Genomic DNA, 72,089 nt, shown 5'->3' with positions numbered 1-72,089 from the left:
TTGTTATTCTCCATGAATTAGTTAGCTATGCCCATGAGAATTGAAGAGCTGTTCACTCTTGATTGTATTAGCTCATTTCTACTTCAACTAGAAAAAAAATACTCAATAAAGCTTTGTCTGCCTAAAGCTTATTCTGATCAGGTCTTTGCTATTTGCATGTCCTCCATTGCGGGATTAACCTGAATTTTCACGCACACACCACATCGGAAAAATCAAATGAAAAGATGCTTATGAATTGGCAGAGAGCTTTGTATACTTTGATCAAATCCAGGGTTTCTTATTTTCTTCTTGCTGCCTGCATGTTCTTTTGGAAGATTTATGCATATAGCTTAGACCTGGGAAGTAATAACTGTGAAATATGGCTGTTGCCAAAGAAAATATCTGCATGTTTTCCTGTCAAAATGCTCAGTGTGTATGCTTGCTGTGCCTCAGTGGGGACGTTATTGCTATAGAGACACTTATGTTATTTTTTTCTTGATTTGAAGGCTTTTTTTTCCTAAATAGTATTTAAGTATGTCAATACAAATATTTTTTTTCTAGTGTGACAAAGACCCAATGATATTTATAATATCAGGAAGCTGTTGTTTTCTTATCCTAAAATCACTATATTAACAGCAGGGAGGGTCTTTTCCACTCACCAGAAAGTAGGCAATGGGCTCTTGGCAGAACTAAACTTGACCCTTAGGCTTCATCTCAGGCATGTAGATAGATAAATGGATAGATGAATAGCTAGCTAGCTACATACATACATACATACATACATACACTAGATAGAGACATAGATAAATAGAGCATTGCCTTAACTAAGGAGAAGCATGGAATGAAGACTACATTTCCCAGCCTCTCTTGCAATTAGATGTGGCTAAACAATTATATGTAAACTAGAGGCCTGGTGCACGAAATTTGTGTATGGAGGGGGGGAAGTCCCTCAGCCCAGCCTGTACCCTCTCCAATCTGGGACCCCTCGAGGGATGTCCGACTGCCCATTTAGGCCCGATCTCAGTGGGATCGGGCCTAAATGGGCAGTTGGTTATCCCTCTCACAATCCAGGACTGCTGGCTCCCAACTGCTTGCCTGCCTTGCCTTCCTGATTGCCCCTAACCACTTCTGCCTGCCAGCCTGATCACCCCCTAACCACTCTGCTGCCAGCTTGATTGATGCCTAATTGCTCCCCTACCAGCCTGTTTGCCCCCAACTTCCCTCCTCTGCTGGCCCGGTCACCCCTAACTGCCCTCCCCTGCAGGGTTGATCGCCTCCAACTTCCCTCCCTTGCAGGCTGGGTGCCTCCCAACTGCCCTCCCCTGCTGGCCATCTTGTGGTGGCCATCTTGTATCCACATGGGGGCAGATCTTTGACCACATGGGGGCAGACATATTGTGTGTTGGAGTGGTGGTCAATCTGCATATTACTCTTTTATTAGATAGGATAGAGGCCTGGTGCAGGAGTGGGGGGCCAGCTGGTTTGCCCTGTAGGGCGTCCCGGATCAGGTGGGGGTTCCCTTGGGGCATGGGGTGGCCTGAGTGAGGGGCCTGTGGTGGTTTGCAGGCCAGCCATGCCCCCTGGCGACCCAAGCGGAGGCCCTGGTATCTGGAATTTATTTACCTTCTACAATTGAAACTTTGTAGCCTGGAGCAGAGCCAAGCCTCCTGCATGCTCCACCGGCAGCCATTTCTGTTTGAGTTAATTCACCTTCTATAATTGAAACTTTGTAGCCTTAAGCAGAGGCCTGAGCCTGGCCAGGGTGTGCAGAAAGCTTTGCTTTCTCTGTTACTGCGGGCAACCCTGGCCTGGTCTCTCCAGCTCCGTGGCTGCCGCCATTCTGTTTGAATTTGTTTACCTTCTATAATTGAAACTTTGTAGCTTGAGTGGAGGCTTAGGCCTGTCAAGGGCAGGCAGAAAGCTTGTTTCCCTCTGTTGCCTGGGAAGCCTTGCTCTCAGTGGCTGTAGCCATCTTGGTTCAATTTATTTGCATACTCGCCCTGATTGGCTGGTGGGCATGGCTTGGGCTGGTGGGCATGGCTTGGGTGTAGCGGAGGTATGGTCAATTTGCATATTTGTCTATTATTAGGTAGGATGCTATTGTTGTGTGGGTCTTTCGAGAACTTAAAGGAAGCTGAGTTTGCTGGGATGAACCTCTTTTTCACACTTTTGGGTTTGGTGGCCTGTGTTAGAATGCTGATGTAATATGGAAATGAATAAGCCATGGTCCTTACACTTGAGGCTTTTACAATTAATCACACATTAGAGGTCTAAAAATCTGCCAGAATACAGAAGAAAAGGGAATTAATTCTGAATAAAGGAAATCCAGAAGGCTTCACAAAGAGAGTACAATCTAAGCTGGCCTTAAAAGAATGAATTATAACAATAATAACTCAGATTTATTGAGAACTTAACATGTTCTAGGCAGAGTACAAAATGCTTTACTGGCCTTATCTCATTCATTCTGTATGGCAATCCTGTGAGGTAGGTTATGATTATCCCCATTTTACAGATGAAGGAACTGAAGGGCACAGAGATTAAATGACTTGCCTGAGATTAGAGAGCTAATAAGTGCCTGAGCCAAGTCCCCAGCCCTGGGCTGCCTAGGACTGAAATGAATGGAGAGATGGGAAGAAAAAAGCATAATCTATTCACATTGATCATCAAGTCAATAGTAGTCATTGCAGAGAATTCAATCTCAACTGGTTGTTAAATAGAATTTAGGCCAGAATTTCTAAAATATGTTAGCATATTTGGCAGAATATCAGTCTTTTGAGATGCTCTGCAAAGAAAAAATAAATAAAAGACTTACATACACACTAACCTATAAAGGTCCTGAGAAAGTCTATGGTAAAGAAACATGCTTATTTTATTTTATTAAAGTTAGAATTGCTCAAACTTATTTGACCACAGAACTTTTTTTACTCTGCGTTATGAAAATGGTTGAATGTAAATAAAAGTGGTGATTATTTATAGACTCATCCCCCAAGCTTCAACAACCATCACTACTCTGGTCTACTTGTTCCCTCTATGCTCACTTTTTTTCTCTTTTCTTTTTTGCTGAAGTATTTTCAAAGAAATTCCAGACAGCATGCTATTCTAGTCTTAAATATTTTAGTGCATATCTTTAAAAAAAAAAGGGGGGGGGGCATTTTATTACATAAAGTGTCATTATCATGCCAAACAAGATTAAAATATCTTCTTAATATGATTTAATACTCAGTTCATAGTCAATGTCCCTGATGATCTACAAAAAAAAATCAGAGCACCCTTTTTTAGTAAAGACCATTGAAAGTCTCTGCTTATCATATTGATTCATTTTTACAATCAAGTGCCAATACCAAGCAGTTGCACATTAAAAAAATGTACAGTAGTTGATAGTTCTTTTTTAGGACACTGATAAAGAGTTAAAACCCTCTTTCACCCAATGTCTCTTAGTTGGTGAAGAGCCTCATAACTAGATTTACCACTTTTTTTTCTCACTTGACTTTCCAAATAGAAACAAAATAGAATCCTTTTAGCATCCTAGGAAAATGTTTGAAGAACACATGTTGGAAAATCTTGATTTAGACAAAACAACCAGCTGGAAGAGGCTTCACTCTATTTGACTGTTTTGGTATTTAATAGCTATAGCTTTGGACTCTGATTATGTTGGTTTCTCCTCTTTCAAAGTCATCTCATATTAAAAGGAAAGGCTTAGTAATCAGTCCTGGTTGTGACTCCTAGTACATCTGGGATGTTAACACACACACACACACACACACACACACACACACACCTGCAAATCTTTTAAAAAACTATTGGTATTGCCGGACCAGCATGGCTCAGTGGTTGAGCATCGACCTATGAACCAGGAGACCACAGTTCGATTCCAGTCAGGGCACATGCCTGAGTTACGGGTTCGATGCCCAGTGTGGGGTGTGCAGGAGGCAGCCAATCAATGATTCTCTCTCATAATTGATGTTTCTATCTCTCTCTCTCTCTCCCTTCCTCTCTGAAATCAATAAAAATATATTTTAAAAAACGCAAAACTATTTGTATTGATTTTTAAAGATAGAGGAAGGGAGAGGGAGAGAGAAAGAGAAACACTGATGTGAGAGCAGAACACAGATCGGCTGCCTCTTGCATGCCCCCTCCCTGGGGATGCAGCCTGCAACCTGGATTGAGCTTGCAACCCAGGCATGTGCCCTGACCTAGAATTGAACCAGCGATTTTTGGGTGCACGGGATGATGTCCAACCAACTAAGCCACACTGGCCAGGGGTACTGCCAATTTTAAAACAGATTGAGAAGCAAGGTTGTAAAGTGAAAATCAAGTCAAAACCTTTTAAAAGCAAGTGAGTAGGTTATTCAAGACCTGTGTGACGGAGATGAGTTCAAAAAGAGATGCTTGCAGTATAGATACGCAAAGCGACAAAGTAATAAACCATACAGCACAACATCAATTTAGTTTCCCAATCTATGATAGCAGCTAAAGCAAACACCTCACACCAGTACACTGCCAACAGTATCTTCTAAATTAAAGAACAGAAGAAGTGATTTCATTAATTGCTGCTTCAGTGACTAGCTAAACATTTACACACCCCACAAACACTGTACTCAAAATTTACAGTAGCAAAGCAGCCTGCGGCAACCAAAATATTGATTGACTCATAAAAACCTAAGGTCATTAACCCAAATATCTCCTTGCTTTGTATAAAACTAATTGCTAGGACAGGGAATGCAATTTCTGAGACAATTACCAGGAATTGGGGCTTTAATGACTTTGTCTTGATGTTTTGCATAAATAAATAGTAGCTAGCTGTCTCATCCAGGACACCGGGTGAGTTTCCTTCCACGGCTCAGAGTTAATCAGATGCATTTCTCACCATGAGCTCAGGTAATTCTTTACCTGATGTGGGCCTGTGCACATTTCGAATTTGAAGTTTGTGTTCCTGAAGCAGTCCACATCCTTAGGCCAGCATCAGAATCTGATGCTACAAGATTAACTGTGAATGTGTGCGAAGGAAAACAAACAAGTGTAAGCCATCAAACAATGACCAAAGCCCAATGTAGACGTTTGCTGGTTTGACACTGCAAGCAGAAACTCCAGTCAGCTTCTGGGTTAGCTAGGGCAAGGTGTTGGGGTGGTGGAGGAGGGGGCGGATGTGGCACTTATGAGGTCTGTTTGGAGCCAGGCAACCCTTTCCTCACATATCTTAGGACATGGTCAGGGGTGGCCTACCGCAGAACAGGATGGACAAAGAGGAGGCAGGACTAGAAGCAAATCTTCTTCCTGGAGTGGCCAGACTCCGGGGAGACACAGTCAGCTGAAAGGGCAGTGAAGGGAGAGCCGGGAAGGCCTGGTGGCAGGCAACCTTCGGTAGTGCCAGCACAAGGCAGCGCCACCCAGTTTGATCCTTCCTGATTTTCTTTTTGTACCACTGCCTGGATCTCAATCTTTGCTAGCATCTTTTGCTATTACCTTTCTGCCATAGACAACCTCGTACATCGGGGCACGCAGCTCTTCCACGGGGAACCTCATCAGCGGTTGCACCAGAATCACCTAGCTTTTGCATCATCACCTTTTTGGACTTCTCTGGAAGTGGTCTCCCTGGTTACTGGACGGCTGGCTGGCTGTCTCGTAGAATGAACGGCTCCAGCTGCCCTGCTTGCCTTGTGCTGGGGAGGAGCCTCAATTCCATCCCAGCTGTTGCATCTGCCCTGGTCCCAACCCCTTAGCTAACCTCTCTGCCTCTGAATCCATTCTCTTAAGCCATAGTGGGTTCGGCCCAGCATCTGCCACCCCTGTTCAGACAAGCTGGCCTTGCCTGGCACCTTTTACCTGAAAATCTACAGTCATAAATGGGGGTGTTTGACTCTTCCCTGGGGTTCTCAGTTGGCACTGCTCCCTCTGCTGCTATAGCATGTAGAAAGTCTTTGTAATCGCCAGGGCCACCATCCACCTTTTCTCCTGGGTGTACCCGCTGGCCCGGAGCAGGCAGGGCAGGCCTGGTACCCGTGGGACCTCTGCTCCCCCTTTGAGTCATCACCATGGAGACAGATGCCCCAGAGAGGCTGCCTTCCTCCCCTCCTCTCTGTTCCCATTCCCCAAATGCTCGCCTTCTAGGGGGCTGTGTCCCTCTCATTTTCCCTTTTGCCTGCCTTCCTACTAGTAAAACCTTCTCTTGTGCACATGCAAGTGCAAATGGCTGGTATTGTGGCCCTGAACCATAGTCTTCAGTCTTCTTTATGGAGGATAGGACTCCATTGTGAGGGTGAGTGGCCCCTACTGATCAACCCAGACATAGATACTGGTGGTTCCTGGTGGGGAAAAGGGACATCCCCTTCAGAGAATTCAAGGCTGGTGGGTTCCATCCTGGACCTTTGGAAGCTAAAGGGCCTGCCCAGGGCAGAATGAATCACTCTGAGGGCCAGGATAGAAGGCCCATCTGCCCCAGCTGTCTCTTGGTGCAGCCACGCTGGTGTGCACCACTCATGGCCACACCCTCACTGAAGCTGGCCTCCCTGGTGGGTCAGGTTGCAGCCCCAAACCTCAACCTAGTTGCATTAGGCCCCACCAACTTGAGGGAAGATAAAGCAAAGCAAACAAAAGGGTTCAGTGTCCAGTTTCATGCAGCTCATGCTGGAGCTATACGTCTCTTAGCCACAACCTTCTGGAACTCAGACAGAGCTCCGGAGCCAGTTCATGAAGGTCTCAAAAGCCATTTCTAGAGGTTGGTCTTTAGCCCAGCTGGGATGGCTCAGTGGTTGAGCATCAACCCATGAACCAGGAGGTCACAGTTCGATTCCAATCAGGGCACATGCCCAGGTTGTGGGCTCAATCCCCAGTGGGGGGCATGCCGGAGGCAGCCAATCAATGATTCTTTCTCATCATTGATGCTTCTCTCTCTCTTTCCCTCTCCTTCCTCTCTCTGAAATCAATAAAAACATACATTTTTTTAAAAGATAGAAGTTGGTCTTTATCCTAAGAATAATCTTGAAAGGTTTTTAGGTGTAGGAGTGACAGACTTAGATTTATATGTGGGAGGTAGCTCAGGCTTCCTTTCGAAGAATTGATTGGAGTGAGGTCATAATGAGTGAACGCTCAGAAACCAGATAGAGACACAGGTGACAGAGAATGGCAGCTTGAATTAGGGCAGTGGTTGGCAAACTGCGGCTCGCGAGCCACATGTGACTCTTTGGCCCCTTGAGTGTGGCTCTTCCACAAAATACCACGTGCAGGCGCACACGTACAGTGCGATTGAAACTTCGTGGCCCATGCGCAGAAGTCGGTTTTCGGCTCTCAAAAGAAATTTCAATCATTGTACTGTTGATATTTGGCTCTGTTGACTAATGAGTTTGCCGACCACTGTTCTAGGCACTTGACATTTAAAGCTTATAGTGTCGACCTTATGAGATCTGTACTATTATAATCCTCATTTTCTTCAGATGAGGAGACTGAGGCACTGAGAAACGAAGTAGCACCCAAGTAGTTTCTGGTTGGATGGAGGTATGAGAGCGAGGGAGGGAGGAAAGAGTAAAGGATGACACTGGTTTCTGACACGAATACCGAGTGGATGCCAGTGCTGTTTCTTTCATTCTTACTTTTTTTTTTTTTAAAAATCCTCACTTGAGGATATTTTCCCATTGATTTTTAGAGAGAGTGGAAGAGAGAAGGAAAGCTAGAGAGAAACATCGATGTGAGAGAAACACATGAGCCCTCCTGACCAGGGCTCGCGCTGGGGAGGCACCTGTAACCAGGTATGTGCCCTGAACAGAACCGAACCCGGGACCCTTTGGCCCACAGGCCAACACCCTATCAACTGAGCCAAACCGATTAGGGCTGGTTTCTTGAGAAGGGGAGCATGGAAGGAGAAGTTTGGGGGGGAGGGAGATAATGAGTTCTTCCTTGGACTTGGGCTCAAGAGATGGAGCTCTCTCTCCAGCCAAATCTCCTTAATGTTCCCTTGAAAAGAAGCCACTCTGATGCAATTTAAGCATTTGAATCAGAAAGAGTTGTGATGAAAAAATATTCAGGTTTGGAAAAAAAAAATTCAGGTGTGAGGAGCCGTGCGTCTCAGTGATGCGGCATGACGGCTGTGGATTAACTTTAGGGCTGTGGGGTATAGCCTACCCTTTGGGATTGTTATCCCTGAATCATGAAAGCGAAGGCTTTTGTCTTTGCAGTAGAAGCCACCACCTCAGAGCTTTTCATTCTCTTGTGTTGCATGTGAAGCCACTTCTTTGAAAAAGGATTCTTCACTCTGGAGGCCAGAATGAATCAAGTAAATATATGCCTTTAGACAGTTTCTAAAAATCTGTAGTTCAACCCAAGAGACCAGAATGGTTCCTGTCCCCTAGGTAAACAGCAATTAAATGGTGTATTAAAATATATATTATGTCCCCGATTGGTCCACGGGGCAATTATGTATTTTAGGAATATTTTTAAACATGTGTTCTGCCTCCCTCAGCACTGTTTCCATCCATCAAGTAACTGTATACTCGGAACATGTGTTCCGCATCGTGAGAGTCGTTGTAGAAAGCTCTTGTTAAAGGGAACCAAACCAACAGGCATCAGCTGCAGCCCATTTTTCAGAAGTGTTTATGCCAACCAAACGCAGACAAAGGAAAACAAAGCCACGGAGGCGCATTGCCCGCCATGGACCCCCGCCCCCTCGCCGGCTGCAGACACTCCAGGGTGAGTCCGGACCGCGCAGAGCAGATGTTGGGGCTCACTCCTACACCTTCTGGACTTAGGCTAGGAGATGTGGAAAAAGAAAACAGGAAGAAGGGTTATTCCACGGGTTATCGCCCCAAGGGAAAACTTCACACTTCCCCTGAAGAGAATGAAAAGCAGGTGTTCTCTGGGCTGGTTGGTCATTGTGAAGCAATAGGCCAGGTCCGGCTCCATGGGGTATGTGGTGGTCACCAGGGGTTGGAGTGGACGCCAGGTGTGGGCATTCGGGGGAGGAGGCGGGAGGGGCACAGCAGGAGGAGTGGCAGGGCCTCCCTATCCAGCCTGTGGCCGGGGCCACTGGGTTATGGACACCAGCCAAGGCCCCTGAGCTCCTGCCTCACGCTGTTCTCCAGGACACAGCAACCAGCAGGTACTTCCCGTCTCTCCTTAGTATTTGCAAAGCGCTGTTTGCCTGGAGAATCCTCCAGCCTCAGAGTCTCTAAGCCCTTAGCCATTAAATAGAAGGAAAACAGTCTTCAAAACTCAACAGACTTGGTGGAAAAGGAAAGTTAGGAACTTTCAGAGCCAAGGTGACATCAATTGTTACTTAAAGGCCAAAGCTATCATTCAGAATTGAAAGTCAGATAAAGAGCTTCACAGACAAGAAAATGCTAAAGGAGTTCATCACCACAAAACCAGTATTATATGAAATGCTGAAGGGTAGTCTTTAAGAAGAGGAAGAAGAAGAAAAAGGTAAAGATAAAAAGTTATGAACAACAAAGTGACAACAAATACATATCTATCAACAAGTGAATTTAAAAATCAAATGAATAAAAAATCTGATGAACAGAATAAACTAGTGAATGGAATAGAATCTGGGGCATGGGAATGGAACAGACTGATGATTCTCAGAGGGAAGGGAGTGCAGGAAGAGATTAGACAAAGATCTTACATGCATGTATGCATTACCTGTGGACACAGACAATAGGGTGGCGAGGGCCTGGGCTGGGGTGGGAACCGGGTGGAGGGGAGCTATGGGAGGAAAAAAGAGGGACATCTGTAATAATCTCAACAATAAAGATTAATTTTTAAAAAAAGGCCAAAAAAACTATTACACAGGAGGGAAAGGAGCTTAGGAATGTTCCCTCTAGGAAGGACTGTGGGTGGGGCAGGTGACAAAGCAGCTCACCGGAGGCTAATCCACATGGGGGGTGGCGGGGGTGGGGGGGGTAGGAAGAGAGAAAAGAAAAGAGTAAGCCAGTCAGAGAAAGACAAGTACCATATGATTTCACTCATATGTGGAATCTAATGAACAAACTGAACTAACAAGCAAAATAGAGACAGACTCAGAGAGAGAGAGCAGACTGACAGCTGCGGGGGGTGGGGGGGTGGGGACAAGCTGAGGGATGGAGAGATTGAAAAGAAAAAAGAGAAAAAACTCATGGACACAGACAACAGTGTGGTGTTTGGGGGGGGGGGCGGTGGGTGGAAGTGGAGCAGGGTAAAGTGAGGATAAAAGATGACGGGGGAAAATAAAATAACATAACAAAAAGAAAAGGGAAAAGTAGGCAAACAGGAAGGTGAAATAACAGAGAGGAGCCAAACAGAAGTCATAATAGGAGGGGAAATTTGGAAATGCAAAAGGGAGGGAGGGAAATGTAAAACTCTCAGGAAAAGTCAGGTGGGGTCAGAATGTGGGCTGCCACGGGGCTGGCCCATGACTTGGGTCACCAGCGGTAGAGACAACACTCCCTCCCCATGTGTAGAGAGGAGAGTTCGCTCTGCCAGAGAGATGGCAGCACCTCCCGTTTTAGCTGCGGTGTTAGAACAGCTCGCAGCACCGGCTCGTATCTGGAAACTGGGGAATTCTTTGGACGTTATTTTTGGCCCCGTTCCTAATCAGTTTTAAAGTATGACACAGACGCATTCTTCTAATGTTTAATGTCTAAAGTCATTGACGCCGCTGGATGAGGAAGGAAACGAGCTACATGAAATGCCTGAGTGGGTCTTGGCAAGGTCTTGCCGTCCTCGGAAATAACTGTGTCCTCAGAACCTGCGGCAGGTAAGGTGGCCACGTGACCTTGGGCTTTCAAATGAATCCCATATCCATTACCATCTGCGCTGGATGGGGTGGGAGGCAGTACTGACCCCACTTCATCATCTAAAAAATCCTCACTTATTGGGCACATACTATGCACAGGCATCACCACAAATGGGTCACGTTCAGCGTGCCTGATTCTTACAATAACTTTGCAAGGCAGACACCATCTGCTTTGTTTCACAAAGGGAGAAATCTAGCATGACCCTGGCCCCATAAGTGACTTTATCTTGCAGGCCTGCCTACATAGCTACCTGGGAGTGGTATCCTTACGGAACTGAGGTTTAGATGCTCATTCTTTACAGGACACCAGCCTGTCATCCATCCAGACTGCATTGCTGTTAGGGTGTAAGCAGGTCCACAAGTTGTGGGCAAATAAGAGGTAAAAGGAGCCCTGTGTGGTGGGGGTGGTGTCGAAGGGTGTGGGGTTCAGGATACTAGAAAGACAGCCACTCCCCAGGGTCCACTTGGTCATCCGCCACATGTCCAGCACCTGCCAGGTGCTGCATGGACCATTAGGGGGCCCTTAATTATGGTTAAGGAGCTTATGGCCTACTCAGGAGGTGTGCCATAAAAACGGTTAGTTGATCAACCACTATTTATTGAGCATTTGTTCCACTATGTGCTGGATAAGGCCAGTTTGAGGTCCTGGGACAGAACAGTGAACAAAACAGACAGAAATGCCGGCCCTCATGGAGCTTACAGTCTAATGGAAAGACAGGATGCAGTCTGTAGCCCCTCCAGGTTGTCTACATCAGTCATGTGCATTTAAGCTTCTGCTGTGTCTCCTCATGACTTGATAGCTTATTTCTTTTTAGCACCGATAATATTCCATTGCCTGGATATACCAAAATTTTCTATTCACCTACTGGTTTCTTCCAAGTTTGGGCAAGTATGAATAAAGCTGCTATAAACATTCATGTGCAGGTTTTTGTGTGGACATAAGTTATTTTTTACAAAATATATATTTTATTGACTTTTTACAGAGAGGAAGGGAGAGAGAGTTAGAAACATTGATGAGAGAGAAACATCAATCAGCTGTCTCCTGCACGCCCCCGACTGGGGATGCGCCCGCAACCAAGGCACACGCCCCTGACCAGAATCGAACCTGGGACCCTTCAGTCCGCAGGCCAACCCTTCATCCATTGAGCCAAACCAGTCAGGGCTGGACGTAAGTTTTGAACTCATTTGGGTAAATACCAAGGAGCAAGATTGCTGGATCACATGGTAAGAAAATGTTTAATTTGACAAGAAACTGTCTTCCAAAGCGGCCGTACCATTTTGCATTCCTAGCAGCAATGACTGAGAGTTCCTGTTGCTCCACGTCCTCACCAGCATTTGTTGTTGTTCAACTTGAATTTGAAATAAGAAATCTGAATCCCCCAGAAGGTTACCACAGACTCACACTTGCTGCTTGAATTTCTCTCCCTTTATGCAAACCTGCATGGGAAGCCAGATGAAAGCCAGCAGGTCATTCCACAAACAGGAAGGCTGAACAGGAGGAATTACCTGGATACTCTTGATAGTTAGTATCAGTTCTGGTGGCTGGTGTCCTCAAGTCAAACCTATGGTTTTGAAAAAGTGATGTTACTTCTTTCTTTTCTCAGCCTCCCACGGCTTCAACTCTCCCACTGATTGCACTGGGCTGACTGAGTGCCCAGCTGCCTTCTATGGCACTCAGGTCTGACCCTGCTAGCAGGAGGGGGGCTAATTCATGCTTCATCATTGGTATCTGATCTCCAACAGTGCCTGATACATAGTAGATGCGCAGTAATTTATCTGCTGGATTTTGCTCCCCTGTAATCCCTACAAGGTGTTCTACTTTGTGATAATATTTGAAGTCCCCTCCTCTTCCTCTTTGACAGTGCCCACTCTGGGTTCTCTTAAGTAACAGACTTTCCTTCTTTCATCTCTGAGAGACTGTGAGCTCTGCGCATTAAGTTATTCTATACCTCGGTGGCGATTCCATACCATTCTTCATTTGTTTGAAAACTATAAAGAGCTTACTTCCTACAGAGCAGCACACAGAGTTTCTCTCCCTGAAGTCTCCATGTAACTCCAGAGGCTGTGTTGCCGGCTGCGAAGAGCTGATGAGGGAAATAAACATTAGAAAGTCTTGTCCCTCTGGAAAGAGAGTCCTCCCAAACACACCAGGCTCTATTTCAGCCCCGTGTTGGCTCTCTTCATAACACGTCGGCACCTGTCATTGTTTTCTCTATTTATTTTATTTTGTCCTTCTTTCTGATGGGAATAACAACTGAGTGAGGGCAGAGACCGTGTATTTGTATCTCTGTCTCCCAGGACACATTACCTGGCATATCCTAGGTGCCCGGTAAACATTTATTGATTGAATTTTTAAAATGAATGCATGAGAAATGTCTCAGATATAGTCCTCACTCTCATGATAGGTTAGGGAGCCTTTCCTGCTGGGTCTGGGACTTTCGTCTGCATGTCCGTTCTCCTTGCTTTGAATAGGTCTGCAGTGGTGTTCACCTAAGGCCTGCCATAGTCTCCGCTTTCCCTGCCTCTCCTCATCAACCTTAATGCTATTTTTCTTGACCTTACATGTTATCTTACTTCATACCATATGATCAATCACAGCTGTTCTAATAATTCACTGTCTTTGTGCTCATGTTACACCTTCAAATTCCTGATAATTTAGTTGTGCAGTTGAAGAGATTCCAAGATTCAAAGCAGGACTAAAGAAATGAACAGTGATTACAAAGCAAAGTCTCCCACTAACAATAAAATTATATACAGTTCCCACTGTGGTATCATCAGATTACTTACCTGGCTATCCACCTATCCATATTGTCGTATTAGATGTAACTTCTTTAGTATTTAACATATTTCCAGCAAGTTGTTAAGAGGTCTATGCCAAGTTGCGATACTCATTGACTAAGGTTGTAGTGACTGGATGTAACAAAAAAAATACATTTCACACACTATGCTGAATTCCATCCACCTGTGTAGGGTTTGCAGCTTATCGCTTACCCATCACTGTGTTAGTTTATTGATGTTTAGTTAGCCTTCTGATGCTTGGCTTGAACCAAATGCAAGAGAGCCACTATTGCTACACATTCCTCTACTAAATATCCTATCTAATAATAGAGTAACATGTAAATTACCATCACTCTGCTATGCCCACGATTGGGCTGCAGGAGGCTGGGGGGCGGGACTCGGGGTGGCCTATCCGGCCATTGAGAGGCGTGGATCCGCTGCCACTGAGGGGGCTACCCTGCTGTTGAGAGGCGCAGGGGGCGCCTCTCAACGGCCAGATCTGCGGCAGCTGAGGGGGCCTGCCGCGGACACCCAGCTGCACCTCTCAACGGCAGAGTAGCCAGGTGTCCGCGGCAGCCCCCCTCAGCGGCCTCGGGCCATCAAAAGCGTGGGAGCTGGGTGCCTGTCTGCTCCGGCACCAGGCTATTCAGAAGCCTCCGGCGTGGCGGAGGCTTCTGAAAGGCCTGGTGCACCAGCAGACAGGCACCAAACTCCACCGCGAAAAGCGAAAGCATGTAGGGGACCCTACACATGCATGATTCAATCATGCACTGGGCCTCTAGTGTATCTATAAAGTGAAGGTGTATAACTCTGTAGATGTGTATAGTGGGTTCGTGTCTTCTATTAAGTATATTTCTGTCAGGTAGAGCTGGGTATTTCTCTCCAGCTGTGTGAGGAGGAAAGGTAGATAAAGGGAACTGAGAGTTAGCCAAATTGGCCCCTGCCAAAACAGGAACTGTACCAAGAACAGGCACGACTGATCGGCACTGGTGGCCTCACACAATAATCAGAGTGAAAGAAGATTAAAAGCCAAGATCAGCCACATGTCCAGAAGCACTCCCTGCGCAGACTCCACCCACCCTCTGTCTCCTAGGAAAGTGACCATCAATGCCCTCTAATTATAATGGTATCAAGACATCAGGAAAGAAATAGTCAACTAAAGCAGGATATTTTGTAGTCAAGACCAGGTGGGCAGGAGGGCAGGACAAGGAGGTGCCTGAGTAGGAGTGTAAAGTGGGAAAGGGCAAGGGACAAAGAAGAGGACGACAGGGTTGTAGTGTATATGGGTTCCAGGGGTCCTCAAACTTTTTAAACAGGGGGCCAGTTCACTGTCCCTCACACCGTTGGAGGGCCGGACTATAGTTTAAAAAAAAACTATGAACAAATTCCTATGCACACTGCACATATCTTATTTTGAAGTAAAAAAACAAAACGGCAAAAACACCCGCATGTGGCCCGCGGGCCGTAGTTTGAGGACGCCTGGGTTAGACTGTACACTGCATCGCCCAATTCAGTGGGCCGTGCGTTCAGAGTTCCCCAACAGGAAAGGTTAGGAAGTGGGAATAAAGTGAAAATCACTCCAGACACATGGCTCGGACCTTTCTCTAGGGGTGATGGTGACAGCTGGGCTCCTGTTGACCTCAGGAGTCAGGCCCAGTCATTAGGTGCCATGATATTCTGGGTCTATAACCAATGTTTTGTTATTCAAATGTATTAATATCAGTAGTGGTTTGTACAAGCTCCAGCCTCCTTACCCCTTCTCACTTGTCGCTTATCTATGACTTTACATTTTGGAAGGTCTTCAACTAAAAAATAAAAGTGGGCTCAGCGGGCATGGCTCAGTGGTTGAGCGTCAACCTATGAACCAGGAGGTCAGGGTTCAATTCCCGGTCAGGGCAGATGCCCAGGTTGTGGGCTCGGTCCCCATTGTGGGGCGTGCAGGAGGCAGCAGATCAGTGATTCTCCCTCATCATTGATGTTTCTATCTCTCTCCCTCTCTGAAATCAATAAAAATATATTTAAAAAAAAATAATAAAAATAAAAGTGTGTTAAGAGAGTCTGTAAAAGTCAAAATAGTTTTACTACTATACATATGAGCACTGGTTTAAGATTTTTTTTTTCCGGGGAGGAGATTAACATGACCATATTAGCAAAAAATGAGATCTTATAATTTTCTATGGATTTCAATTAACACTATGAAAGCACCATCTCTCATACCATTAATTATCAAGAATTAACTACAGTAGAATGAGAAGACTAAAATACAGTTACAGATATAAGTATAGACATATAGGCATTCTTTTTAAAGTTAATATTGAGAAGTCATTATAAATAGAAAGATTTATTGTTACCAGACATTCCTGAGTTATTTTACCATGGGCAAAAGTACAAAATTTTATATATCGAAATATTAGTGATCAAGAAGCCAAAATAAAACATAGTTATTTGTCAAAAGTTAAAACGTAAGTTATTTTTAATAATACACAGACCGATGGATGGGTTAGAGAGAAAGAAAAGATTTCACTCACTCAATGCTAACAAGGTAGTGTGGACAGACTAAGAAATTTAGGCTAAAATAGCCACTCTCCGACCAAGTCTTTCTAAATTCTTGGTCTTCTTCATGCCAAAGTTAACTAATTTCCCTCCTGTGTTATACTGGGTATAGAAAAAAAAATGGATTCAATTTCAAAACCAGGTCACCAAGTCAACAGTTTTGAAATCAATTCTTTATAATTTAATGGCTGATTTCCTCACAGTTCACCAAAACACCAGCTCTTGACCTATTTCTTTCTTTCATTTAGATATAATAAAAAGTTATAAATAGTCTTGAACCTATTCTGCACTTTTAAGTAAGTTTAATGAGGGTTCTCCCTTTTTTTAAAAAGCTTTGATTATTTCACACAGCAACCCAAGGTTCAGAGACATAGCCTTACTTGAACACCATTCATTTATTTCTTGTATAAAAGCATAGTCATTTAGAGTTAAAGGGGGGGAATTTTATAAATAAACTAATCTGTAAAATCAGGGATTTGGCGGTTGCAAGTGACTCAAGAAAACAAACTTGAACCAGTTCAGGGGAAAAGGAGAATCATTGAAATCTATCTGAGTGTCTCATTTAACTGCAGGCAAGGCAGGGTACACGTGGGTCTCAGAGACACTTGATCCAAATGCCGCCAGAATGATTGGTCTCTTAACTCTGCTTTTCACCGTATGCAATCTTCTTAGACTTCTGGTGGAAACAGGGCTGCCAAGTGGTCCTGAGCCCCACTCCACCTATTCTACCCAGAGTTGCTGACTGTCGTTTCCCAGTTCCAACAACACAAATAAAAATCTCATGGAAGCACTCTGATTGGCCCAGTGTGGGTCACATGTCAATTATGGCCAGGGAGGTGGCATCGTGTAAGAAAATGGAGGTCCCAATAGTAGGCGAATGGGAGAGAAACAGTTCCCAGAAGAAAGGGGGAAATGATGGGAAGACTCTCCCTCCCCCCGCAAAAAAAAAACCCCCACACAAACCCCACTCCTACTCATTTTATAGATGTGGAAATTTAGGCTCAGAGAAATTAAGTGACTTACTCAAGGTTACAACTTATACTTAACTCACCTAGTACCTAGTCAAATGCTTAGCTCACTCCCCACACTGCTGTTCACTCTGTGGAATCATTTCCAGCCCTTTCAGTAAGAAAGTCAGGGGGATGGGGCGGAGTGGGGTGGAATTAAGGGTCTGATGCTTTGCTTAAACTTCTTTCCAGTCTTTTGCTGGAGATCTAGCTCCATCAGCCTTTTTGTTGCCTGGTTTCGCTTCATTTTCTTATTGGAGGAATGCACACCTGAAGTGGGAATCCCCTGTTGCCTTCCCCCGCTGCCGGTTCCAGGGAGCTCACCCTGTGTCAAGTTGGATGATTATCCTAACAGCTTACCCTGAGAAAAGACTAACGACATGCCCAGGGACTGCTCTGAGTGCTTTGTATACATTCTCTCCTTTAACCCTACAACAGCTCTTTGGGAGAAGCATTATCGCATTATCATCCCCATTTTTTCAGAAAAGGAAACAGAGGCACAGGAGAGTTCATTGACTTGTCTAAAGTCATAGTATTGGGAAAGGATGAAGGCAGGATTCGAACCCAGGAAGTCTGGCCCCAGAGCTTTTGCTCTTAAAAGACTAATTTTCTCCCTCCTAGACAAGCACTTCCAGCCTGTGGCTGTCTACACTAAGCCCTGTTCGTGTCTGGGACTCTTCAGATGCCTAGAGTTGGCTCATCTCTGTTGTCATCCTGTCTCTAATCAAGGCCCCTCCCACTGCAACCTAACTGCCCCCCCCCCCCACCCCCCCCGCTCTTTGACCACTGTGCCCCTGCCCAGGGCCTGCCTCATCCCTGCTGACAGATGCTGCTACTGGGGCTGTTCCTGAAAATGGCTGTGCCCTCTTGCTGTTGTAAAGAGCCAAGCCTTCTGTCCCCAGTGGGTGGAGGTGCGTTCCCCAACCTTGATGGCAAGGTTTAGGGCGGAGTTGTTTGTCCTCTCAAGGAAGCCTGGCTCTTTTCGGTTGACAGGTTTTCCTTAGAAGGACCAGAATCAGTTTCCTAAGGGACAAAGGTGACTGTCATCGTGACTCTGTGCAGACTTGTGCAGACACTCATAAACACAGACCCAGGCTCTGCGTGGCACACAGGGATAGATACCCCAAGTCCCCCCACCTCAGGGTGAATGCTCAGGTCCTCATAGCTGAGGGCAGCCTTTATCCCCTCCCCTTGCTGAGAGGGGATTATAAACTAGGCTTTGAAGCTAGAGGAGGCTTGAGTCCTTCCTGGTCTACCACTCACTAACCTGTGACGTTGGGCAAATAAGCTCTTAGCCACTACTCTGTGCATCGGTTTTCTGATGTGTAAAATGAGAGCAGTAATATCTGCCTCAGAGTCTTGTTGTGAAGATTAAACGAGATACAGTGTTAAAGGTCATAGCAGAGTCCCTAGCATAAAATAAATTGCAATAAATGATGATATTATTTTTGAGTCTTAACCCTGGTGGTTGGACCCGACCTTTGGGCCCCAAAATCCTTAATAATTTTTTTGAAGGATGTGAGCATGGTTTATGCAAATAGGATTACTCATGCTCTGTAGCTTGCTCTTGATCTGCCTTCAATCGAGGCCCTGGCTGGAAGAAAGTGGGTCTAGTAACTCAGGCAGGCGGAAGTGGTGGCAGGATGGAGGAGAGCCCCCCAACCCACAGCTGCTGCTGAAAAGGCAAGCCTGCCCGTTACCCTCCAGTCCCCTGTCCTCCGTCAGGGGCCTCTTCCTCTCCTCTGGACGCTGGTTGCTTTTTTTCCTGTCAAGGCTGCACCAAGTTTAGTTCCAATGTCACCTGCATAGAAATGTGATTTGTGCTGTGTTCAGGCCCCACCCAACCTGAGGGTCAGCCTGGCAAAGCAAAGGCCTCCTGGAAATGTGTAATGATTGTGCCACCGCCACTCCTACCTCACATATAGCCACTCACCTTCATTCTCACCTCCAAACATTTTGGCCACAAAAGGTATGCTTTTTGATAAAATTTTAACCATTCTTTTGACTGGCTTCTTTCTCTCTCTCCCTCTCTCTCTCTCCTCTCTCTCTCTCTTTCTCTTTTTTCCTTTCTCTTTCTTTTTCTTTCCTTTCCTTTGGCCTGCCTTTTCTTCAGGTCCCAAGTCTAAGAGTTATTTCTGACAAAGGGCTGTACTTTGTACTCCAGACCAGACTCAGAGGAAAGAACCAAGTGGTGAGATATTCATTCCACAGATGGGAACAAGTGCAAGAAGATGACCAAGGAGATGGCACTTCATGGGTGACTGAAAGATGCCAATGCCCTGACTTTCAAATACTGTAAGCTCAAAATTTTGCTTTAAAATAAGTGTAAGATCCATATTCAGAGACCTAACTTGAAAATGCCCTCCCCACCCCTCTTTTCCTGAATGCCTTTTTATTGTAAGCAAGCAGCCCAGCACCCAACACACTACAGAGCTTTGGGATTTCTTCAGCTAGGATGGTCTGACATACATATCAGTACAAAACTTCTGGCGAGCCCAGACTCTGTGGACATGGAACTGTCTGACAGTTCCCCGAGATAAAATGCAATGAAAGGGAAGGCAGGGGAGGGTTGGGAGGGGGTGAGGATAAGAGATCAACCAAAGGACTTGTATGCATGCATATAAGCATAACCCATGGACACAGACAGTAGGGGGTTGAGGCATGTGCTGGGGGTGGGAGTGGCCGGGGAGAGGTCAATGGGGGGAAAAGGAGACATATGTAATACTTGCAACAATAAAGAATTTTTTTTTAAATGCAATGAAATTCTCCTGGTGTTCCCCCAGGGACCCTTGAGTCCTTAAGGTGAAACAACCTTCATCAGTGGGAAGAAAAAAAAAATCACGCAAATATAGTTGCCTGTGAAAGAAAACAAAGGAATTGAAGGAGGGGGGTAGATTGTGAGAGAGATTGAAATAAAATCAACACATGGGCAAGGAGAGGGGATCCCAACGCAGGCGCCAATTAGAAGGGAGAAAATTGCAGGACATGCACGCATTAGAGAAAGTGCAAAGGGAACAAAATTGTGTGTGTGTGGAAGAGAAGGAAGAAGAGAAGGGAGGGGGAGAGAGAGGATGACTCTCCATGGAGACTAGACAGGGCCGAGCTGGAAGCACAGGCCAAGGCGGGAGGCTGGGTGGGGAATCCCAGAGCGATCTGTTTACAAAAAGACAGGCCTGTGGAAATTCCACAAGTGACTGCAGAGATTCAAATCCGAAATAGAAAAGAACCCAAATACACACGCTGCGCGCATTTTCACCAACTGCTGGTGTTCTATCTAGACTGGAGGAAATCCTCCCCGGGCTTGAGCAGGCCAGGCCCTTTGAGATTTTTAGGTTCCAACAGACCTAAATCATCTTCCACGTGGCCTCCTGCCGCGCGCGGGGCGCCCGGGCCGCCCCCTCGGAACTCCCCTCGCATTGTCCGCTCGGGTTATTGTTCTCCCGCTGCCGGCGGGGAGGCGGGCGGGCGGGCCGGCGGGGAGGCGGGAGGCGGGCCGGTGGGGAGGCGGGAGGCGGGCCGGCGGGGAGGCGGGGGGACGGGGAGGGGGAAGCGGCCGGGAGGAGGACCGCGGCGGCGCCCGGCTGCCACCCGAGCTGGGGCGCCTGAGTCCAGGGCGCCCCGCCTCTCCGCTGGCGACCGTGCGCCCGAGAGTGGATCTGATCCAGCCTGGGGCTGGGGTAATGTGGGGGTCGTCGGGGGCCTCCACCCACCCCATTCTGTCCTTCCCGCAGGTCTCTAGCTCCCGGGAGAAAGCGGAGCAAGGCCGGGCCGGTGCCGGCGTCCCGGGGACTCGCTGTGGCTCCCGCAGCCGCCCCGGCGCTGGCAGCTGCGGGCAGGGACGCCGTGACGCGCCCCCCCCGCCCCCCCCGCCCCCCCCCCCGTATTAGAACACTTCACCTTCTATTTATAGACACTCCTCCGACCGCAGACCTAGCTCGCCCTCGCTCTCCTTCCCTCCTTCGTGAAGGAGGGAACGAAAAAATCCTACCTAGAATGGAAGATCCTAAACTCGGTGATAAGGGGGAATTCTGTTTTGTGCTTTCCTTAAACATTTCAACGGCTGCACTAATTGCCGGTCTGGGAGCTCTCCCTGGCACAGGGAATTCCCCAATTTTCTAAAGCTTAAAAACCTACACGACTTTATTTTACATCTCCTAAACATGTCAAATAAATTCTTAGTCTCTTGTGAGTTCATGAAATGTTCGCCAAGAATTTGCTCAAACTGGGTAAGACGCAAACCCACTGAATTCGGGGGGAAAGATGTTTTTAGCTGGCTTTCTGTATTTGCTAAAAGCCAGCAATTCTAGCCCTACATATTAGGGAGAGAGAGAGCATATAAAAAGGGAAATACAGCACGTTTCAAACAAAAGCAAAGTTTGTCTTGGGGCTTTTTAAAATTGTGGCTTTTGGATACGACTTTGTGCTTTTAGATGCACACTATCCATGTAATTATAGGTGATTAAAAATAATTCTTACCTAGTCACATTAACATTTGCAGTAATTAAAACAGGGAATTTTTCAAAACTGTAATTTATTTCTCATAATTTAGTCGCTAGTCATTGCTCAAGAGGTAGCCTTGATGACTATCTTACATCTTGGTTTCTATTCAGTTTCACTTTATAAACTCCAGAGCCGATCAAAGAAGTACTGCCCTTTAGATTTATTAAGAAAAAGGATATGCATATGTAGATATAGGCCTTTTAAAAAAGACTTTATTTTTTAGAGCAAGTTTAAGTTTACAACAAAATTGAGAGGGATGACCAGAGATTTCCCGTATACCCTCTGCCCTCACACATGCATAGCCTCCCCCATTATCAACATCATTCACCAAAATGGTACTTTTTTTTTTTTTTTAAACCAAGGGTGAGCCTACACTGGCACATCATAATCACTCAAAGTCTATGGCTTACGTAAGGGTTCACTCTCGGTATGTACAGTCTATAAGTTTGGACAAACGTTTAATAATATATGTTCATCTTTCTAATATCTTCCAAAGCATTTTCACTGCCCTACAAATCCTCTGGGCTTTGTGTAGGCCTGTGTTTTGAAAGCCTCGCTAAGCCACAGATTGGTCACCAGGCAGGTAATTCTAAGACCACAAGAGGCAGGCAGGGTAATATCTAACATGACATTCTTGCTAACATCTGGCCTGTAAAGTGAGGGGTGTCTGTAATAATAGTATTATGACATGATTTTACTGTGGCGAGTGCTATGCCCTAGTACTGTATGAGTACTTAATAAAGTTAAAGAACAACCACAATAGCAATTGTTATAGTGCATTATAAAATACCCATTTGATGCTGGGATCCCCATGAAAGATAATTTGGCAATAGCCATCACATTTTTATTAAATTTTTTTCTTTAAAAGAGAGGAAGGAAGAGAGAGAGAGAGAGAGAGAGAGAGAGAGAGAGAGAGAGAGAGAAGAGAGAGAGAGAGAGAGAGAGAAACATTGATGTGAAAGAGACACATCGACTGGTTGCCTCCCACATGTATCCCTGACCGGGTGGGGATCAAGACTGCATCCAAGGTATGTGTCCTTGACTAGAATGGAACCTGAGACCCTTCAGTCCACAGGCCAACACTCTATCCACTGAGCCAAACCGGCTAGGGCACCATCACAGTTTTCAATGCCCATGCCCTTGGACTCAGCAATTTCTCTCTTGGGAGTTTATCAGTTACATTATACACATGAAGTCATTGGTTGTCACAGTGTTTATACTAACAAAAGGTTAGAAACAATATAAATGTTCTGCAGTTATGGTACATCTATATGATGAACTATTTAGTCTTTAAAAAAAACATATTTATTGATTTCAGAGAGAAAAGGAGAGGGAAAGAGAGAGATAGAAACATGAGTAATGAGAGAGAATCATTGATTGGCTGCCTCCTGCACTCCCCACACTGGGGAAGCCGACCGAGCTGGAATCCAACTGTGACCTCATGGTTCATAGGTCGATACTCACTGAGCAACGCTGGCCGGCCTAGTCTTGAAGAAGATTAAGATAGTGAATAAAGAAAGATGCATAAACATTATAAAAAAGTATAATTTATATTATAAAAATAAATATACTGCATATATTAACATGAGAATATTTACAAAACGGGTAATGATGTTTTCCTCCTGGGAGGTAACTGGGAAGCTGGGATGGAACAAGAACTTATTTTCTATGACGTATCCTCTTGTATCTTTGAATTTTGTTCAAATAGCATTCATCATCTATTAAAATATTTTAAATTAAAAATACCTTTAATTTTCTTTCTAAATTTACTCACATATGAGAGATCTCTCATTTATGGAAGTTCTATGTTTGGGATTATTGTCATTTTAGATAATTTTACTGTGATTAAACAAAACAAAACTAAGCTAAGCTTTTATCCTCAGCATTCTTTTAACCTTGCTCTACCTGATCTATGAATCATCATAGAAATGCTTTGCCCAATGGTTGCTAGAACTTTATTACCATCATTTTTAAAGACGGCACTCTGTTGTTGATTTTTGTTCTCTGTGCTTGTGATATGTTATGAATGGGAGTAGTGGCAGAGTTAAAGGTCAATTGAGTACCTATTATAAAATAATTATGTAGAGACTTATAACTCATCCATTTTATTTTTGCACCATTCTATCACTTAAAATCTTGTTTATCAGAATTCATATTGCCTACAATGACTTTCTATGTAAAGATCAAGTGGGTAGATTTCAAAATATTGCAGTGTGCTCAGAGTACTTCTGCCTCCGTTACAAAGTGGAAAAAAAAACAACAGCAGAGGCAGGGGTAGACAAGGGGTGTGCACTAGGGAGTAATACCAGAAGTGAGCCAAATTATTTATATTTTCATTTCCATTGTAGGTTTCTTTTTCCGCTTTATTGAGAAGTAATTGACGTATAACATTGTATGAGTTTAAGGTATAGAATGTGTTGATCTGATACACTTACATACTGCAAAATGATGTAGGTATTTCTTACATACACTCATGTAAGTGTATGTTGTTACTCTTCAGCATAACAACAGGAATGAGTGCAGGATTGATGTTGCCCAGGTGGTTTCTTTTGAGGACCCAGCAACCAACGCCTTGGGGTGAAGAAGATAATGAAGACAAGGAGGAAGGGTATCTGTGAACAAACAGAAATGGTAGGAGTTTACGGGTGTATGGGCTAATGTATGGAGAGCCTGGCAGATCAAAAGGACTCAAAGTAGAATTACTATTGGAAAGAGAGGTTTGCAATGGTCTCCAACTATACGTGTTGTGTTTGGGGTCATAGGATATAGGGCTGCCCATAGCCCATATTCCCCTTTCTTAAGAACCAAAAAGGCCTTTTGTAACCACTTTCATAAACGGTTTTCATGAAAAGTGAACCACTTTGCATAATATAGTATAGTGCCAGGTACACTATCATTCATAGAGGGTTTTTAAGAAACATTCACCTAAGCTAACTTTGCTCTCTACTTTAGCTTAGCTTAGCTCTAAACACTAATCACGGCTTTTAGGTGTCAGTGATGCATGTAGTATGCATTTTAGAATAAACTATGTGTATACTAGTGGGATAAAAAAGGTTTGTGAGCCTGCTGAAAGGATCTTCTGTAGCATGTCTACGACAGGAAAGGAGAGATCCCCATGTAATTGTCCTTGATGATCTTGCCACAACGTAAAGAGGACCCTGGGAGGCACTTGCCCACTACTTCTCCCTTCAACATCTTAGATTTGGTTTGGGGTGACTGCCCCGGAAGCTGGGAAAGCATGACATGCACCTGCTGCTCATGCTGCAAGGCAGACACTTTCAGAGCAGAAAGCCTTTCCAGCCGGTGGCCATGCTCATCCCTGCATGGTTAGACCTTTGTATATCCGTGTGTCTGCGTATCCACATTCTGGTGTATGCTTGCATGGCTGCTGGTCTCAGCTCAGAAATGACACGTTCAGATAAATATACTCCAGACAGCTACTTAAGAGCAAGATTAAATTATGCACATAGTGAAGCATTTGGGAAGGAGGGAAAACCTGGGAGAAGAGCCCAGTTTGTATAACCTGTCTGGCAAAGCCTCAGGATACAGAAGAGTGAGGTTGGGGAAAACCTTATCTTTTGGAATTGGCTTAAGATATACTAGCCTATATCATAGTATACAAAAGAATATATAAAATGAAAGTGTACCATGTTAAAAAAAAATAATAAATTGAACACACAACCAGGCTTAAGAAATAGAACATCATGTGGCTCAGTGATTGAGCATCAACCTATGAACCAGGAGGTCACACCTGTCCAGGTTGCAGGCTTGATCCCCAGTGGGGAGCACGCAGGAGGCAGCCAATCAATGATTCTGTCTCATCATTGATGTTCCTATCTCTCTCTCTCCCTCTCCCTTCCTCTCTGAAATCAACAAAAATATATTTAAAAAGAAATAGAACATCCCTAGTGTCTTAGAAGCTCCCGAGTGCCCATTTCAAAGCACCTTCACCTCCCTGGCCTCGCCTCAGGAATACTTTCAGAATCATGTTTTACTTTGTAGTTGTAATGGTTATGTATGTATTCCTGAATAACATCGTGTTTAGTTTTCTCTGCCTTTTGGACTATAAATAGATGGGATCTTTGATGACTTGCGTTTTTCACTCAGCATTCTATTTTGAGCCTCATCCAGGCCCCTTCCCTCTCTCTCCCCATTGCCGACCTCAAGCCCAGGTCCCCTCTTGAATTCTTGCATTTACTTCCTGACCAGGCTCCCTGCTGATAGATTCTTCCCTCTAGAATTCATCGTGCAAAATCCCACCAAATACTCACCAAAAAAAAAAAAATGTGAAGTTACACTTAAAACTGTTTTCTAGAAGCATATGAAGTGGCATGAGAAATGTTTACCATATATTATTATACATTTCTAAATTTTGTACACATACAGACCAAAATTTTAATAGTGGCTCTCTCTGGACAGCAAGATGATATATAGTTTAAATTTTTTTTTCTTTGTAATTTTCCAAGTTCTCAACAGATGGCATAAAACTTTGGAAGTGAGGGCCAGGTTTTCCCTGCTTTTATCTGCCCACCTCCCAGTGGGTTCTGGGGTGTGACCCGGTGGGGAGGTGGAAGAGTGGGCAGAAGAGCAAGACGCAGCCCCCTTTCTCAGAGACACATTCGTATCTAGAGTTCCGGCTCTCCCTCCCACCCCCAGTCTAGAGCATCATTAACTTGTCCACAGCAGGGCACCCTGGCCCTTCATCCAGCTTTCAAACAGGGTCCCCTGTACAGCTGCACAGTGCCTGATATCAGAAGGGCGCTCTGCTCCTTGCTCTCTCAAGTCTTGATTTTATTTCTGAATCTGTATTTTATTGTGAAATCCAATGGGACAGTGGAGCATGAGCAGAGGGATATGCGTGCAATGTAGTTCTGCTGCTCCTGCTGCCCCGTGAGCGCAGAATTCTGGATGTCCCACGGTCCTGGGAGTTCAGCCAGATGTGTGTTTCATCTTTGATTAAGTGGGGGCGCTGACAACCCTGAGGGGTCATGCTTTCCTTCAAACCAGGACTTGTTTGAACACAGAAAAAGGGCAATGGCATTCTAAAAAACATGAGCAGCCCAGGAATCTTATCATATCCTTTCTTCCTTTGGGTACTTCCCTGTATTAGCCAACCGTATGCTAAAATGAAGACATAGAAGGAAAGGGAAATATAGGGCACCCCATAGTTCCTTTCCCTTTCAGCCCTCCCTTAGACATCAGTGAAGTGCAGGAAGAGTGTTGGTAGAATGTACATATCAAGAAGTGAAAAAGAAAAACGATTGAGTTACATTGTCCCACTGGGGTAAGAATAAAATACAAGGCACGCCCAAGCTACAAGATAAAAATCGCATAATTTCAGTGATTCTGCTTAGAAGTTACATGCTGTTATATTTGCATTTAAAACTGGTATTGCACGATACAAAAATGAACAATAAAACTTGGGCTAATAATTTCAATTTTTGCTTAATGACATTAAATAACAGATTTTAAAAACTAACGCAAGTTGAGATAAAAACTGTAGGAGAAAGGGAAAACATCTATATCCTAGTACGTTTAACAACACTTTCTTCTGGGCCCCACAAATTGTGCTTCCAGATCTATGCTTTCATGTTGCCTTGTAGCTTATAAAAACTTGGGCCTTTCTCTAGAGCTAGTGTCTCTGCTGGGAGTTCTTCAAGTCCATTTTGAGACCAGATAGTCAGGAGTTGACCCTTCTTTCTTCCCAAAGCTCTTCTGTGCATATACATACCCTGAGGAAATGGACTCAGGTATAGGAAATACAGGGAAACTACACTGGCTAATACTTCAAAATGCTACCCCCTATATTAAAAACAGACACAGAACAACACCTAGCAACTATAAATTAAGAGAGGCTTTCCTATAATAGTACTTAATAGTTGTTTGTCCTTTCCCCAAATTTTTTGCTCAATTAAATTTAAAACACTATTTTCATCTTGCTATTCCAGTTTTCAAACTCCTTCGAAGGCTCCCTACTTCCTTAACCTATAAATTGACGCTCTTAACCAGGCATTTAGGGTGATATAATCTGGGCTCAATCTACTTTTCCATTTACACCTCCCAAGACTGTCTAGAACTCAGAAAGTGTTCAACAAATACAGAATGATGGGATCACACAGCTCCTAGGAGTCACAGAAACGACAGATGAATAAATCATTAGACCGTTTGGGGTTAGTGTTATGTAATAGATGCAAGCTAACATTAATGCTCCAATTTGGGGAGCTAGTGATGAGCATTACAGACCTTAAATGGGATCATAAGATATGTGATCCTGAGAACAGTCATCTTTGCAGGCTCACATTCTGGCTTCTGCAGAAGCCGGGGACCCAAAGCTATTTGGAGAGAAGCCTGCAGCTGTTGCTCAGTCCCCCAGGAAGGGGTGTGGGCAGCTGGTCCTCATTTGCTACCCTGCAGAGCTCCCTACCTGGGCTCAGGCAAGCTCCTGCATTTGTGAGTTTGAGGACCATGAAATCATAGCCATTACTAAGGGTCAGAATTTCATATGCTAGTAATGAGCCATTAAGGAATGCTTTGGGTAGAGACAGGCTTTTAAGGCAGTATAATCCAAGCAGGGGCTATTTCCAGTGTACCTTTGTGGGGAACAATTGTGTAGAGATTCATAACCAGACAGGGCTGGGAGAAATTTCAAGAGCCATCGCATTTATTCCAGTCTTTAGGTTAGAAAGCCCCCTAACTCATCTATCTATCTCCAAACCTCCTGGTAACTCCTTTTACTTGTTTATCAACCCTGATTTCAGGGATCTATTTCTGATACGTGTCCTAAGCCTCTACAGCTAGTTATGGTTTTTTCCATCGCATCCCTTTCAGTCAGCTTTAAAAGGTCCCAGTGTCTCCTGCTTATTGACACAAAGCTAATATTACAATTACTGTTCTATCATCCTTATGGTTATTATTAGCACCGATAGCACCCTAGAAGGTATATAAAAATACATAAGCAAACACATTTTTAGGTCAGTCTTGAAATAAAGCTTTCTAAAATCCAGAGAATTTTTGGGTGTTTCTCACTTGGAAATGGGGGTGTAGGCAGGTGTGAGTAGCACAGTGGCAAGATTGTATTTTACATCTCTGACTGTGCAGCCCACTCCTCAAGAGCCATCACTCATCTCCCACCCAGCCTGGGAAGGGAACTTATAACCAGATAAATGTATATTCAACACGTATGAGGAAGCAGGGAGGTGACAGAGCATGCCATGGTGGGAGAAACTATGGGCCTGTAGAAGGAGTCAGTGTGGGATGTGGGGGAAGGGCCTGCCACAACTTCATGTGAAAACTGGAAGAAAATACTTGAGTCAGAAGTGAGTTGTAACAGCACCTTCCTTATCCTCCCCTCTGAGTGCCCCCGATAAGAGCAGAAATGAAAAACATATTGATGCATCCTATAATCAAACACATCCCAAGGCCTGGGACTTACGTGATCTTGTTTTCTTTCTTACCCTTTTTTTTTTCAGTTATAGCATCTTTTAAAGATTTATCCATGTTGCAAGATGTACGTTGAGTGCATTACTTCCAACAGCTGCATGTTATTGCAGAGTATTCACTGTTTTACTAACCATTTTACAGGTGATGTGTACTAAGTTTGCATATAATATGCTGCTATCTCAAAGGCTGCTGTGATGGGTATCCTCAATCGTGTCCTGTTTTGGGCTTGTGCAAGAGTTTCTTAGAGGTGTATATTCCCAGGAGTGGAACTGCTGGGCCATCAGGAAAATACACGCTACAAGACAACTCCAAAATGACCTGGACTTAATTCTAACAGCAATGGCTTCTTCCCAGCCTAGCCAACACTGGGTGTTAACCATCTTTCACATTTTTGCCTGTTTAATACATGTAAAGAAGTGTCTTATTGTATTAATATGCTTTTATCTGTATATCTCTTCATCTACTTGTTAATTTCTCAAGTTTCTTTTCTGTAAATTTGCCTGTTCATATTCTTTGGCTATTTTTCTATTATGTTTCCTGTGGGTTGTTTGTTTGTTTGTGTGTGTTTTTTTCTCAATGATTTGCAGGAATTCCTAGAACATTCTAGATATTAATCTCTTGTTGGTTTTAACCTTTGGGAATACCTCTCAATCTATCAATTTTATCTTATTTATGATGTTCTCTGTTGAACAGGAAACTCTAATTTTGATTTAGTATGGTTTATCATTGTTTTGGTTTTATAGTTTATGCATTTAGAGTCTTACTTAAGAAGCATTTTCCTATCCTAGGATTCCAAAGCTATTCTTCTGCTTTTAATTTCTATTGGCTTTATAATTTTCCCTTTGACTTTTAGGCTTTTTAAAATTCACTGAGAGCTCATACCTTTGCATATGGTATGAGATATGGATGCAACTTTTTCTCCACAATGAACCAATTTTCCCAATATTATCTAAGAAACCTCTGTGTTAGATTGGATTATCATTCTCAACCCCTTATGTCCTTCCTGCTATAGATTTATATACCCAGGCCCTTTGCTATGTGATTTTGCAGTTCTTCCACTATTGAGGTTGCACATGGCCATGTGACTTATTTGGCCAATGGGATGTTAGAAGATGTGATGGGAGCAGGGGCCTTAAATATGTTTGAGTGACTTGACTTCACTTTTTCTGCTTCTGTCATTGCCAGAATGAGACATGTGATGAAGACCTGAACTTTACCTGTGTCCTGGAGCCAAGCCCAGCTGAACTTGGCTGAGCCCAGCCTAGTCTTGATGAGCCCAGGTGAGATCAGCAAAATCTCAGTTCACATACAAACTCATGAAGGAGAAAAAACAATGGCTGCTATAGGTACTGATCTTTTGGGATTATTTGTTATATAATGTTATTATTGCAGCAATAGTTGACTATCTCAGCATGATTTCATCATAGATTTTGTGTGATGTTGCCATTATTGCATACCAAGTTCTCATAGGTAAATGGGTTGTTTCTGAGTTCTCTATTCTGTTCCACATGCCTGTTACTATAACATAATATGTCTTACTATCTGGAAGGGTGAATTTCCCCTCCCTAGGGTTTTCTTTTTTAAAAATGGCCAGGTTATAATGGAATTTAGTCTTCTGTATGCATTTCAGAATGCTTAAATTCCTCAAATCCTGCTACAAGTTTGAAAGGTTTACATTGAGATTATGAATAAATTTAGAGATCATTCAGAGCTTAACAATCCTATCCACAAATATTATATATTCCCCTACTTAGATCTTCTTTGAAGTCTCTTAATAGACTAAATATTTTCTTCCTAAAGGTTTTGTGCATTCTATCTCAGGTGAATTCTTAACTTTACAGTTTTATTGTATTTCCTAGTTTATTAGTACTAGCATGTAGGAATAGTTTTGATTTTCATAAATTGATTTCATATTTAGGTTTCTTACTATAGCAGTTAAGATTAGGTTTGGCTAGCCCTGCCAGCATGGCTCAGTGGTTGAGCATTGACCTATGAACCAAGAGGTCAAGGTTCAGTTCCTGATGAGGGCACATGCCTGGGTTTCGGGCTCAATCCCCAGTAAGGGGAGTGCAGGGGGCAGCTGATCAATGATTCTCATCATTGATGTTTCTGTCTCTCCTCTTGTCTGAAAAAATCATCTGCAAAACTCAACTGCGATCATACTCACGGACGGGCAGCTCCGCGGCGATCAAGGGACGAGTCTTCACTCACGGCGTTCCGCGGCGACTCAAGAGGGTGTCCGGCTGGACCGATGTGCAGATGTTCCCCGGAGAGCCGACCCTCGGGCCCCACGTTGGGCGCCAGTAATGCCCCGGCCAGCGGGGTCTTCTAATGGGGGTACCGAGGCGGCGCACCTAAGAGAATGAGAGACAGACAAGGGACGCAAAGAATGGAGGCAAGACAAAGGGGTTTCTGATCAAGCCTCGAAATTTTATTTTTTACAGCGTTCCTTATATGTGGTTTCTAGAGGGGTGGATGCCTAGGAGGGGTGGGGGCTGACCTAGATAATCGGCTAAAGTCGTAAAGGGTAGATAAAGGGTGTGGCGGTTGAAGGGCGGCTACAGAAGGAATGCTTTGTCCTCAGGCAAGAGGAAGTGGGCCTAGTTTCAGTAACTTACTGAAGGTCAGAGTTAATCCTTTGACCAACTCTTGGCTCCTGACACTCTCCCTCTCCCTTTCTCTTTGAAATCAATAAAAAATATATTTTTAAAAATGCATCATTAGCACATTCTTAAATGTAGTACAAAAGCACACATTAGAAATGGAGGTGATTTTTCCCATTTGAGGGATTTAGTTTGTCTAGATCCGTGGTCGGCAAACTGCAGCTTGTGAGCCACATGCGGCTCTTTGGCCCTTTGAGTGTGGCTCTTCCACGAAATACCATGGCCTGGGCGAGTCTATTTTGAAGAAGTGGCGTTAGAAGAAGTTTAAGTTTAAAAAATTTGGCTCTCAAAAGAAATTTCAATCGCTGTACTGTTGATATTTGGCTCTGTTGACGAATGAGTTTGCCGACCACTGGGCTAGATTATCACAGGGTGATCGCCTGGCAAGAGAGCACTGTCTACCTTTCATGGATCACTGTGTCCTGGGGTGAGGACACTGGCCTCCTTGCACTGCTGAATTCCAAAGGCGTTTCAACACACGGAGGGGCAACGCACGCACAAGCTCGGTACTGCAAAAGTTTGCAGGGCAGCTCATTTTCTTAGGTGGACTCAGGATTACAGGCAGACATCATGGAGGAGGGCTAAAATCAGAAAGGGAAGAGGTAAAAGGTGTCAGGCTGAGTCTTACTATTATTACAGCTAAGGGGGAGAATCATACCCTAAAATGACAATAATCAAGGAAAACTTCAATATGACCAGAGCAAACGCCCATGTTCCCTGACTTCCAGACCACTTTAGGTTTTAATGTTATGGGAAAGAAAACATTATCTCGGTCACCTCAGGACCCTAAATCGACTCTAGGTCTCTCTAGTTGACTTGTCTATGGCAAATGGACAATGGGCCTTCTAAGTAGTTTTGAAAACCTCTTTTTGTAGGGATGAGATATGATTTTCCTTTCCTTGGGTAGGAAGCAACTGTCGTAAATGTCAAGGTGCAGAAATGCACCTTGTGGGAAAGAAGTAACTGCTTTTGTGGGCATTTCTATTCAGGTTGATTGGGAATTACAGTTACTTGCGAACGTAGGCGAAAAGGGTTAAGGTCTGTAAAATGATTATTGGACAGTAGGCAAGAAACTGAGAAAAGCCATAGTTCCTGGGAATGAGCAGTGACAAGATCGAATAGTGAGTCCTCCCCAGCATTGCCCTCAGGTAGCAGGTGAAGGAGGCTGGGCAGAGAATGGGCGAGAGGTTGCAGAGGGGAGGAAGCCAAGGTGCATACATGCATTTAAAAAACAAAGCCCGTACAGCTTCGCTCGTGCCAGGTTGAGAAGTGCCTTTTCCGGAAACTCAATTAAAAAAAAAAAAAAAAAAAAGGTACGTATTCAGGAGCTGTTTCAACCTGTCCACACCCTACCCTGACTTCCCCAGAAAACAGGCAAGCAAGGACGCAAATGCCACGGCCAAGCCTCCGGTCTCTGGCTTCCAGCTGCCTCAGAGCCTAGAGCACAGCCCCACAGAGCTGTCTCCGGGAGTAGGCGCTGCGTGGACGTGGGCAAAGTTTTGGATCTGATTCACTCCCAATGTGGTTGCTCCTCGGGTGTGGGGTTTGGCCTTCGGGGCTCCCGGCTGCGCGCGGCAGAGGCTGAGGAGGAGCAGCCGCAGCCTGCAAGCTGAGTAAGGAGCCAGCCCCCGCCGCCTCCTCCCGCCGGCGCGGTGTGGGCACCACAGCCTGTCGCGATCGCAGTCACGCCGCCAGCAGCGCGGCCCTCCGCTCCCCCGCTCCCTCCCCCACCCCCCCGCGGCCCCAGCCCTCACACTGTTATTTGCGTGACTGACCCCAACGGGGCGGGCGGGAGGGAGGGGGAGGGCGTTGGCCCGCCTACTTCTTCCCCTCCGTCGCGCTAAGGGCATCGTCTTCTCCTCATTGGCCCCATACTGGTGTCCATCACCCCCAGGCGGCCCTGGGATTGGCGGAAGGCGCACTCCTGAAGCGAGGCGAGCGGAGTGACTCCGCGGGTCTCCGGCGCCTCCTTCTTTCCCTCCACCCCCCCCCCCCCACTTCAACGTCCACCCACTCTCCCCACCCCCCACTCCACTTCCCCCGCCCCGATCGCGGCAGTGTCCTTAGTAGACTCAGTGGGCTCGGGGCGAAGCCAGCCGCCGAGCGAGCCGCGCTGTCATTGGCCGACGCTCACGCCCGTCGGAGCGGCGGGCTTCGCCATTGGGTGGCTCCGCTCCGCTCCCCGCCCCCCCCACAACGCCTCGCCCTCTCAGTCGCCGCCTCCCTTCCCCGGCTCGTCCGCGACCCCCTTTCCCCGCCGCCCCCCGCCGCATCCCCCTGGCCAGCGGGGCGGGGCCTGCTGTACGACTCTGTAAAGTCTGTGAGTCACTGCACAACCCATCAATCCAATTAAATGTCTTGAGCGAGCTGAGCAGGCGGTGCTGCCGCCACCGCCGCTCGCCCCGCCGCGGCCGCCCCTGCTCGCAGCGCCCCTCTGATCCATGGCTGTCTGTCTGTACTTGTTACGGTGTAACCTCCTCCTCCTCCTCCTCCACCTCCTCCACCACCTCCTCCTCCTCCTCAGGAGCCGCTGCAACTTCCCCTCGGCCAGCCTCCTCCTCTGCTTGGGGACTGCAAAGGCATGGGATAGACCCAGAGCGACTTCTGTCTCCCCGCCAGCCCCCGCTCCGTTCCCCCCTTTAAATTAAAGTCTGTGCCTCGCTCCTCGTCGTTGTAGAGATTTATTTATCAGTCTAGCTCCCCCCCGATTTTATTTTCCCTCTCTGGGGCCGGGAGGGTCGCAGGGGACCGAGAGTTTATTTTAGGGAGGGGGCTCTCCACCTCGCCCCCCCCCCCCCACCCCGCCACGTTTCTCCTTTTTGCGGCCGTGACTCGATTTCCCCGCTCCTCTCGGCTCCCGCCGCTCCAACTCCCCGTCCTGCACGCGAGTGACGCACCGACACCCCCCGCCCACAGCCCAGACGTCCCCTCCCTCGCTGCCACCCCGACCCGTCTCGGAGCTGGACCCGGCGGCGACTTCTTCGCGGAAGGGTGAGTGCCGTGTGGGATCTCGGGGAGCTAGGGGGGGGGGGGGGGGGGGGGAAATGTGGGAGCCGTCCCCTCTGGGGAGGGCAGGGATCGCATTGTGGGGAGGGAGGCTCCGGGTCCGGCGTGCATTTGAGGGGGAGGCTGCCTCCCTCCCCAGCTCTCGCTCCCCGCGCCCCTCCTTATTCACCAGCCCCGCTGTGTTTCTAGGTATTGCCAGACTTCCCCCATCGGGGCATTAGAACGCTTCCTGAAACGAGCGGTAATGGCACGCTCTCTGTCTTTAGGATGCTCCGTGAACTGCAATAGTCAGCAGTGTGATCTAAGAGACTCTGTGACCTGCAAAAAAAGTGTGCAATGGCTAATTGGGTACATTTTCCTCCAAACCAAAGTTCAACTTTTATTTAGTAAAGGCAAGACAAAAAGGTTGTTTCTAATTTGAATGTGTGATCACAGAGCAAGGGAAGGCAGGTTGCCTAGTTGGTGTGGCTTACTGTTTTTATTTTAAAATAGTTTTATAGGTTCCCTTTTGGAAAAAAAAAAATGAATTCACTATTAGAGTAAAGGTTATGAAGTCTTTGAACCTGTTGGAGGAAAGCAAGGTAAGATGAAAATCCAGCTTCATACTGCATCTTCAGTCCACCTCTTTTCTAGCAAGAAATTACAACACCGCATTTTTTTATTTCTCAGGCACTGGGCACAGTGGGGTGTGTTAAGGATAAAAATAGTGTGTGTGTGTTTTTTTTTCTTTTGCTATCCCTCTTTTGTATTTTTGATTGCTCTTAAACAATGCCATGCTACAGAGTTTTGTAAAAATTTGGTTTCTTGCTTGTTGGTAGCTCAGAAATATACATACTTGCCCATATATGCCTTATGAGAATCTTGCCTTATGCATCTTTAGTATTTAATTGGAGATAAAAGTAAAAATTATGAGTAGTTACTCTGAATCGGCTTCTGAGGTTACTGAGAATTCAGCCTATTTAAAATGTTGTTACTCTTTTTGTATCAAGTTCTGGTCTATGTTGTCCACAAGATTCAAATTAGGCCAAACCAAACGTGTTTTGATATATTAAAGTATAGGAAGGGCCTCTTAGTAGTTCATTTCTCTCCTTCTCTTTCAGACTAATCAGAATAAGTTGTTACTAAATTTAAGTTTAAAGAACAGACTATACCTGTACTAAAATCTGCCAATTTTCTATAGAAAGATTTATTTTTGAAGAGCAGAAATGTGTTTATGATCAGCCTAAAGTAGTCAAGTTGACTCCAATGTAAATGCTATCGTAAGGAAATGCTTGTCATAAGCTCCCAAATCTTGCAAAGTATTTCAGGAAGACTTATACAAAGCTTTTTTGAATTGTTTAATAAATTTATCATGTGGCCTTTTGCCTGAGTGTCGGACTGAATCATTGAGAGGCCTCAAGCACAGGAGCCAGGCTGCCTGAGTTTGAATCTTGCTGCCATCCTTAGATAGCTGTTTGACCTTGGACAACTTTTAAACCTGGCCTCTGCTGATTTTCTCCTGTGAATGGGAAGGATGTCTTTTCCTTAAAGGGCTGCTGTAAGGATAACTAAGAATGCATGTCACAGAGCACTTGGTGTTAGCTGTTCCGTCATCACCACCCCTTAGAGAGGAGGTCTAATATTGTGGTTAAGAGTGGGGCCTCTAGAATTAGATTCTGTAAGTTCAAGTCCCAGCATTTCCTCCTGTTGTCTATGTGACCATGGTCAAGTTAACCTCAGATTCCCTATCTGTAAAATGGGGATAATAGAAAACACTTCATAGGGTTATTGTGGGGTCAGAATGAGTTAATATATGCAAATATTTTTTATTTTTTAAAAATATTTTTTTAAATTGATTTCAGAGAGGAAGGAAATGGGAGAGAGAGAGAGACAGAAACATCAGTGATGAGAGAGAATCATTGATCGGCTGCTGCCTGCATGCCCCACTTGAGATCCAGCCCGCAACCTGGGCATGTGCCCCGACGACCAGGAATTAAAGCATGACCTCCTGGTTCATAGGTTAACCTCTGAGCCATGCCTGCCTGGCTGCAAAGATTTAAAAGAAAAATTTTTTATTGATTTTTTTTTTTTTTAGAGAGAGAGAAAAGTAAAGAGAGAGAGAGAGAACAGAGAGAGAGAGAGAGAGAGAGAGAGAGAGAGAAACATCCCGTTGTTATTCCACTAATTTATGCATTCATTGGTTGATTCATTTTTAAAATTTTTATTAAATTTATTGGGGTGACATTGGTTAATAGGATCATAAGGTTTCAAGTGTACATTTCTATGATACAAGATCTGTATATTGCACTGTCTGCTCACCACCCAAAGTCAAACCATCTACTGTCACCATAAATTAGGTCCCCTCCACTTGTATGTGCTCTGACTCCGGATTGAACCAGCAACTTTGGTGTATCCAGATAACGCTCTAACCCAGGGGTCAGCAAACTCATTAGTCAACAGAGCCAAATATCAACAGTACAATGATTGAAATTTCTTTTGAGAGCCGAAAACCGACTTCTGCGCATGGGCCACGAAGTTTCAATAGCACTGTACGTGCGCGCCCGCACGTGGTATTTTGTGGAAGAGCCATGCTCAAGGGGCCAAAGAGCCGCATGTGGCTCGCAAGCCACAGTTTGCCGACCACTGTTCTAACCATTTGTGCTGCTTGGCCAGGGCCATGCAAAGATCTTAACTAATATTTACTAGTAGTACATCTTTGTAAAGATCTTGACTAGCATTTGAAACATCTTTTTAAGTTTAATTCCCTGTTATCCTCCTGGTATGTCTTGAAACATGAGTAAATTTTTTGTAAAGAATTGTTGCTGTCAAAATAAGCAGAATTATTATCAATATGTATGATATTCTTTGAGATTTATACTTTAAAATAAGCAGAATTATTATCAATATGTATGATATTCTTTGAGATTTATACTTTAAACTAGCATTTATATATATCTTTATGAAATTTAGTTATTTGATGAGCTGAGTTGATCACTTTCATTTAAGCTTGCATAAGAGGATCCTACCTAATAAAATGGTAATATGTAAATTACCATCACTCTGCTACGCCCACGATTGGGCCAGAGGGAGGCGCAGGGGGCGGGACTTGGGGTAGTCGGGTAGCTGATTGGGCTGGCAGGACGCTGGCGGCGCGAGCTCAGCGTCTGCGCCATGGCTGTGCTACGGAACAGAAGGGGCCTCTGGGGCAGCGAGCTCACGTCCCCCCGCGGACCATCAAAAGCGGGGGAGCTGGGTGTCTGTCTGCTCCGGCACCAGGCCTTTCAGAAGCCTCCACCGAGCCGGAGGCTTCTGAAAGGCCTGGTGCACCAGCGGACAGGCACCCAGCTCCACCGCGATCGAAAGCGAAAGCGTGTAGGGGACCCTACACGTGCATGATTCAATCATGCACTGGGTCTCTACTATATATATACTTCTATTATAATGATACCTATCACACATTTGCTGTTATCTATGATTTTCTCCTTTACTAAAGAGAAAGCTCTTTGAGGGTAAGAAAAGTGTTTCAGCCCAGCTGGCGGCATGGCTCAGTGGTTGAGCTTTGACCTATGAACCAGGAGGTCACTGTTTGATTCCTGGTCAGGGCACATGCCTGGGTTGTGGGCTCAATCCCCAGTAAGGAGCATGCAGAAGGCAACCAATCAATGATCCTCTTTCATCATTGATACTTTTATCTCTCCCTCTCTGAAATCAATTAAAAAAATCCTATATAATAAAGTGCTAATATGCTAATTTAGACCAAACAGCAGAACAACCGTCCAGACGACCTTCCAGACGAAGCCAGGGTTGTGAGGGCCGACTGAGGCTGTGAGGGCCAAGCCTCTTGCACAAATTTTGTGCATAGGGCCTCTAGTATATCTATAATAATAAAAGCATAATATGTTAATTAGACCGGACAGCCAAATGACCTTCTGGACGTCCTTCTGGACGACCTTCCGGACGAAGCCGGGGCTGTGAGGGCCAAGGCAAGCCGCCGAAGCTGTGAGAGCTGAGCCCCTTGCATGAATTTCGTTCAGCGGGCCTCTAGTGTGTGTGTGTGTGTGTGTATATATGAGTGTTTCATTCATAACTTAATCTCCAGTATCTACCAGGGTGCTTGGTACATAAAGAAGCTTAATGAATGCTGTAGAATTAATTAAACAATGTTATTCCAAAGTTAGTTAGGAGTTAGGTCCGTGGTTGGCAAACTGCGGCTCGCGAGCCACATGCGGCTCTTTGCCCCTTGAGTGTGGCTCTTCCACAAAATACCACGGCCTGCGCGAGTCTATTTTGAAGAAGTGGCATTAGAAGAAGTTTAAGTTTAAAATATTTGGCTCTCAAAAGAAATTTCAATCGTTGTACTGTTGATATTTGGTTCTGTTGACTAATGAGTTTGCCGACCACCTAACTGTTAGGTGAATGACATGTAAGTAATATTGTGGAGAAAGCTAGTATTCAGATTGTTAAATTGAATTTTTATGCTCTCAATTATTATTTTTTTAAAAGAGAACAAATGAGGGGAATTACAGCATAACATACTTTATTAAGAAACTATTTTTCCTTTTAAAGATTAAACTTAAAATAGTCAGAAAAGTACATATCAAATATCTTCCTTTGATACCTGACATGTCCATTTATTATTGTAAGATGTTCTGACTCCCAAATTTCCTGTTACTAAGATGGATGTTACTATAAATGTGAATTATACAAATTAGATTTTTGCATGTCCCAAATGATGGTGTGATGTTATTATCGGCTTCAGAATTAATAATAATAAAGAGGATTTATTAAGCTAACACTGTGAAAATAAAATGGCATCATTTCCTTAAGGACCAAAGCTTTGTTTCTCTTCCCATTCAAGAATGAAACTCTTTCTCTTGCATAATCTTAATTAATAATTAACTTTAGAAATAGCTGTAGTAAATAGTGTAATAAGACTCATAAAGGAGGTATATGTAATTAGTAAATAAAGCACTTTAAACTTCACATACTTAATAGGCATTACACAATTAGGGAATATATATATATACTTTAAATAAACAAAATTGATGAGGCCTAACACCCGCTTCATTTATAGAATCACTGTTTTATTTGTCAATAAAATCCAGTTTAATTTATTATGCCCCCGAAATTATAAAATGCAAAAATATCTTGTATAAAAGAGATATCCTCAGTAACGAAATCTGGATACTGATTGACTCACAAGTGTTAGTGTTCCCTAACATGGTTGAAACTTTTCAAATATGTATACTATATACTGCAATGTGGATAATCTTGTATATATAATCCTTTGTTTTACCTAATCACCAATTACCGATTTTAGCTGAATATATTGCATTTTTATTGGCTAAAACAATTTATTTAGAAAACTTGCCCTTTGTTCATATACTTTTAAAGCAGCCAGTCTAAAAATGAAACTTAAAAAAATTAATTTATAGGCACTTAGAAACTACACAAGTGTCTGGTCTGCAAGATGGAAGGTCATTTATTTTTCACTTGGTACATTTTAGCATGACTGTTTCTGTAGCTCACATCTCTTTCTTATCTCTTCCTTTCATTTAACATTTTTGTGAAGACATGTGAGTATTAGTATTTTATAGTCCTATATAATGTATCCAACTTTTTAAAAAAAAGCATCGTTTCTGCCCTAACCAGTTTGGCTCAGTGGATAGAGCGTCGGCCTGTGGACTGAAGGGTCATGGGTTCGATTCCGGTCAAGGGCATGTACCTTGGTTGGGGGCACATCCCCCCAGTAGGGGGTGTGCAGGAGGCAGCTCATCGATGTTTCTAACTCTATCCCTCTCCCTTACTCTCTGTAAAAAAAGCAATAAAATATATTAAAAAAATAAAAAAGCAACGTTTCTGATGAAAAATTGTTTGGAAAGAAGAGAAGAATGAGGTAGATAAAAACTTTAAGGCTTGTGATTTCTGTGCTGTCTTCTAACATTAGGAAAATGAATAACTGTATACTAAGACTTAACGTCATCAGTAGGTTCTGTGACTTTACGCAAGACAACATAAAATGAAATCAATGTAAAATTTACCATAGGCTAATTGATATAAAATAAGAGTTAATTTCCTACCATAAGATGAAACGATGATGAATGAAACTACATTGTTCGAGGACCTGCTGTATCTGTCAGTGATCAAAAATAGAGGAAAATAATATATATATTCTCTATTGACATAAAAAAGTTAAGGTCCATGGATCTAGACTGAGCAGTGCTACTTATTGGCAGGTGACCTTGAGCTTTACACTTAAACCTCCATGGCTCTTGGAGTTCTTATCCATCTTTCAGTGGGAAGAGGGAAGGCGTTAGTTACCCTACCCTCATTAGAGGATGTTGTAGGGGTACGTTGTAAGTACTTTTTGAAAGCATTGGAGGACAAAAATGCAAGCAAATATAAAGTAAACATTAGCATTTAGAAATGGATATTTATCGTCATTTAAAAATTGTGGCCTTTTAGATCTTTTGTCTGAAGGGCATTTTTTCTTTTAACTTTATATTTGGAGAGATTTTTAATTGATGTGTTCACAAGAATGTGTAAGGTACCTTTTAAAGAGGCAAGGAAGTTTGGTTTAATTGAATGGGATTTAAAATGATAACACTGCGCCCGGCTAGCATGGCTCAGTGGTTGAGCATCCACTTATAGACCAGGAAGACACGGTTCAATTCCCTGTCAGGGCACCTGCCCGGGTTGTGGGCTCAATCCCCAGTAAAGGGCATACGGGAGGCAGCTATCAATGATTCTCTCTCATCATTGATGTTTCTTTCTTCTTTCCTTGACCGAAATCGAACCTGGGACCCTACCTACAGTTCACGAGCTGATGTTCTATACACTGAGCCAAAGGACTAGGGCTCATCATTGATGCTTCTCTCTCTCTCTCTCTCCCTTCTACTCTGAAATCAATTAAAAAAAATTATTTTTTTTTTAAAAAAACGATAATGCTGAGTTTTGGTACATCCTGGGTTATAGCAGGGGTTGATGTAAGAAACTTTATGTATAAGAGATAATATATTTTATTAAGTTAAAGCTTGTAAAACTTGCTTGCACATTGCAGGAAAACATGTTCAGACATATTAGACTTAGTTAGGAGTATATTCAAAGAAAAATTAATTTTTATTTACTTCTGAATTTCCAAATGATTCTTTAGCTATACTAATTTATTTTGAGCCTGGAATGCAGTGAAATGTGCACACATCAGAATATAGCGGGTTGTAGGATTTCATTTAATTTATTTGAAAAGTTGAGTGAAGATATGTCTGGAAAGGCTGTGTATTAAGAAATTAGTCTTCTCTTGTCCTTAAAAGTGAGTTAGCAGACTTTATAAGTCAAAAGCCCACAGTTAGCACATTATGTACATTTCTTTTAATTCAGCTTTATCTCTTTCTGGTTATTAGCAGAAGAGTTGTCACGGCCTCATGATGTTACTCACTTTTTAAAATGGAACTGAATTCTAGTGTACTCAGAATAAGACCTATCAAAACAAGTGGACATACAAAGAAATATTTGTTTCAACTAATATTGAGTATAGTGAGCAATTATCCTCTAATACGAAGTTGCTTAGCAAAAAGCAACTTTAAAAATATAGTGTCCTTTTCCCCTCATTGTTCAACATTCAACTAACAGAAACTTAGAATGATAGATTTCTTCTCCTCTTTTGAATTTAAAGTCCACATTGATGTTTCTAATGTTTGGTGTGGTGGTATGTATGACTCTTTAGTATATTGAATGTTTACTTTTACCAGAGTAAATAAAATGACCCAAACAGCTCACTTTTAATGTAATTTTTTTTTCTGTTTTTCACAACCCTCTTTCCTTTGTTCTACCACTGTTTTTCAGTTTTCTTAATATTTCCACGTGCGTTTGTTTTTAGTTTTCATGCAGCATCTTTCTTACTTTGCTCTGTCTTCTCTTCACATTGGTATTCTTTTTCCTTGATCACAGTAGGTTTTTTTCCTTTAGCTGTCTTTTGCCTCTGCCTCTGTATAAGCTATGAAGTTAGTAGTTTTCATTTATTTCAGGCTGCTTTTATGAGGCTGAGGCAGAGTCCTTCTATGTGGAAAATTTGCTTTAGCTCATCTCAAAATATGAGTTCCCCGACCATCTCATCTACACAGAACGTCAGGGGCCATTTTTGTAAATCTAAAACCAAGTTTTAGCTTAAGTGAGGTGGGAAAAGAGGAAACTGTGACATGTTTATGTTATGGGGGGATACCCGCAGAATTTTTTCTGTCCATGTGACTTTGAAACATCTCAAACATCCTCCCTTTGTGTTTTGCTGCACGCCCAGTGCCCTGGTGAGCCCTGCAGGCTGTTTCAGCAATGACCATCGCCACCTGACCACGTGGGGCGGGGGGGCGGCTGGCCTGAGAACACGCATTAGGCAGAGGGAGCAGCTCCTTTGTTGTGTTTTGAACTCCTTGAAACCAGACTGAACATCAGACCAAGTCCACTGTGAGGTTCTCCAGGGTTCACCATTGTTCAGTGATTAATGGTTCCTGGTGAAGCAGCCATCAGCTTTATTGTCTGCCCATGGCTTCAGCTCAAATGAAATGTATCCCTTTGAGTTCACTTTTGTTTTGATTTTTAAGGGGTCTTTTCATCCAGGAAACCAAAGGGTATGTAAATGCATATGTATTATTAAACAAAAAAAAAAGTTTACATAAAAAATCTTTTGAGTAAAATGTTTTCCTAAGGACCAAAATTCGTTGATTTGGAGAGAATGTTGTATAGTTTCTCAAAATACCTGATATTATTCAGACTTCAGTAGTAGAAAAACTTGCAATTTGAGTAAACAAAATGAATCCTCCTTTTGATTTAGAGAACAGTCCACGGTTACTTTTTATTTAAACAATTCAAATATAACATTAGATAAACTGCGTTTTGGAGTTGATTAAATAAGAGATTTTCCAGAAATTGTACTTTATAAAATCTGTGCCTCATGGAAGAAGCGTGGTCTTTTTTTGCACACCTCTGTCCCATTCTTTTCCTCCTTCCCTACCTCCCTCCTTCCCTCTCTCCCTCCCTCCCTTCTTTCCTTCCTTACAACAGAAATGTATTGAGCACTTATGTGCCAGCTACTATTATTAGGCACTTACATACAGCAGTGGAGAAAAGAGACAAATACTCCTTTCCTAGTAGAAATTACATTCAAACAACTTGGTGTGTATAGAACTTATTATCTTCTATTTGGATTAGTCAGAACTAAACATTGTATAATAATGATCTGGAAAAAAGTAAGTTTTCTTTATATGGAATTTATGCCCTTTGACATGGTATAAAGGAATCCTAAATCTTGAAACAAAACTCCATTTGAATGGACAATTTTCATTTGAGTTTGAGTTGAAATGTTAAAAACTGATAATGTAACTGGATGTTTCCAGCAGAAATCTGAAATCGTCCTCATTGGTGAACCCTGGGAAACCTGACAGTGGACATGATCTGAACTATTTACTAGGTTTTCTTTATACTTTCAAGTTGTTTTCTCCCTTTGCTTTGTTTTCTCTATAACAGAGTCTGGGGAAAAAAGTGTAACACTGAAAATTGCACAATGGAAATGTAGTCATCTCGGCTATATTGCACAATTAACAAGAACATCTTAACTTTGTTTTTGTCCAGTGTACAGAAAGAACTAATCTTTTGTTTCTATGATTGTAACGCTATGTAATTTTCTAAACAGACAAATAAAACTCATAGTATACATTTCTACCTCATATATTAAAGTAGATAAATCAAAGTATTTTATAGTAAAATAGCATTAATATGAAATGATACAATAAAATGATTTTCATTAATTATTTTATTTTTATTAATAAATATTTAATACACGTCCCAAGTCCTTGGGGCTATCACAGACTAGTAAGACGTGGTGTTCACATTCCATTTGGGGAGACAAGAGATCTCCATGTGAAAAAGAAATCTCTGTATTGAACAAGATGGGATTTAGTGTGATGGGAAGTCTGGTGTAGGCCACTATAGTAAACTTGGTCTTGGACTTGCCCTCTGGGGATCCTGGGTGGCCTTCCTGTAAATCCATCCTTCCTTTTCAGTTAGGGCAAAGATGCTGAGCGGGTATTCCTGTACCTGAGGCACCTCAGGGTAGGACAGTCCCTCTTTTAGCCACTAAAGCTGCTCAGCAAGGAAGGGGAGGGGAAGGGAATGGAGCACACGTCCTAGCCATTTGTTACAGTCCCCAGCTATCCCTAAGCAGAAACGCGGCACCTGAGAACACAGTATACAGACATACCTTTGTCATGGGTGAGGTTCTGAGGACACGAGCCACTTCATAACTTTGGGAAGCCTGGTACATCGGTGAGGGCCCTAAATGGAGGAAACACTGAAAGGGGAGGAAAGAAGTGGAGATGGAGCCTTGGACAATTACGAAGACACACTCTTTTTTTTTTTTTTCTCTTCAGTTTTGCCTGGAGTAGCCCTACTTGCCTGTGAAATGGGAGTGCTACAGGCTCAATATTACAAATTTAGGAAGTCTATATATTGCCATAATATGTAGGTATAATCTTTCTCAATTATTTTGCTTTGGAATAGCCAAATCCCTAATGTGTGTGTTTAAAAGTTCTCAAACATAATGCAGTGTGACTGGGGCTCCTATTTTTATTTTCCTGGATGTTTGAAAATATTAAGATTGCCTTTGTTTTTAGAGTGCCTTTGTTTATTTGGACCCAAATCTAAGATAAAATAACACAACATATGCTTGTCTCTTAAATTTCAGTTAAGGGGGAAAAAAATCCAAAGCTTCAATGTTTATTTTAACGGTTGATAAAAGTATTAGGACACTTCTGTGGAGACTTTTTTGCTGTTTTTTTTTTTTTTTTTTTTTTAATGTAACAATGTCTATCAAGAATTTTCCCCCCTGGAAACTGTAGCTATGGTATGACACAGCTGTTTGATTCAAAAGGCCATCTAGGAACCCTGGCTGGGTGGCTCAGTTGGTTGGAGCGTTGTTTCACACACTAAAAAGTTTCAGGCTTGATCCCTGGTTGGGGCGCTTACAGGAGGCAACCAATTGATACTGATATTTCTCTCTCCCTTCCTCTCTCTCTAAAATCAATAGACATATCCTCAGGAGAGGATTTAAGAAAAAAGAAGGCCACCTAGGATAGTTATATTCATTATCTTGATTGCTGTGATGGTTTCAAAGGTGTATACATATGTATGACAAAACTTAGCAAATTATACATTTTAAATATATGCATTTATTGTATATCAATAAAACTTTTTTTAAGCCACATGGGTGTAAAATATATTTCCAAGATGAAATCTCTGTTACAAGAATTATATTTTTAAAGTTTGTCATTTATTTTTATTTCTCTATTTCATCTACTCTTTATTCACCTCTACCCCATACCCCAGACACACATATTTTAAGAAAAACAAATAGAACTGAGGAGGCCTGTGCGTGAGCTGAAATTTAGATATAGGGCCTTAGAGAGCTTTTTTCTGTATGTACGGCTCACTAGAGTATCTTTAAGTAATTTGCACAAATTTGAATTTGGAGAATTAGAGTTGTATGTTTTTCAAGAAATCCTCCTTTCCTTATAGTTTAACAGATTATGACTCATCTTTGGCATGGGATAAAGAGCATGGTTTAGGAAGACTTTTGTTTTTAAAAGAGAGCTTAAGTGGCTTAATGCTTTTCCTTAAATATTGTTCCTTTTTTTGCATTTCTATAATTTAAATTTTGGCATGTTGGAACATAGACTCTATGAATAGATTTGTTTAGGGAAAAATTAAGTCTGCCCTCATGGTCTTAAGCATAGCACCAGGAAACTTAAATAGGTTTGTTAAAGTGATGGTTAATATTAATTGAATATTTCCTATGTCACCCAATGTATGTTTCAGGGAAGTTTCTTTATTGTTGGAATTAATTCTTATGTTAAGTTTAAAACACTGGCAATTTTTCACGAATAAAATATAGTCTACAGAAATTTTCAGGTTTGTCTTTATGGAGTTGGGATGGACTATCAGAGTATTAATGAGTTGTGACTTTAAAATTCAAGTTCTACCATACCAGTGTGATCAATACATTAGAATTACCTGTGCCCAGGCCAAAACTTGGGGCGAGACCCTGGCTTCAATATTTTTCAAAATGCCCAGGTTATTCTAATGGATAGCCACCTTATACTCGGTAGTGCTGTGTCCCACACCATATTCCGTCATTCCCAAACTTCCTATTATAAAACTTTTTGAACACTTAGGAAACTTGAAAGAATAATTCAACAAACACCCATATTCCCTACACTTAGATTTAGTGATTGCTAACTTTTTGCTGTATTTGCTTTATGGCTCTCTCCCTTTCTTTCTCTCATACTTACTTTTTGTACCTGTGAAAATAAGTTTCATATATCATAAGTCTTACCATTAAATACTTCACTCTGCATCTCCTGAGAATAAGGACATTCTCCTATGTAACCACAATACCATTATCCCACCGGAGACAATTAATAATAACTTGGAATGCTTTTCAAGAGCTCAGTTCCATTTTAAAGGATGTGAATTCATATTCTGCTAAAAATCAAATGCATATGAAGTGAGAAGTTCTGCAGAATATAAAATTCTGGGCGTTTTTGCTAAAGGTGTGTTTCTTCTGTTTGCAAAGGCCACTACCTCATTTTTATGAGGTATAAATGCGTTTTGTTATTATGATGAGGTAAGATCCTTTCTAGAGCTAACATTGCATGATGGTATGAGAAAAACATTCATCAAAGTTCATGCCACAGCGTGGTTTACTGGAAAAAGCTCAGTTTCGAGCAAAATGTTGTTGGTTTATATACTTGCTCTGCCACTTACTGTGGGTGACCTTGGAGAAGTTACATTCCTTTATCAGTTAAGAGTATTTTCAGAAACCACCCTCAAGCTTGCTGGAATCATCAGGAAATTTATCATTTCACAAGTGCAGAGGTAGGGCAGGGTTCAGGGTTGGTCACACCTGTGGCTCAGGTTCTTAGAATCTTTCTGCTGTGCCCAACTCCTTGGTGGCTTCCACCTTCTGTTCTGGCTCCTTCCTCAAGCTGCTTCACATGCATATAATGTGGTATTCAGGGGAAGTTGGAAATCTCCCCACAGGGTGGGCTCTCAGTCTTTCTGTCTGACCTGACAGCTCTGCCCCTCTCTGGACCTGTAACCTGGGAATGAGGTTAACGTAGGGAGAGGAAGGTAGGAATGGACATTACCACTAACTGTTCATTATTCCTCTCTAAGCCCCGTTTTCTTTGCTGTAAAATGGGAACAGTGCTATCTACCTCTGTGATTATGAACTGATGTACAACAGGTAAAGCGACAAACACACAGCTGATAATTTAATAAATGCTAATTTCTGTTTTTTTCTTTTCTCCTTCCATCTTATAGAAAATTTTGTCCTCCTTTGACACTGCCACACTCCCTACTAGTAAGCATATATGTAAGTGACTTTTCCTTAACTGGTCTTCTACCTGTCCTCTCACCTCAGTATCTAGGGCAGTGATGGCGAACCTATGACACGCGTGTCAGCACTGACACGCGTAGCCATTTCTGATGACACGTGGCCGCTGAGGCGGCCGCATGCCGAGGATGAAACATTTGCTGCTCCTGAGGATGAAACATTTGCGAAATAATGTTTTTTCCTCAAAGTGACACACTACCCGAGTTTTGCTCAGTTTTTTGGCGAAGTTTGACACACCAAGCTCAAAAGGTTGCCCATCACTGATCTAGGGTATAGCGTTTTATGTATACTTTGCAACTGGTCATATACTGTCCATTAACGTATCTTGGCCCATCTTATTATTTCTTATGTATTTCAACTTCACTTGATATTATTCCAAAGCCACCGAAGGAAAACTGTCAACAGTGTATACATATTTATCACACTCCAGATCACATGTGAACAAAAATCTCTTTAACTCTCCGTAAAAACAAGAGTCAAAATAGATTGTTCTCCTTTTATTAAAAGAAAATTGCACCGTGCCCTGTGGAAAAGTAGCAGAATAAAATGCTCTATTTGAAGTGTAGTATCTTAGCTGTCCAGGATGCACCAGTCTTTTGATACTTTGGGGAAATCTGAGCTTATATGGTAGTTCAGCTGCCCTGGTTTCTCCAGAACTGGCTTTCTAAAAAGAATTGTGTGTATTTTACCAGCAAGTAGTTTTTTTTTGTTTGTTTGTTTTTATTGTTTGGTCTTGAACCCTCTCTCACGTACCATGAGAAAGTCATCTACCAAAGACGTGTTTTCCAGGATGTGTGAACACTCTAGGGTCTTTGTTCAGGCGTGCCCTTGTCAAAATATGTAGAGAAGGATTGTCTTTTTTTCTTCCCTGTGGGATTTCTAAAGCGCTCCTGAAACACCTGCAAAATTGTCACTATCACATGGGAAGATCTTCACATTAACAACAACAACAACAACAAAAACTCCACCTGAACAACAGGATCACTCTTGTAGGAGAGCAATCGAGCCTCCCTGACCCCTTAAGTAGAATATTTTATTCCTTCCAACCTCCTGCAAAAGAACAGAAGGCTGAAAAGTCTGGAGTCTCTGTTGACTTGGAAGATACTGAACCTTGGCTTGTCCCTTTTCAGTTACAGTTTTTTTACTTTGTCATTAAATTTTTGTATTTAGTATTGACAGGCATCTATTGATCTATTAAGCTCCGTGAATACTGAAAATACGTAGATTTTCAATGGTTCCATCCATACTTCATGCTTCTGCTGGCACGAGTCATTCAGTCAGAGGGAGGCTTTTTAAAGGAACTATTTAAGTGTGTGTTGATGTGTCTTGTACATCTCAAATGAAGGTTCTGTAAATGTTAAATTATAAAGCAGCACAATGAAGGCAGAACTCTAAAGTAAATAGTAATTTTATTAAAGAAGCCAGAGGAGGCACACCATGGCTATAGTTAAAAATGCTATTTTTTTTTTTTTTTTGGGGGGGGAAGTTTGAAATTTGCGTTGTGTTTCCTTGAAGTGCTATTGGTCACCTTTAAAATGGTGACAGATGATCTGAGCAAATTTTTAATTTTAGAATCTCGCAGAAAAGTTTTGTGGACAAGCTTCCCTTTGCTCTGTAACAAATGCTTTTACTGTTTAGCTAAGGTTTGCTACTAATGGCTCAGAGGCTGCAATGAAAAGTGAAATGGCTGTTGTTTCCCATCTACTACCAGATTTTATTTTTATTTCCACTACCCAATGTTAAAAAAAGAAATGAAAAGAAAACAAAGATCAAGATTCAAAAGCTCCAACTAAAATTTAATTTCCTAACTAGAATAAGGCTGGCTTTGCCATGATGTGAACAGTCATGCATCGGAAATATTTGTTCATGGCTATACAGTTGGTCAAACTGATTGCTGGGATTAGCAGTTGAATCGGAAATGTATTTCTGTCCTCAGACACTCAATCAGTTAGGTGAAAAAACCATCAAGGCTAAGCAGTCCAGACTGACTCAGATTCTTTTTTACCTTTCTACTGAGAAATGTTACAGTAGTATCCTTAATTTTTAGTCTCTTTGAGAGAATGGAACAAAAGTCCAAGTGAGTAGGCTGAAGAGCAGTACATTATCTGCCTCTCATTACCCAGGACTTAATACTGTAATGATAGAGTAATTGCCCGAGCTTTGTCTTCTTCCTCGATTTTATCGCTCCTGTGTTCTGTCTTGGAGCTTCTTACGGGCGGGATCTAAACTTGTGTGGAATGGATCCTAAGGGCAAACTGTTTTTGTCCCAGGTATTTTGTTGTTTTCATTTTCCATAAGGAGTTCTTATTTTGACTGAAAATTGCAGCACAACCAACAAACAATAATATGTTTACAGTAGCTTTTAAAAAATTATTTGGAAAAGCGATTATACTCCGAGAATGATTTTCTGAAAGACCGAAATATGGGGAAGTTTTAGGGCCCCGAGTCCCATTTTGCCGTAGTAAGCATTGTGCCACTCAATGTGTGCATCTTTAACTATGCTATGTGACTGAGTTGAAGCATTTGGGGATACTTACTGGTCAACCTGAGTTTTGAGAAATAATTTTAAAAAATTACAGTTGGGCAAAAACAAAGGGAAGTTTGAGGGTATTATTAGAATTGCATTATGGTAGAAAATTTTGATTGTCAGAAAATTTGTCCGTAATTAGCCATAAATTTAGTTTGATTGGGGACCAAGTCATGGACTCTTGACAGTGATGCAGTTCATTTCTTCCTAACTTAGCCATACAACCCTGCGGTACGGGGACACTCCTGTGTTCTCAGCACTGTTGTCGAGTTCCATTGTAACTCATGTCGCACGTTATCACTAACACAGGGACTACTAAGTGGTAAGTGCACGAGGTTGACAGAGGTGAAGGATTTTTTTTTAAAAAAGATTGTTCAAGATGTTTTTATATTTATTTATTTATTTATTTATTTATTTATTTATTTAATTGATTTCAGAGAGGAAGGGAGAGGGAGAGAGAGAAAGAAACATCCATGATGAGAGAATCACTGATTGGCTGCCTCCTAGACACGCCCTACCGGGGATGGAGCCTGCAACCTGGGCATGTGCCCTTGACTGGAATCGAACCTGGGACCCTTCAGTCTGCAGGCTGAAGCTCTATCCACTGAGCCAAACCAGCTAGGGCAAGGTGATGGATTTTTGTTTTTGTTTTTTTTCAGTACTTAAGTACTGTAAGAGCAATATGGGAACATTTTCTGTTTGGGTTAATTTAGGCCCAGTTGGTGTGGCTCAGCTGTTGAACATCGACTCATGAACCAAGAGCTTATTCATTGGTTCGATTCCAGGTCAGGGCACATGCCCAGGTTTTGGGCTTGGTCCCCGGTAGGAGGCATGTAAGAGCAGCCAATTGATGATGTTTCTCTCTCATCAATGTTTCTATCTCTCTCTTCCTCTCTTTCTAAAAATCAATAAAAACATATTTTTTAAAAAGGTTTCTTGATATGTTTAAGAAGATGTGGCCAATGTTACTAGCTGGAACTGGCCCTGGAAAAGTTGAACTGGTGCCATGTTTTTCATGCTACTGTTGTGTCTCACTATAAAATGAAGGAAGTGTTAATAACACTTCCCACTTGTTTAGCACGTTTTCCTCCCCAGCTCTCAAAGGAGTTGGCCAATATTGGGCTGGATTCCCAGCCCATGTTTCTATTATTTTCTAATTCCCGTAATGTACATGTAATGTAATGTTGCCTAAAGATTTTTCACTTATTATCTTTTTTCCCCATGTTCTCCTAAAAATTGAAAAATAAGATTTGCTATTGACACCCCCATTTCTCTGATACGAAAGAATAAGGCATATCTTGGGTAAATGTTTGACCTGGGATTACACTGTAATCAGCCACAGAGCCAAAACAGAACTGAGGGTTCTTCTCGGCTTCACCTTATTTCTGGGCCACAGTTTCTCCCTTTTCAGATACACTTACAACAGGACTAAAGAAAATGCATTTTTAGGTACCAAAAATATTCCCCATGTCTCTTCTTCAGTGTTCCAATGGTATGATTTACACTAGATTTATTGTCTGAAGTAAAGTTTCAGTGCCAGTTATAAACATGATCTGTTTCCATATTATTCCTGATTTGACTGCTGTCCCAGAAGGTGATGGATAGTTGAAGAAAGAGTATAATGAATGCAGCCCCTATTTTCTTTTTGCCCTTCTAAATTTGATTTAATATAAGGTTGCTTTCTGCCAGGAAATTTCATGAATGGGCATATGTTAATAAGCCAGATTTTTTTTTTCCCTTTATAGTCATAAACTTAACAAAATAACTCCCCAAAGTGGATTCAGTTAGAGTATGTTAAAACTTGAGTGAGTACTTCCTGAACTTATAGGAGGAAGCAACTCCAACCACTCTGAAAATGAGGTTGTTCCTGTAAAACTTGGCTACTGCAGTCTGAATATGTTTTGTGCTTTGAAGCACATCTTCCATAATTCTTTTTGTTAGTGAATGTTTGTAAAACTCATGGAGGAGCCTGTAAAAACTAGAGGAATGGACTGTTCTGCTTTTAAAATGCTTTCAAACCTCCAACTGAGGATGAAGTTTCTGAGTGGCATTTTTTTTACTTTTTCCTTCAGCGTAACCAAAGTGAAAGTTGCATTTTGATCAATTTTCATTAGTCTTCTTAGTGAAAACGGAAGCCCCAGAGTGTGGGCTGGTGCGTGCACACAAAGCAGTTTTCTGGTTTTGGTGCCCCTGCACGTGAACCGTTGCATGTACACACATGCCACACATAAAGAGTCCATTCTTGCTCACTCACAGCCAGAGGAGGCTGGCCACTGCGGTCTCCTGCTCGGTGGAAATTGGCAGCCTTTCTTCTTCTGTAAACAACAGCCTGACGTCACCCCATGCAGCAGTGATAGCAGACCCACTTCAGAGATTCTTGCAGAACGGCCGAAGGCCTGCTGTTGGCTTTGATCATCTTCAGCCACACTTGAATAAATGCAATGCAGAGAAATCCGTTCATGTCAGGAATACTGGGGTAGCTCCCCCCCCTTTTTTTTTTAAAATAATTGTAATGTACTTTTCCTTGACTTTTCACATATAATCCCCAGCAAGAAATATGTGTAATGAGCAGAAGAACTGTCGCTATTCCTCAAAGAAATGAGCTAACATGAGTCCAGAGAATTAAAAAGTTAGCAAGTGGAGAAATGACTGAAATTCAGGCCTTCTAAACACTGTTTTGTTTCTCTTCTCCTTATATTAAATAATTTCTTCAGTAATTGTTAATTGTTCAATTCTGTTACTTCCTCTCCCACCTAAAATGTGTGGGATGATGATTTATGATTTTCTTTTTCAGTCAAGACATCTGTGCATTAAAATCAGATACAATCTTTTTGCATTTGGGAACTCTTAGATGACAAGGTTACCCACTCCCTTGCCTCAGAGAGGGCCTTTTGAAAAATCTAGCATAAGTCTATACTCACAAGCTCAATGGGAAGGATTTATTAACATGATGATCCTGTTCTTCATTCAAACTCTGAAAGCTACATAAAATTGAGAAGCCAAATGATCGTAATTGTTTTGTGTTAACTGGAAGAGACAAAACCAACATGAAAGAAAGGATGTTCTGTTAGTTAGAAATCAGAATTTTCTTGGGGAAGAGTTGAGCCACTTGATAAAATATAACTGGTTATATAAAATAGTTGTCTTTCTCACTTGCTTACTTCTTGCTTATTTTCAGGCAGTTATAAAAAATGGAAAGGAACAATTACTTTCCATGACTTATAGTTGCATAGATGGTTTGGGAATACTTCAGGTTGTAGGTAATGTGGTTTTCTGTTTGTGACTCCAAGCTGGTTTTCCAGTGTGACATTAAGAATAGGTGGGAAGCATTTAGAGTTGTGTGGACTACCCACAGTAAATTACTCACACCTTAACTTTCTGCTCAGTGCCCCACCTGAGCTAGCCCCCCTGATTGTGAGGTGTATGTTTAGGAAATTCACATAAATGTTGATTTTAGCTTACCCTTGACAGAAAATGCGTTAAAACCCTAAATATTAAAAAGGGCACATATAATAAACTGCTTTCTTACACTGCACTTTGGTATATGGTGGGCATTCAAAAATAAGTGAAGCTGTGAGCATCAGAAGTTAGCTAGATTAGCAACTTCAGCAAGCGAGCATCATACAGTAGTTGACTAAATTACAACCAAGGAAAGAAGTGCATTTGGGGTGAAGGAAACGTGTTCTACTGCATAACTTCAAATGAACCAAAAGAGCTGTTTCTTTTGTATTTTTATTTCCTTAATTGGTATAAAATGCTTTTGCCTTTAAAAGACAATACTTGTGGTTTTTAAAAATCACCATAGAGATTAGTACATAAAATCTGCCTGAACAAAGAAAACGAGTCACGGCCTTCTCACCGTCCTTCGCTTTCTGTGAGTGACAAAGAGTGAGGAGCCAGTAGCAGCTACCCTCCCAGCCTCTTGCTTCTGCCCTGCAGCGAAGTCTCAAAGTCTAGGTCTGGGGCGGGAGCCGAGCGCCTCTGCAGCGAGGGAGTGGCCCATGCAGGGTGCACACCAGTGGGGGGCTTCCCCAGCACTGCCCTTGGGGGAAGCCCACACCCACGTCTTACAGGAATGGCCGCAGGGGTCTGCCCAGCCCTGCTGTAAGTTAGAACCACAACAACATGTGTCCCAGTTTGTCATGTAACAGCAGTGGAGTTTCTCATCACTGGAAGAGGCTGTCCGTAGTTGTAAACCAGCAGTAGTGGGGGTAGAGGACAGATGTTAGATAACTGAAGTCAGGGGTGGGCCGTGGAAACGCCACGCGGGGCTGAGATTTTAACTCTTGAGTAATTATGGCGCTGCCTGTTCTGTGGTGGATCTCATTTGAACGGAAAACAAAGTAGAATTTTCATTTTCACCCTTCATTCAAGCATTGGCTTTTTTATTTGAACTCTGCAGAGTTTATTGAACAACACCATTTTGGCTTTGTGTTGCAAACAGCCATACCTCCGGGGTTTGTATGGCTGGTGCCTTGCAGGGTGTAAGCTTTCACAGGACCGTTATTTTATTTAACGCCCACAGCTGCAGCCGCCATGTGTGGTATTGCCCTTCCCCTTCATATATGGGAAAACCGAATTCTGAGAGTGTATGACGCAGGACACACAGCTAGTAAGGAGCAGGGCCGAGACTGGAGTCCTTGTCTTTGGGCTTCTGCTCCGCTGCCCCCTTCACTGGGCCAGGGACATCCAGCGTTACGGTCTTCTGTGCCTCTCGCTTTCACATCTGCACAGAAAGCCACAGTCAGCAGAGCCAGCTTAGTGACCAGTCATGTTGCTCACAGCGGGAACGTATAGATCACCAAAGGGCAACTTCTTGATTGACTTTGACATTAGTAAACCAATAAAAAATAGGAGCCTTGTTATTTCTTACTTAGAATCAAAATGGCAGCACACAGCGAACCTTAAGGACCATTCAGTTTTCATATACAGTTTTTTATTTTTTAAAGATAGAGGAAAGCCCTTCAGAAGGAAAGTGAAACTCCAGTTGGTGCAGGGACAAGGTCCCATTTCCCCAGACTCAGACCAGTGTGCTCTTTCTTTTAAAAGGACCCCTCCTTACACAGAGGTTACAGTTCTCATCCCAGGAGACTTTCCTGAGCATCTCCCCTTTGCAAAGCCCTGTGCTGGAACCAGCCCTGCAGGAGTTTAGGATCTAGTAGGGGAGACTTACTCCAGGGTCAAATGTACCCAGTGCTGTGTTCAGCCATGTAAAAGTCTAAGAATGTCCCAGATAGATTCTTGGACAGCCCAGATTTGGTCTCAGTCTTCTGGAAACATTTATGAAGAACCCCTTTTTTATATGACCTCCCATTTGTCTGAAAAATGACAACTGTGGCCGCTTTCAAACCTTTCAGAATAATGCTGCCTGTCCCCGAGAAGTTGAAGTATAAAGATCAAAAGCAAATCACATTGTGATTTTTAGCACCAGATTTCTCATTAGGCATTGTCTTGAGAAGTTTTGGACTGAGAAAATCACATATTACTTATGTTACAAAAGCTCTGCGAATAACCTTTAACTTCTTGGCATATATTTTCAGAGAGCTGATGGCAAGCAAGTCACATGTTTGCTGGCCTTCCATTGAGCTGCGAACCTGGAGAGCCTTTCTGAAACTCCTGATAAGTTGGGCAGACTCCAAGTCAAGCCGAATTGATGGGGAATGCAGAATTGATCAGAATAATCACAAGTTCCATTATATAAAAGAGATCACTTTGCCAGAAAAAATAAAATAAACCATTCACGGAATGCCTTTATAGACCTACCTTGCACCTTGCAAATTTGTCTCTCTCGGTAGTTACTTCCAAAGCTGAGCAAACTACATGTGTAAATGGGTCGGTTTCTGCAATGTTCTGCATGAAATATTCAGGTATACACAAAGGCAGTTGGATTATAAATTTTAAGGGCAAACTAGCCTCCAGTCAAGCAGATATAGGAAGAGCTATATTTGTGTTCTTAAAACAAGTTTCTCTTAAACTTAAAAGCTGCATTCAGTTTTCCTATTTCTTGGCTTGGATCGTTCTCACCTCTGTCAGCTCCAGGTTTTGCTCTCAGCCATTCATTCTTCATTCTCAATTTCTGTGTTTAAGTCCTTTAATCATACTCAGCATATACTTGGTTATAATCAGGTGATCTTGCCCTCATTCCATTCACCAGGGCTTAAGAACTTGATGGAATGATTTTGGATTAGCTTTAAAAAATAAATACCCTTTTGACTTAAGTCATGGTAGAAACATGGCAACTTCTACTATAATGTGTCTCAGTGGTTGTATTTCAGGCCAAAGACAGAGGCAAAATATTACAAATGGAGCATGTGTGACTTTGCTGAAGAGGCTTTGAGGGTCCTCCCTCTAGTTACCATGTTTATCCCAAAGTGTCCTTCATTTCAGTTTGGTGGTGAAGACCAGAGCTGAATTTCAATAACAGTCTTTTTATGTGTGTGTGTGTGTGTGCGTGTGTGTGTGTGTGTGTGTGTGTGTGTGTGTGTATGAATATATATGGGTGTGTGTATTTGTATATATGTATGTGTATGTGTATATATATATATTTTGTTGATTTCAGAGAGGAAGGGAGAGGAAGAGAGAGACAGAAACATCAATGATGAGAGAGAATCATTGATTGGCTGCTTCCTGCATGCTCCCTACTGGAGATTGAGCCCACAACCTGGGCATGTGCACCAAACCATGACCTCCTGGTTCCTAGGTTGATGCTCAACCACTGTGTCACAACTGTCGGACTCTTTTTATATTTGTAGCTTTTTATGAGTTGCACCAATTTTCCCTCTTAAATGATACATGGTAGAGTGAAGTTCAGGGTAAGAACCCAGTTCATTATTCATTGGTATTTAAATTTCCAATTCATCACTTCAGCCCCCAAGACTTTAGGAGAAATGCAGGCATTACATGTCTATCTACTGGACTAAAAGTATTAGAAACCTATCAAACTAACTTAGCAAACAGAGACTTACTGACTTACAGAAACTAAGAAAGACTTGGCCACCAAACTTTAGGAAGGGCAGTATTGCAGTTGGCCTGAACAAGGCCAGAACTCTCTCCGTCTTTCATCTCCATCTCTTTCTGTATGTTTGCTTCATTCCTTCTATGGCAGACCATTTTCCCACATGGCTGGAAACATGACCGCAACAGTTTAAGTTGTAGCTTCTGCCTCTGGATGTCAAATTGTGGGCAAGGAACTCATCAGATCGATATTGGTCATGTGTCACTGAGTAGAGAGGTCAGGAAGGTGGGAGTCATGTAGAAACATGGCAACATGTGTGTTTACCCATATGGTTGGTAGTGGGTGGGTATTTCCCAGGATAAGAGATAGTTGTTGGGAAGAAAATTCCCCAGATTGTATGCTCACTAAAACATATCAGACTAGTACCTTTTAAATGTTTGACAGAAGCCCATGTTAAAAAGATACATTTTACATTGAGACACACATATACACACATGTTTAATTGGAAAAGAATTTCATGAAACAATACTTACCCTCACCATGTACAGGCATTCTGGTATTTTCTACTAGAAGCCTGGTGCAGGAATTTGTGCATGGGTGGGGTCTGGCTGGCCCGCCCCGACGGCCCAGGGCGAGGAGCCCCAGGTGGTTCATGGGCCGGCCCCACCCCCTGGTCAAACTCTGGTAGAACTCCCGGTCTAGGGGACAATTTGCATATTACCCTTTTATTATATAGGATTACATTCCTTTGTAGTTCATATTTTTAAAATACTGAGTATAATTCACCTAATTGATTTCATGACTCATTGATTTCATGATCATTAATGGATAATGATCTCTAGTTGGAGAAATATTATGCTAGACATTAAAAGTAGCAGGTAGGTAAGTTCATGTGTAAACAGGTATTTGGGCATGGATATTTATTTATTTAGTCTTGCTGAAGAAATAACTTACATTCTAGAGAGATACTGGGATCTCAGAGGATGACAAATATGTGACAGGAATGCCTTTTCTAGTTCCCATGGTGGATAGGACAGCGCTTTTCCTACTGAGTAGTATTCAGGGGAGAATAAAGGAAAGTAAGGAAAACCAATGCATTCAGCCACACTACACTCTGACTTGGACTTACCTTTTGCTGAGAAATACATACTGAAGTTCTGTAGACCTAGAAAATTTCCCAGAGTAGTTTCAGTTCTGTCTTAAAACAAAACATCAATACAGCTTTCTTGAAAACATTGTTGTGGCAGTATGAAAGGCTTTCCAGTTCATTGTAATATTGTAAAGAGATGGGTGATGGCTTTACGTATCCAAGAGTCCGTTGAAAAAGTAAGGCCTCTTGTGTTTGATCTTCTATTGAAATATTTGAATCCACGCCTTCTATCTCTTAAGCTGAATCGAGAGATCCGGATAGAAACTCAATAGCAATACAGAATGACTCCTGAATGAGACATATGAAGACTCAGAGAAGAGTGGTTGTGTTCCTTACTGCAAACAGAAGCCCACAGATATCCTAAATAACGGATAGTCTGCAGTGCTGTGGATCTCACTGTGAAAAGCAGAGCAATAAAACGTTTGGGAGGATTGGAGAATATATAGAGTTAGGAATATGGAGAGACTTCATAAATGAGACACAGAAGTACTGACCATAAAGGAAGTGATTGATAAATTTGACTACTCTTGATGAACTTCTATTCACTAAAAAGATTGGAGAAAATAGATTGGGAAAGGGTTGTGGGTTTGACTCCTGGTCAGGGCACATACCTGGGTTGCAGGTTTGATCTCCGGTCAGGCGAATATCCCCTGGGTTGCAGGTTCGATCCCCGGTCAGGTTCGATCCCCGGTCAGGTTGCAGGTTTGATCAATGTCAGTGCTTCTCTCTCACATTGAGGTTTCACTCTCTCTCTTCCTCTCTCTCTCAAACCAATAAAAACATATTCTCGGGTGAGGACAAAAAAAAATAATAAATTTAAAAAACATATTGGAAAAAATATTTAGAACACATATAATAGACGAAGGACTTATATTCAGAATATATAACTAATTATTGGTGAGAGTGTAAATTGGTACAACCACAGCAGGGAAAAGTTGGCAGTATCTAGTGAAGCCGAAGACAAGATACTTTGTGATCCAGTAGTTTCACTACTAGATTTATACCTTAGGGTGGCAGTTCCTCAAACCTTTTGATCTCACTGTACACTTGTAGAAATTATTGACCTCAAAGAACTTTTGTTTATGTGGATCATATCTATAGATAGCTACCATATTAAAAATATAGAAATTTTAAAATATTTATTTATGGAAAGCCCATTATGTGTTATTTTTTTATGAAAAATAACTTAAAAGTCTATTGGGAAGAGTGGCATTGTTTTACAGTTTGCGAGTCTATTAAATGTCAACCTTTGTAGAAGATAGCTGGAGTCTCAGACCTATCTACTTTTTTTAAAAAAAAATATATTTTGTTGATTTTTTACAGAGAGGAAGGGAGAGGGATAGAGACTTAGAAACATCGATCAGCTGCCTCCTGCACAGCCCCCACTGGGGATGTGTCCACAACCAAGGTACATGCCCCTGACCAGAATCGAACCCGGGACCCTTGAGTCCGCAGGCCGACGCTCTATCCACTGAGCCAAACCGGTCAGGGCAGACCTATCTACTTTTGTATTCATCTCTTGTGGTATGTTGTTTTTGGTTGAAGTATGCAAAGAAAATGTGACCTCACACCGATATGTAGTTGGGAGAAGGAGGAGTATTTTAATAACTTTCTCAAATAATTGCAGATACTCTTCTTTGATACTCAACTAAAACTACAAATGGTAATTTCTTAAAGGTGAGTGGCAATGTGAAATCTGAAACCATATCAATAAACTTAATTATTTTGTTACATTAAAATCTTTTAGTTTATCTTACATGTTGAGTAGATTTTTTTACTCACGCATGATTTTGTAATATCATACATTGATAATTTGCAAAATACTGGTTTACTCATTTCATTATACAATATTAAACTGTCACATTCTTTAACTTTACTACCAATCTCATCAGAATTGGGAAGCTGTCAAGCACGGAGTGGCAGATACAAGTTTTCTAAAATTGTCATTTTCACTCGAAAGCCCTTGTTTTTCCACTGGCACCCAAACCTCAGTTGTTTTTCTTGAAGTGATAGGCTGACTTATCCGCCAGATACTCAAGTATGAATAACCACAGTTTGTCTGACTGTCACTCCTTCAGAAAAAAGCAGCTGTGGTCATCCAGCTCAAAGGCAAACAATTGCCCAAGTGCCTTTCTCCAGGCGACCTTTGAACCGTGGTGTGCGGAGAAGTGCTTTATGTGTACTTGCCGATTTTGTCACACAGAATATTGAAAAGGTGTCTACTCAAGAGCAGAGATTTAAAAAACTTAAACACAGTGATTATACACCATAGGGGTTATACATGTATGTAACTTACCAAGTGATCACCCTGATAAGTCTAGTGCCCATCTGACACCACACATAATTATTGTAGTATTATTGACTATATCCTCTATGCTGTATTTTATATCCCCAAGACTGTTTTTATAACTGGCAATTTGTACATCCTAAAGAAGAGACTTAATAAAATTAATATTTTTACTGCCTCAATAAAAACATTTTAGCATGAACCTGGCATATTTTCTTCAGAGTGCGGAGGTGAGGAATTCAGTGGCTGTTAATACAAGTTGATGCTGCTGCCTTTATCATGTCATCTTGAACCCATCCAAATGTTTCACTTTTTTTCATCAGTGAAAAAGGCAAATCACATCTTAAAACTATTATGAAAATAGTTTAGACTTTGTGGACCCTCTGAAGGGATCTAGAGATTCCCAGGGGTCTCAAGACCCTTCCCCCCATCCAAGAGTTGGACCACATTGAGAACTGCTGCCCCAGAGAATACGCAGCTCTTGTGCACCAGGATCCATCCAGGACAATGTTCACGAGGGGTGGGAGGAGGGCACATGATCAGGAAGGAGGGCGTGGTGGGGAGGGTGCTTCTGGAATGCTGACAGTTCAGTTTTTTGACCTGGGTGGGGACATCCTATCTAATAAAAGAGTAATATGCAAATTGACCATCACTCCAACACACAAGATGGCCACCCCATGTGGTCAAAGATGGCTGCCCCCATGTGGACACAAGATGGCTGGCAGGGGAGGGCAGTTGTGGGTGATCAGGCCAGCAGGGGAGGGCTGTTGGGAGGGACCAGGCCTGCAAGGGAGGGCAGTTGGGGGGGACCCAGGCCTACAGGGGAGGACAGTTGGGAGGGACCAGACCTGCAGGGGAGGGCAGTTGGGGGCGACCAGGCCTGCAGGGGAGGGCAGTTGGGGGGGGGGACCAGGCCGGCAGGGGAGGGCAGTTGGGGGTGACCAGGCCTGCAGGGGAGGGCAGTTGGGAGCGAACAGGCTTGCAGGGGAGGGCAGTTTAGGGAGACCAGGCTGGCAGGGGAGGGCAGTTAGGGGCAAACAGGCTGTCAGGGGAGCAGTTAGGCATCAATCAGGCTGGCAGGGGAGTGATTAGGGGGTGATCAGGCTGGCTGGCAGGCAGAAGCAGTTAGCGACAATCAGGCAGGCAGGCAGGCGAGCAGTTGAGAGCCAGCAGTCCTGGATTGTGAGAGGGATGTCTGACAGCTTGGTGGGATCAGACCTAAACAGGCAGTTGGACACCCCTCGAGGGGTCCCACATTGGAGAGGGTGCAGGCTGGGCTGAGGGACAACCCCCTATTCTAGTATGTTCTATAATACGTGACCCTGTCCATTTGTATTTATATACTTTTCTATACCTCTGTTATTTAAAAAGTGTGATTCCCTCAGTTCCATTAGCCTTGTTAGCTTCTGGTTTAGAGATAGAAAGGATGTTGAGAAGTGTTGAAAATGCCCAACCTTTTCTTTTTTGGGGGCTATGGTTCCTTTGATTATGTTACTGTGGAGGTGGAAATTCAAGTACTTCTAGTGCGTTTTCCCCCTCAGTCAGTGAGTGACCTGCTAAGGCAGTGAAAATTATGAGAAGGAAACTTTTTAATTTAAAACTTTATGTAGTGCTTAGTTATTTGAGACTTAGGAACCTTACCATAGAAGCTGTTTTCCATATCCCTATTTTCTGGAAGGGGAACAAAATGAAAAGTGACTTGAGTAAGAGCACAAGTGGAACATAAAACCATTTGTAACTTCCTTTGTTGTTATTAAATCGTCGTCAGAGTGTGCTGACTGTAAATGAAATAAGAAATAGTAATAAGATGTTGGCATTACTGGGTTACCTTTTGATCGTGCTCTTGGAACACTTTTCACTCTGGTTGTCTAGTTTTAATCTCCATGACACTGAATTAAGCACAGCAGATACTAATACTTCCATTTCATAGATAAGAAAACTGAGGCACAGAAAAGATTAGTAATTAACTCAGTAACACAGCCAGGACTCCTAGAATTTGCTTTTCCTATCAAGCTAGTTTAATTGTAAGGAATTCAAGACAGTCATTTTTGTCTTTGCCTCATGGGTCCTCTTGTTGCAAGCTGATCTCTCCCACTTTTGGCCAGGAACATCAGTCACTGTTCTGTGTGGACATCAGCACCATCCACTGTGCTCCTGATGTTCTGAGACTTGGGATGAGAACGTTGAGAAAATCATGCAGCCTCAATTCCATTTCAATTTTGTTTGTTAGAAACTGAGCTCATTGAGTTGTGCATTCGATGCTACTAATCATAGCCTTCAACTTGAACCCATTTGCCATAAGCTTAGAGGAGTGTTTATTTTCCACTTATTAGCTGTCAGGATGACTGAGAAATGGTGGAGTTGGACGGCAGGTAAAACTGATTAGCTTTCAGATGTACCTGATCTCCCAGCAGACTGTCCTCTTGTTCCTTGGCAGAGGTTCAGACACTCAGGAGTTGTGTGTGCACGAGAATGCACGCACTAAGAGCAAAGAATTATCCCAGCTTGGCTGCAGTGCACCAGGCCAAGCCGGCGTGGACCCTGGAGGATGTTGGAATGGCATGCCCACAGAACAAGCTCTGATTTAAAGGGACACACAAAGGCTTCAAAAAAGTGGCTAAGAATCTCTGGCAACAGCGTGGTAATTAGAAATAAATGAAGGCTCTTTTTCTAGTTTGTCTAGGCCAGTGGTCGGCAAACCGTGGCTCGCGAGCCACATGCGGCTCTTTGGCCCCTTGAGTGTGGCTCTTCCACAAAAATACCACGTGCGGGCGCGCACGTACAGTGCGATTGAAACTTTGTGGCCCATGCGCAGAAGTCGGTTTTCGGCCTGGGCGAGTCTATTTTGAAGAAGTGGCGTTAGAAGAAGTGGGGGTGTCGGTTGGTCGGGAGATGCGGCACAGGCAGGCCGCGGGATACGCAGCGCGGGGGAGGCGCGTGCGATTCATGCACGAGTTGAGTGAGCCAGTCAGCCAGCAGTCTCATGGTGCAGTGGTTAGTGCTAGTCGCATCCCCAAGTCGCGCGCGGGTGACAAAAGTACCTACTTGAAGCATAAAGTTTTTACATGAATTTTTCCAACCAGCTGCAAATCCTACAGGTATTTTTGTCATCAATTTAAGAATTGTAATTATTTTGTGTTGGTGGCTTTATTATTATAAAATGAAACTTTTTTTTAGGTGCCCTGTTTGACATGGCTACAAAGAAGAAGCGAAGAAAAACGGAAGACGAAAACCGTGAATTTAAAGTTGAATGGACCGAGACTTTCGCGTTTATTCAAAACTTAAATGGCCTTCCGACCTGTCTTATTTGTCAGGAAAAATTGGCGCATAACAAGAAATCAAATTTGGAGAGACACTTTACAACTAAACACGTGTCATTTAGTACTAAATATCCTGTCGGTGATGCAAGGAAGAAAGCAGTTGAGGAACTTCAGAAGAGTCAAGAAATATCAAGTTCTGTACTTAATTACTCGATGCAATCTTCCAACAATGTTAATATTGCAAGTTTTGTGGTTAGTCAAGAAATTGCTAAGAGAGGAAAACCATATACAGACGGTGAATATATAAAAAGTTGTTTTATAAATGCATCCGAAGAGCTATTTCGGGATTTTGAGAACAAAGCAGATATTCTAAAAAAAATTAAAGAGTTACCATTGTCTGCTAAAACAGTGAAAGATAGAATCGTCAAAATGTCTTCGAATATAACCGACCAGCAAGTCGAAGATCTTAAATTGGTTTCAGCTTTATCAATAGCAGTTGACGAGTCTTGTGACATAAACGATACAGTGCACGTTTCACTTTTTGTACGATTTATTTCACCTACAGGTCCTAAAGAAGAACTTTTAGGATTATTGCCACTCAAAGGTCAAACACGTGGAGAGGATATAGCAAATGCTGTAATTGAGTGCATTGAAAAACATCATATTCCACTCGATAAAATTGTCTCAATTTCAACAGACGGGGCGAAAAGTATGACCGGCGTAAGGAACGGGTTTGTTGCTATTTTGAAAGAAAAAATTAATCACGAGATACTTACTTACCATTGCATCATTCATCAAGAAGCACTTTGTGTGCAGACATTTCCAGAAGAAATTTGCAAAGTTATGGAATTGGTGATTAACATTATCAACTCCATTATAGCTAAAGCTCTTAATCATCGACAATTTAAAGAATTTTTAGTTGAAATGGAGAGTGAGTACGAAGATCTGCTGCTGCATAACAAGGTACGTTGGGTACGTTGGTTATCAAGAGGAAACGTTTTGAAACGTTTCGCTTCCTTATTAACAGAAATTAAAGCATTTTTCCTTGAGAAGGGTGTTCACTATCCAGAACTAACGAACGATCAGTGGATCCAAAAATTTTATTTCATGGTAGACGTTACGTCTCATCTAAACCAGCTTAATCATAAACTACAGGGGAAAGGAAACACAATTTTTTCGATGTTAGAAGAAGTTACTTCATTCGAAAACAAATTATCTCTTTTTGCTCAAGATTTTGAAAGAGAAACTTTGATTCACTTTCCCAGCCTGTTGAAACATCGCCAAGAAAATAATTCTGATATTGACATTTGCTATTTCAAAACAACACTTTTAAATATGAGGGAAGCTTTTCTCAACAGGTTTCAGGAATTCAGAAACAGCAAAGCAACGTTAGCCTTTGTTAGAAAACCTCTTAATGCTACTGTAACAGAATTAAATTTTTCTCCCTTTAATATTGACATTGGCAACTTTGAAATGCAATTGCTGGATTTAAAAAACAAAGAATTGTGGAGCTCGAAATTTGAACGTCTTTGTGCTGATCTAGAAATATTGGAGAAAAACAAATGTGAACTTAGTTCACAGCACAAGTGGTCTGCTTTGAAAGACCTGGAGAAGGAAGATATGTTGATTTTTAACACCTGGAATAGTATTCCTGACTCATATAATCAACTGAAAAAACTAGCGTTTGCTGTTCTTTCCTTATTCGGGTCTACATATTTATTCGAACAATCATTTTCAAGCATGAACCTTATCAAGAGTAAAGTGAGAGGTCGTCTTATTGATGAGAACCTGGAATCGTGCCTAAAATTAAAAACAACAACATACAAACCTGACTTGCCCAAACTTTCCAAGGAGATGCAAGGCCACTGTTCACATTAGTGTTTGTCAGTCATTGTCATGATTTAATTTTATGGGTATTGTAAGGTAAATTGTAAGGAATTTAATTTTATCAATAAATAATATCGTTATTAAGTATGATATCAAGTTTTATTCAACGTACCTATAGTTTAAGATTTAAAGCTTTAAGTAAAGTTTATTAAGTTAATTTTAGGGAACGTTGTGGAGTGAAAGAAGATGTAGTGTCGAGGATTGAGAAAGGTATGTTGAGATGGTTTGGACATATAGAGAGGATGAACGAAAGGAGATAGACGAAACAAGTATACAAGACGAGTGTGGATGGGAGAGTTGGAAGGGGTCGACCTCAGCGAAAGTACCTCAATCAGATACTTTAGCAAAGGCCAGCTTAGGAGTACCCTAATTAAGTTAATAACAATGTACCTACCTATATAGTTTAAGTTTAAAAAATTAGCAAAGGCCAGCTTAGGAGTACCCTAATTAAGTTAATAACAATGTACCTACCTATATAGTTTAAGTTTAAAAAATTTGGCTCTCAAAAGAAATTTCAATCGTTGTACTGTTGATATTTGGCTCTGTTGACTAATGAGTTTGCCGACCACTGGTCTAGGCTAATCTTTTTTCTTTTTTTAAAGTGATATTTACCTTTGTTACATGTTAGTGTCCCTGAATAAAGAAAAACATTTTTTGGATGTTATAAGCCCTGTATTTCACAACCAGGGTCCAATTCCGTAAATATTTTTCTCATTAGTTCCTACCAGGATATTATTTCTAAGATTTAGGTCTTAATCCAAGTCTTTTTACAAGTGAAATATAACAGAGATCTAAGAAATGAGTGCACTAATTACATTTCTCCTGATGCATTTCAAATAGAGCAGTCTAATTATAAGCAACCCCTACACACAATGGCTGCTACTCTTGCCCCAGTTTTCCCCTTCTAACCAGGCCCGATGCTGCTGCCACGGAAGGCATTGTCAGTGCTCATAGAGAATCCAAGGGTCAGAGTGGAGGAAGGACCAGGGGAGTAGACCCCAGCAATAGAGCCCATCTGGTCATACTGGCAGTTTCCTGTCCTCTTGTCCACTGCCAGAGCTCTTTTTATTATTTATCCTTGCCAAGGGCCATTGAGCAGGGTAACAAGCGCAGGATAGCAAGTCTCCTTTAACACATAGCAAGGAGGGTAAGAACATGAGTTTGGAATCAGACACTTCAGACTTGATATTGGGTGTTGCCACTTCCTAGCTGTCTCACCTTTGGGCAGGTCAAGTCTGTTTTATCTTTTGTGAATGAGAACAATGGTACCTGCCTCCCAGGGTTACTCAAGGATTAACTTGACCTGTATACATAGAGTGTACATGATCCCATGCCTAGGATATAGTAAGTTCTCAGTAGACGATAGCTCTTACCACCTATGCAGGCAACTAAAAGGTTCATTCATGACCCCGACAGCATAAATTATTTTTATGGTAGTGCTTGGAACCCCACATATCTAATTGAACTACTCCCTGGAGAAGCTAACATTTTTGAGAGGGTTAGGACCATAGTGAACTTTTAGCAGGGAAATACTAGGGAAACAGGCAGGTCATGGTGAGAAACTCAGGAGATTTAGAGCATCATAAGGTCCCCAGGAAATGAGAGGAAGACTAAAAAGCAGGACTGGCTATATTCTTTCCCCAGAAAAGGGGGAGAATTCTTTTTCCTCTTCCTCTTCCCTGTTGAACTATATACGTGTTGTTGCTAGGACCCCAAACACAGGCCGGCATCATTAATACCGTATCTGCCCTCTGGCTGCACATTCATTCACCTGCAGAACTTCAAAAAATAAAAATAAAAATAAAATACCCATGCTTGGGCCCTGCCCTAGCCTCTCAAATCCAAATCTTTGAGGCAGTGAGTCCCAGCTGTATATGGGCTAAGTATACTTGTGAAGGCTAGCCTGGAAGCCTGCCCATTCCAAGTTCTAAACAAGTGGGGCACACACACATGTGCATATATAGTCTTTTTTTTTAAAGTTGATTTCAGAGAGGAAGGGAGAGGGAGAGGGAGAGAAACATTAATGATGAGAGAGAAAAATCATTGATTGGCTGCCTCCAGCATGCCCCCTTACTGGAATCGAACCCGGGACCCTTCAATTCGCAGGCTGATGCTCTATCCACTGAGCCAAACTGACTAGGGCCATATGCAGTCTTAAGTTCACCAAAGCTCGGTCCTTTATTGATTCAGTAGTTACTCAAGTTGAGAAGTGTAGAAGAGATGTTATTGTCAATGCTTTTAAGATGGAGAAATAAGCTTTATTCACAAATAACTACAAAATTTCCAAGACATCACAGGGGCATAAATTAGGATGATAGTTCAGAGGAAGAACAAAGTTTCTCATTCGTGCCAGCAGGGAAGGCTTTTGGGAGGAAGTGCAATTTGGACTTAATAGTAAAGGATGGGCAGGGCTTTGGACAGTGAGCATGAAGAGGGGAAAGGCATTTCAGAGAGGTGGAAAGCCCAGGGCAATTACAGGAACAATAGATGGACCACCTGGGGAGAATTGCAACCCATGCTAGGAACTTTGGCAAGTCAAGACGGGTGTTGAAGAGGAGGATGGCCTGGATAGAGCTATCTTTTAGGAAGCTGAATTTGACGGTCCACTGAGGAGAGAGGACTGGAAGCGGATGTGTTTTCATAGACACATGTCTGCTGAAGAAAGGAGGCTATGTGAAGGAATGAGGGAACAGTACACGTTGAACAATGAACAATGGTGGTGGGGTGGCCTGGAGAGAATGGGAAATGGGAGGGGTAGCAGCTGGATCAGGGGAAAGGAAACTCATTCTCTTACTGGAACCACTGTTGCCCAGTGTCTACATATTACTCTATAATCTACAAGATCTATGTTGGCCCATTTCAAACCACTGTTTGGGTTATTCCTAGAAGAAAAAAAGCTGGAAATTTTCTTTTTGAAAACTATCTTTTTTTCTCGAGATTTTTTTTTTTTTTTTTCAGAAATTGAGTACAGAATACTGGAAAAATTAAGATAAGGTATTTCTGTTGCAACCTATTTATAACTGCTGATTCCTCCCAAACTATTTCTAAAAACCTGGCAGTAGAAAGACTTCTCTGGAAAACCATCTGCAGCTCTCACTTCCATGAATCTCTGTCTCCTTTGTCAAGCATTCATCTAAACGCCCAGATAAAATGAACTTGTTGGGAGAATCTGAGTGCATTTTCACTTGAGCACAGAGAAGCATTTTGTTTAGAAATGGGAAGGGTTTTGTCATAAGTCAATCCATGTGGCTACAGCACTCTTCTATCCAAAAATTAAGGGAGGAATGTGGGTGTGGAACAGCTCTCTTGGATTTGCCTGGATTAGCCCTGGACGCAGAATCTTGAGAAGGGATAGTGATTTATGTTATTTTTAGTTAATATAAATAAGAAAAGTGAAAAGAAATATTAGGCAGTTATGCTTTAGAAATGAGGCTGATTAGGCAAAATCCTATATGGAGAAATTGCATGTGAAAAGTGAGCTTAGGGATGATAGATGGCTTTCCCTTAAGAAGTTTCCTCTACTTTAAAGAAAATGAAAAATCTATATGGACAGAAAGATGATAAAAAGACAATAGAACAATATTTAAAATTTTTATTTTAAGAAAGATACCTAATCATGACACTCGAACTACTGTTTTTAATTTTGACATTGCCTTATTCCATGTATGTATGTTTTTATGTAGGTATAAATAATATCCATGTAATTATGTATTCTGTAATATGCACTTAAAATATAATAATCATTTTCTTGTATTTCTATATCATGTTTATAATTGCAACTTATTTAGTATTACAAAATATTATAATATTTACAAATCATAATTATCAAGCAATTCTCTAATATTGGATTATTAGATTGTTTCTTTCTTTTTACTTTTCCAATCCTCACCCGAGGATACATTTTTGTTGATTTTAGAGAGAGAGGAAGGGAGAGGGAGAAAGAAACATCGATGTGAGAGAAGCATCTATCAGTTCCTCCCATACATACCCCAACCAGGGATCGGAACCACAACGTAGGTTTGTGCCCTGACTGGGAGTTGAACCCGTAACCTTTTGGAGTATGAGACGATACTCCAACTGAACCAACCACCCGGCCAGGGCACATTGTTTCTTGATTTTAGGTATTAGAGAAACACTGCATTGTGTATCTTCTACAGATGCCCTTTTGCTTTTAGTCAGTTATTTCCTTAGAATAAATTCCTAGGAATAGATTTATTTAGCAAGGGTATAATATCTTTATGGTTCTTATTGCAGTTCCTTTCAAAAAAGGACTACTTTCTGTATCTCATCAGCACTCTAGTGATAATAAACCTAGAAACTATAAAACTCTTCTATTTGACCACAATTTTGATTTTAGTTTTTAATCTTAAATTGACAAAAACTGTTATTCCCTTACATTGAGCATCTCATATATACATTTACTTCTGTCATATAAATTAAAAATAAATTAAGTTCCTGAATTTATAATTACCTAAATAAGGTATATCCTTTATTATGTAAAATAAACCCTACATATTATCTTTTTTTTTCTTTACCATTCCAGAAAGTTTATATCACTAGTTTTTTAAAACTATAAATCCCTATAAAAATCCTAATTTTTCTTTTCTTCACATATGCTGGATTAATTCAATCATATTTACATACCTAGTTTGTCTCATAGTTTACTTTTAAAAATTGCTACTTGTGCATACATATGTATATATTTCTTTTGTTAATTTTAAAAAGGAAAAATCCACTTTTATTTGAGCTGTTATATATAGATCTAGAATATTAAAATGCAGTTTTCTGCAAGTCATTTTGTGTTCAGGTGGGTCTTTTTCCAAGGACTTATTTTCTGTGTCTGACATATAGCTATGTTAAGACTAAAATAAGCTTTGTGGCTTAGAATAGTCTCCTTGCCAGTCGGTCTCTGCCACACTTTTCTTTCCCCTCCAGCCCATCCTATTCATTACTCCCAGATTAATTTTCCTAAAATACTGCTTACTGAAAAACCTCACTGAAAAAACTTAACTGACTCCCCATTTCTAGATGAACTGAGTATAAGCTTTTCACCTTGGCATAGAAATCGATCGACAACCACACCTGCCTTTGCAGGCTCATGAGAACCACCAGTGAGGAGGTGAGCATGCTGCCATGGTTCCCTTCCTCAGATGTAGGCAGGTACTACCCCTTTAAGGGTTGGACACTCTGAAATCTCTTGCTCTCTCCTTGAAGCTCCCCAGTTAAGCACCACTAGGCAGCGTGATGAGCTCTGGCCTGGAAAAGGGCAGACACAAGCTGACATCCTGGCGTTGCCACTTAGCAGCTCAGTGACTTCCGAGCCTCTCCATGTAGGTGTCCTCCTTCCTTCTGTAAAATGGGTTCAAATAGTATCTTGTGAGAATAATTGCAATTATGCACATAATAATTGGTACAGGGGTAAGTACTAAACAAATGTTGGCTGCTGCTGTGATACAGCAATAGTAGTAGTAATAAACATCGTAAGCTTTGCGTTCAGGCAGGTGTCAGCTCAAATCACAACCCTGTTCCTCCTCTCTCTAGATCTTGCTCAGATTACCTAATTCTCTGACCCTCAGTTTCCTCATCTGCAAACAGGGCTAATAATGCCTCTCTTATTTAATATAAGATATAAAGTATTAGCACATTGCTACATAGTGGGCACAGAATTATAGCAAATGTTTTATTATATGCCACGTACTGTTCTAAACTCTTTGTTATCTTCCCATGAACACTATGAGGTGATACCACTATTATCATTATTTTATAGATGAAGAAACTAAGATATAAAGAAGTTAAGAGACTTACTCAAGGTCACACAAGTAGAAGGCCAGGGATTTGGATTCAGTCCCCTGACTTCAGAACCCACTCTCACCCACCATGCAGATTTCCTTCTCATTATCGTATTGCACAATTCTTCA

At 42.3% G+C, this 72,089-nt stretch overlaps 2 long non-coding RNA genes across 2 annotated transcripts; one reads left to right on the top strand and one right to left on the bottom strand.

The window, feature by feature from the left end:
* Positions 1-11,971: 11,971 nt before the first annotated feature.
* On the bottom strand, positions 11,972-33,473 carry LOC129151860 (uncharacterized). The gene is made up of 3 exons (XR_008558562.1): positions 33,455-33,473; positions 32,082-32,260; positions 11,972-12,300 (listed from the first exon to the last, which is right to left on the bottom strand). It is a non-coding gene; the product is annotated as an uncharacterized LOC129151860 (long non-coding RNA).
* A 420-nt stretch (positions 33,474-33,893) lies between these two features.
* LOC129151894 (uncharacterized) lies at positions 33,894-56,368 on the top strand. Its single transcript, XR_008558607.1, has 3 exons — positions 33,894-33,999; positions 34,596-34,670; positions 56,173-56,368. It is a non-coding gene; the product is annotated as an uncharacterized LOC129151894 (long non-coding RNA).
* Positions 56,369-72,089: the final 15,721 nt, after the last annotated feature.

The sequence above is a fragment of the Eptesicus fuscus genome, chromosome 16 (assembly GCF_027574615.1).
Source record: "Eptesicus fuscus isolate TK198812 chromosome 16, DD_ASM_mEF_20220401, whole genome shotgun sequence".
NCBI lineage: Eukaryota > Metazoa > Chordata > Mammalia > Chiroptera > Vespertilionidae > Eptesicus > Eptesicus fuscus.
The sequence above is the reverse complement of the archived record's forward strand: the minus strand, read 5'-3'. Positions and strand labels throughout refer to the sequence as shown.